This window comes from Gossypium arboreum, chromosome 6, assembly GCF_025698485.1.
Source record: "Gossypium arboreum isolate Shixiya-1 chromosome 6, ASM2569848v2, whole genome shotgun sequence".
Lineage (NCBI taxonomy): Eukaryota > Viridiplantae > Streptophyta > Magnoliopsida > Malvales > Malvaceae > Gossypium > Gossypium arboreum.
Window position 1 is genome coordinate 94,012,200 of NC_069075.1, and position 72,089 is coordinate 94,084,288.

The window sequence follows — 72,089 nt, forward strand, 5'->3', positions numbered from 1 at the left end:
ATTACCAGTCCAGGCTAAATTCAGACCCTAATCGGATTACCCGTCCGGGCTAAATCCATAATGCACATATATTCTTCGGAAGGCTTGATCATTCAAGGAACGCCTGCTCGGGTTAGATCCTTTTCATACTTCAGATCACGGATTACCTGTCCGGGCTAAATCCTTACTGCAACACATGCAGGATCTCTTTACACATATCAATGAGGGTTTATCCATCGAATTTCCTTTGTCAACCTCATCCGAGACATTTTTCACATGTTACCATCAAATATGCATTTCTATGATATTTCATGCTAATAATAAACGCAATCATCATGCATTCATAAATCATTCAATTATGCATATTAAGGGTTTACTTTAAGTTATCCGAACTTACCTGGTATTCTTTTCAGAGTTGTGTTTCAGTTATTCCAAAACCTTGCGTTTACCTCGATCAACCTCCGAAATTTGTTCCTCGGGGTCTATAACAACAAAATTAACATATTAATACACTACATTATAAATTTGAAGTTTAATATCTACCCCCGTCCAAATGACCGTTTTGCCCCTAACCTTTCACATTTTTACGATTTAGTCCCTAGGCTCGTATAATGAAACACATGCACTTTCTATCTTACGCAAGCCTAGCCGAACACCTTTCCTTCTTATGGTAGCCCACATTTTCCATTATTTTCTCATTTCTACCACACATTTACATCTTTTTCAAAATAGTCCCTATAAGGGTTTTTCATGAAAATCAACTAGGAAAAGATGTTTAATACACATTCATCTTTCATATTCCTCCATAATCCATCAAAATACAAGCAACTCATGCATGGGTAAATTTTTAAACATGAACCCTAGCATGAAATATGGGTAGAAATGGAGAGAGCAAGCTACCGGGGTTTCAAAAATACAAAGTGCATGAAAAACGAGGCTTGGGAGCACTTACTATTGAGCTTGGAAAGCTTGAAAACCCTAGCTATAGAAACCATTGAAGTTTCGGCTGGACTAGGAAGAGAATAGGCTGATTTTGGTTCATTTTTCCCATATTATTTGATTAAAATACCAAATGACCAAAATGCCCTTAAGCCCTTTCCTTAAAATTCCATCCATGCAAGCCCATTTTTGTCCAAAAACTTAGAATTTGGGCAAATTGCTCTCCAAGACCTTCTAATTCATAACCCAAAGCAATTTCATACAAATTTCTTCTAGAATTAAAGTTTTGCAATTTATTCAATTTAGTCCCTAATTTCTAATTGAACACCTTACTCAAAGAATTTCTTCATGAAATTTTAACACATGCATATACTCATATTCTAGGCCTCATAATAATCATAAAGTAAATATTTTGATGTTGGATTTGTGGTCCCAAAACCACCATTCTGATTAAGCCCTATTTCAAGATGTTATAATATAGTGATACACAAAAACACTATTTCTCAAATCCTAACTTCATCTAACCTGTCAATGATTTCCCTCTGCATAATGCATACATTACTCAAGCATGTCGTACAATTTATCATTATACATACATCACACCAGTTTACCTATCATCAACTATCTACAATAAATCAGTCAGCAGACAACGGCAAGAACTCCCACAGTATTGTGCATACATACAGCCTACTCTTTCTTTAACCACGTAGACACCATAAACTTAGACAACCTCAGTACATCATCAACATGATACATGCAAGTCACGTAACCTCATCTATCATCAGAAGACAAGGTACAGGGACTTACTTCGCTTCCTTATCTTTAACAGTTTAGCTTGTCCGAATGCTAGAAACTTTTTGTCCTAGCAGTTAAGCATGAAAAACATTTGTTGGTTATCTAATGGTGGTAAGTCCTTAGGAACCAAAAATTACACAGAAACTTTTAAAAATCTTTACTCAACTTCCCCCTTTCATCCTCGAGTATGTAGAGATCAGGAAGCTTACCAGTTTTCCAAATTTCTCCACACTCAAACTTTAATCCACACAACAGCAGCAACATGCAAAACTTTCTTCAACCAAATCCCTCTTCCTCTTTGAAGCAGTTGAAGAAGATGGTGCTATGGGAAAAAAAATTTGTAAATAGAATTGAGAAGAATTCTGTCTCCAAGCATACCTATATATATACTCCATTGGCACGGCTTTCACAGGACAATACAACCACTCCTTCCTAATCATTTTGTCTCCCACTATGGAATAGCCAGTTCCAATCTAACTAAACGAAAATTGAAATCTAATTCTTTATTCAATAGTCAGGAATTTTTTCCCAAAATTCCTGGTAGAATCTACCAACTTTCTATAAGTTCAATTTAGTCCCAATATTCTTCTAAATTAGGGTTTATAAAGGGATCTAGGAATGAAAATTTTCATTATACAAAGCATCATTTTCATATACAATCAGATCTTATGAATTTACTAAATAAATATATTAAATTTTCATTTAGGGTTTAAATTAGGTAAAGTAAAATTCTTGATATACTTACAATCAAATACTTGGATAAGCCATTTTCTTCTCTCTTCACTCTTTTGCAACTCCCTTGCCTTTATCCCCAACTTATCCTTCACTTAACTTCTCTTTCTCTTAATTAACATAAAACACATACACAATATTTCTATGCATTTTTATGAGATAAACATAAAGTACTACAAGAAACTTCATCACCCTTACCTTAAACATTTACTTAAATCCCTAACTTCTTTTTTCTCCCTTCAAATGTGAACTCTAGCTAACTTCAAAAGAAAATTATCTTGCCAAGGAGTTGTTCTTGTGATTTCACTAAAAATCTATGGAAGTAATCTGAATTTTGAGCTTGAGAAAGGTGAAAATGGTAGAAAGGGACTAAATTGAAAGAAAATGGAAAAATGAATGAAAAGGGAGATAAAAGAGATGTGGGGAGATATGATGAAGATAATAATGACAGCTTTTCTATATATTTCTATGTAGAAATATCTTTCTTTTTTATTTTAAATTATTAATAACACTTAATTAAGAAAAATATCTAATCATCATCATACTACACAAGTAGTGCCTATTCACTTCCAATCTTATCCAAACATTTTTGTACTTTCATGGTTAAATTTCTCTTCTAGTCCTCCCTTTTTTTTTCGATCCAATTAATCTAATCTGTTCTTATTTTTAATTTTCACACATTTGCCTAACACTTCTCAGCCCTTTACAAATTAGTCAATAACTTAAATTAATTTCTCTAAATCCAAAAGTCCTTTTAATTTCTTATGATATCCAACTACCTTTTCCTCTAATATTATTCTATTTTATCTACTTCAAAAACGTGCACAAAATTCGTATTGACACGGTTCTCATTTCAAAGGGGTGTTAGGGATGTTATATTCTCCCCCCTTAAAATAAAATTTCATCCTCAAAATTTACTTTACTCAAATAGCTGTGAATACTATTGCTTCATTATTTCTTCACATTCCCATGTCGCTTCCTCCACATTATGATGTCTCCATGATACCTTCACTAGAGGAACCTGCATATTTCTTAGTTCCTTTACGTCCTAAGCAAGAATCTTTATTGGTTCTTCTTCGTACATCAAATTTAGTTGAACTGATGTAACCACATGTGATTACATGCTCCGTTCATGTGCATCATGCGTGTCAAGTTCGATATAAATTAAAAAATTTAACTATTCATTTTATATAAAAAAATTCAACCATTATATATATATATATATTAATATAGAAAATATTTTAAGTTGACATGATAGCGATATCATATCGATGATAAAGATATCAGATTGATTCAAAATTTTACATACATGACAAGTACAAATATATTGATAAATTCAATGGTTGGGTTATTAAAACACTAATCATAAAAAAATTATAGAATGGTGTAAAACCACTTAAGTTTTATACTAGTGTAAGTGGATCTCTTCCCATATCATATATATATAACATAACAAGGTACACAAGCTCATATTGCAACAAGTGGTGCATCTCCTTTTTTTCTATAGTTTTTAAAATAATTTATTTAACTTTCAACATCCATTTAATTTCTACAATTTAAAAAAAAAATTGTTAACTCAATCAGTCAAACCAGAATTGCCAAGAGGGGGTGAATTAGCCTTTAAAAAATTTGGTGGGAGCAAAGAAAGTGTACAAAACAGTGAATGCAAAGATTTAGAGTGGTTCGACCCCAATTGCCTACTCCACTACCTTAGCTTTCCACAACTAAATATTTTCTCAAGTTCACTAATTTGTTTAACCTTTGAGGACAGGATTTAACCTTACAACTCTCTTAAGATTTCTACTCAAATCTTAAGACAAAACTTCTCAAAGAATTGCAAAAAAGCAAACTATGAAATAATCCTTACAAGATTAGAATGTTTTCCAATAAAGCACAAATAAACAAGAATAAACCTGAGCTAAAGAATAACAATAAAATCTTACAAGTGTGTATAAGAAAAGTATAAAATAATTTAGCACTAAGGTTAAATTGTTGATCTTTAGGCTTGATTATGTCTCTTGTTATTGTAGGACCACCAAAAGCTGGTATTTATATCTTCTAACTCATTTCCAACCGTTGTGGTTGTTGGGAAAATAAATAAAGCCATTGGGATGGAAATACCAGACCATTAAATTCACCTGCAACAAAAAGTATTGATGTTTTTTGTATGAGTATCGATACTAGAGACATTTAATGCCTAATTCAATGACCGTTAAAATTAGTTTCCAACGATACCATAGATATTTATCGATACCTAGAAAAAGTTATCGTTATAATTTTATGGGTATTGATACTTTTTGACATTTTTTAATAGATCATGAAAAACAGAATGCAAAATTAGTATCGATAGAAATTTTTGGTATCGTTTAAATTTAATAAGTATCGATATAATTTTCAAGGTATCAATACTTATTGCTTGTGTTCAATTTTTTGTTCAAACCAGAAAGTAGATTTGGTATCGATAAAAAGATGAAGTATCGATAAAATTTTACAAGTATCGATACATTTTGGAAAACACCAATACTTCTTGTAGGGAGCAGTTTTTCAATTGATTTGAAATGGTTTTGATTAAGTTTAAGAGTTGAAATTTATTTTCAAAATTTTTTCAAAAATATTCTAAGTGTTTAAAGAATTTTCTAAGATGTTTAAAAGTTTTGAAATATTATTCATGTTTTGAATTCTTTATTCAAAAACAAATTTATATTTTAAAGATATGTTTGTTATATCAAATAATTTAACAAATAAAGCTAGTTCAACAATCTCACCCTTTTTAATATAACAAAATATTTTGGTAATTAGTTTTTGAATTTGTTACTCCCTTTTAAAGTTCAATTTTGGAACCAAGGATTTGACATTAAAAATAGTCACTTGATGTTGGCTTTAAAAGATTAGTCATAAAATCAACCAAATACCAATGATTAACCTTTCTCTTCTCTTCTCTCCTTTTTTGTTATATCAAAATTAACAAATAAAAATTAAGTGTTTGTCCAATAAAAGAGTAAATAATTAAAAATCAAAGAACTAACATATATGTATCAAAATAAACTAACAAGTATATACAAATAAGATATCAAAATAAACATTAAGTTCTAACATAGAGATGAGAAAATGTACAATGAAGATGAGTGAGATGCATGAGAAAATGACATACATGCATCCTAGTCTCCTTGAGGTGGAGGAGGAGAAGGGAATTGATACATTATAAATGCAATATTTTCTCCATCCTAAACATCCTAGAGTCTAAACCATGAACATTATCATTAATACTCTTAAAGGCATAATCTACCTGAGTGTTGAAACTCCTAAACTCATCAATCAATGAGGTAATTGCGCCAAGGATGACAACAGACATTTCATCAGAGAGAGGCTGAGCAGACGATTGAGTGGAGGAAGAAGCTAGTGAAGGGTCTTGGTCTCCCTCAAGCTCTTCATTATGATCGTCTTGAGGAACATGGTAAACATCTTTAATCCAAGTGTTGGTAGCAGGATCCAATTTAAAACCAACTCTTTGAAGGGTAGAAAAATAATAGGTTTGTGTTTAATGGCCAAAAGAGGATCGATATATGTGGGGATGTTAAGACATTTGAAAATATATGACAAGAATGTACCAAAGGCTAGAGAGAGCTTACTCTCAAGCTTTTGAGCAAGACGTTTGGTAATGTCATTAAATAAAATTAAAGCCAAATTCGGATGCCTATTCCTATGAAATGAATCAATCCACCAATAGTTGGTATATCGAAGAACGACATGTTTTGAAATAAGACGTAATATCCATGTAACTATAAAATGAAAAATGCGATCATAGACATCTAGCTCAGATGCAAATGAGCGTCGAATGTTCAAGGCCAAATTATAAGGGCCTTTCTCATTCAACTCACCCTAAAGAGGAAGTTTTAAAAACTCATCAAAATTTCCTAAAGTGAGATGAATAGGAGTATTTATAAGAAAAGAATATATAGCAACTACCGTCTCACCGGACTCATCACGCTCGAGTCTAGCATTTGAATAAAATGTTTGAACAAGATTAGAATGAGTTGTTGAACAGATTTTGAAAAAAATCAATCCACTATCATTCGGTTAAAGTTTGAAGAAATGGAAAACTAATTTTGGCCAAAAAATCAATATCAAGGGTGCGAGAAACATTAACGTTTCATTTTAAAAAATATTGATTAAAACGACAAGAGTCATGGTTATATCTAAAACAATCATCAAAAGAATTGGGTTGTCCACTAGAAGAAGATGAATGACTAGAACGAAGGCATTTCCTAATTGATATTCTAACTAACTAGACAAGAGTGACCATATGAGCACTTAAAATCTAGTTGGGGAATTTTATCAAACACTTTGTTGGCAATAAGTTTGAAAAAAAAATTTAAGAGTTTGTTTAAAAATAGGCAACCACCTACATGAAAACACATATATATGTTCCAAATCAACCCAAAAATACAATTTCTAAACAACAATTTAAAAAAAAATTCCATAGATTTCGTAGTAGAAAAATAAGAGTTTTACCTCGAAATTTCTTTGAAATTGTGAAAAATGAGAGAAAACTTGAAAAAGATGATAATTTAGGTTGATTTGAGCCAAGATTTTAAAGAGAAGATGAAAAAATTGAAGATTTCATAAATCAGTTCAAAACACATTGCATGTACTTTAAAAATCCCCCAAGTATCGATACTTTTTAAACAAGTATCGATAATTTTTAAAAAGTATCAATAAATTGTATTGGTATCGATACCAAATGCTGAAACTATTCTTCAAAGTGCAAAAAAATTTTCGAACATGAATTTTAAGTTCTAACTAGTTCTATACTAACTTGGGATGACTTAATAACAATTTTTAATGAGTTCATATGCTTGCATATGCCAAAATTGAGTATGATGCATATAAAACATAGAGTATTGTAAGGTATGCAAAAATTGAACATTCTCATGAAACAAAGTCTAATTGAGCACATTCAAAGGTATTCAAAATTTTATGCTAGACAATATTGATCAAAATAGATTAATCATGCAACAACTAACTCCCCTTAACTAATTGCATATAGAAGTCATAAAAATCATGCATAGATACTTTTGTAATCAATTTTCAGTCCTAAAACATTTTGAAAACAACAAAGTGAAAAAAACTCATTTGAACAATAAATTACGGTAATGTAGTAATACCTAATTTTTTCTTAAGTGTCCAAAATATTTCTTTGTCTAAAGGTTTTGTAAAAATATTAGCTAATTGATTTAAGGTGTCAACATACTCTAGAACAATCTCTCCTTTTTGGACATGATCTCTAATGAAATTATTTCTAATCTTAGTATGTTTAGTTCTAGAATTTTGGATGGAATTCTTAGTGAGATAAATAGCACTAGTATTGTCACAATTTATAGGAATGATATCTATATCAATTCCATAGTCCTTAAGTTGTTGTTTCATGCATAAAACTTGAGCACAACAACTACCGACAGAAATATATTCCGCTTCGGTGGTAGACAATACAACACTATTTTGTTTCTTTGAAAACCATGATACAAGCATGTTGCCTAGGAATTGAAAAGTATCGGAGGTGCTTTTCTTATCTAGTTTGTATCCTCTGAAATTTGCATTTGAGAATGCATGCAAGCTAAAGGATGAGTCATTACGGTACCAAATGCCTAAATTAAGAGTGTCTCTAAGATATCTAAATATTCTCTTAAAGGCTTGTAAATGTGATTTTTTTAGGATATGATTGAAATCTAGCACACAAGCAAACACTAAACATGGTATCAAGTCTACTTGTGGTAAGATAAAGCAAAAAGTCAATCATAGACCTATGTAACTTTAAATCAACACATTTGCCATTCCTCATCTTTGTCAAGCTTTGTAGAAGAGCTCATAGAAGTAACTTGTGGTTTGAGAATGTTTATCCCAAACTTTTTGAGCATTTCTTTTGTGTATTTAGCTTGATTGATGAAGATGTCATCCTTTTTTTGCTTGATTTCGAGTCCCAAAAAGAAATTTGGTTCTCTCTATAACATCTTAAAATAGGACCTAGTCGAAACAGTAGTTTTGGGACCACATCTGACGTTGAAATATTTATTTTATGATTATTTTGAGGTCTAGAATATGAAAATATGCATGTGCTAAAGTTTCATGAAGAAATTCTATGAGTAAGGTGTCCAATTGGAAAATAATGACCAAATTGAATAAATTGCAAAACTTGGATTCTAGAAGCAATTTGTATGAAATTGATTTAGATTATTAATTAGAAGTCCTTAAGGATCAATTTGCCTAATTTCTAAGTTTTTGGACAAAAATGGGCATGTATGGATAAAATTTGAAAGAAAGGGCTTAAGGGCATTTTGGTCATTTGGCTAATTAATGAAATAAAATGGGAAAATAAAGGAAAAAATCAGCCATTCTTCTCCTTCATCCAGCTGAATTTCTCAAGCCCTCCATATCTAGGGTTTTCAACATTTTCAAGCTTAATAGTAAGTGCTCCCAAGCCCCATTTTTAATGTTCTTCGTATTTTTGAAATCCTGGTAGCTTACTCTCTCCATTTCGACCCGTATTTTGAGTTAGGGTTCATGTTTGCAAAGTGACCCATGTGTGACATGTTTATTCTTTGATGTTTTATGGAGGAATATGAAAGTTGGATGTGTGTTAAACATATTTTTCTAGGTGATTTTCATGAAAAACCCCTAAAATGACCTTTTTTGCAAAAGGTGTAAAATATGTGGTAGAAATGTGAACTAATGGAGAAATGTGGGTTTCCATAAGAGGGAAGAACATTCGGCTAGGCTTGGGTAATGTAGAAAATTCATGCATTCGTCATACGAGCCTAGGGACTAAATCGTAAATAATGTGAAAGGTTAAAGGCAAAACGGTCATTTTAATCGGGGGTGAAATTTAGACTTGAAAAGTATAATGTGAGGTATTAATAACTCATTTTTATTGTTATAGACCCTGAAGAGGTCAATCGAGGAAAACAAAAGGTTTCGGAATAACCGAAACACGAAACCAAAATGAATACCAGGTAAGTTCGAATAACTTTAAGTAAACTATTAATCCTAATTACATGTGTTATGAATGCATGATATTTGGTTATAATGGTGGCATGAAAATCCATGAAATATGCTAATAATAATGATATGATAATAAATGTCCCGATTGAAGTAAAAAGAAAAAGAAATTCGATGGATAAACCATGGCTTACATGACTTGAGATTCTGTATGTATTGCAGAAAAAGATTTAGCCCAGACGAGTAATCCGTTGATCTCAAATATAGAGAGGATCTAGCTCGGACGGGTGTTCCTTGAGTGATCGAGCCTCCCGAAAAATATGTGTGCATTGTGGATTTAGCCCGGACGGGTAATCCGATTAGGGTCTAAATTTAGCCTGGACTGGCAATTTAGATCCGAGCTCGTTAAAGGTGTTTTTCGCTATAAGGGATTTAGCCTGGACTGGTAATCTCGGCATTATCCTATGAGTTGATATTACGGGGGATTTAGCCTGGACTGGTAATCCCGCCGTAAGATGTGAGGTTCGCTGGAGTGCGTACTTGAGATGATCGCTCTTATGACTTGACGGCAAATGAAAAATCCATCGAGATTTCTAAGAAACTCAACGGGATTAACATGAGATATAAAAATGAAAATATTGGATGATGAGCTCATCTTAGACAAATTTACATAGTGTATTGTTATGAGACAACTTGTTAATTGAGTGCATGTGATAGGGAAAACTAATTCATGCTTGTTGGTTTCATTGCCTAATATGGATGTATGCTAATTAATTGGTAAGTTTACTTTTCAGTTATTCGGGCTTACTAAGCATGTATATGCTTATCCCTCTCTTTTCCCTGTCTTACAGAGCTCGTGGACTCGCGAAGATTGGGAGACGATTGGAGAATCAACACACTATCATCTTGTCTAGCTTTGGTATATAGATACTCTTATTTTGTTCAATGGCATGTATAGGGCTTTTGTTATTTTGTTATATGTGTCATTTGATTAGCCAATATAAAGGCTTATAAAAGTATACATATTCACTTGTATATGGCTAGGGGAAATTGGCTCATTTTGGTGTAGGTTATAACCTACCAAATTGTGTATGTTATGTTCCAATGTTCTTGTGATGATTAAATATGGTGTGTTACAATTAGTCATATATAATATGACCAAATCACATGGGGTGGTTAGGCCACAATTTGGCAATAAGTTAATATAACGAGTCAAGCTTAATTAAGTTACAAGTTATAGAAATCCTTAATAAAAAGGGGATAACCTAGCATGTATGAAAATGGATAAGATGAGGTTTACATGGTATAATTAGACCATGTTAAGTGTTTTTGAAAACTATAAGTGGATATGGTTATTAGAGGGTGACCTAAGGCTTGGAAAATAGCCCAACAAGGTCCACACGGGTAGACACACAAACGTGTGTCTAGGCCATGTGTGACACACGGATCGCCCCATGGGCGTGTGATATGGTCGTGTGTCCTCTGCACCTAAAAGATTTAAGTCAGAATGCATGATAGTAAACACACGGGTAGTGACATAGCCATGTGTCTCAACAGTGTGACGAGCACGGCCTAGCACACGGGCATGTATCTTGGCCGTGTACCCCTAAATGCATGCTGATGTCATAAATAGAATGCTTGAGTTTTTGGACACAGGCAACCACACGTGTAATAGCCCAAAATTGGGCTTAGTTGGAACAGAGGTTTCGGGACCATAAAATCTGAGATATAAATAATTATTTTATAATTATTTTGAGGTCTATGATATGATTGCATGATTGTGTGAAAATTTCGTGAAGAAATTCTATGCATAAAGTGCTTAATTCGAAGTTAGAGACTAAATTGAATAAGTTGCAAAACTTGCATTCTAGAAGTTTCTAGTATGAAATTGATTTGAAATATTAATTAGGAGGTATTAAATAGCAATTTGACCAATTTCTAAGTTATGGACAAAATTGGACATGGATGGAATTTTGGAAAGTTTGGTAGTAAGGGTATTTTGGTCATTTAGGGTAAAATGAATTAAAATACAAAATTAAAAGCCAATTTTGCTCATCTTCTTCACCATGGACGTGTATACCAAGGGAGACTCCATGGCTAGGGTTTTCAAGCTTCCCAAGCTCAATTGTAAGTCCGTTCTAACCCGTTTTCAAGTTCTTTACGTTTTGGAGTCCAGTAACTTGATTTAACTTATGCTAGCAATAATTCAACCTAGGGTTCATATTTGGAAAAATACCCATAGGTAAAATTTGTGTATTCTGGTGTTTTATGATACAATATGAGGTTTTAAATTATGTTAGACAACTTGTGCTACTCGGTTTTAAGTGAAAAGCGAGCAAAAGGGCTTAATTGGTAAAAATACCTAATAGTCATAAGTATATGTTAGAGTGAGAATTTGATGTTTCCATAGAAGGAAAAGTGATCATCATGTCATAAAACATAAGAATAAGGGATGAAGTTTAATTCCGACCTAGGGGCAAAAGTGTAAATATGCAAAAGTTTAGGGCAAAATTGTAATTTTTCCAAAGTTTGAGTTAAGGACTGTTTTGAATAGTACATTAATTAAATAAGTAAAATATGATGTTTTAGATCCCGGAAAATGAGATTTGAACCTAGAATGAAAGAAAAATCGAAAATTGGGAAAGTTGGTAAAATGGTCTTTTTAATATCAAGGTAAGTTTATATGTAAGTAATACATCACTATTACTTGTATTATGATATTTTATAAAAATATTGGAAATATGTTTGTGGATAATTACTTGATTGGTGAAATTGTTGGAAAAGAGAGAAATCCGGTTGAACCTTGGAAAGATTGGATGATACAGATGGTATGTAGCTAGGTCACATGTATAGTGCTGAGTGCACATCATGTGTACAAGAGAGCTACAAGACATTATGATGTAGCTAGGTCGCATGGGTGATACTATGTGTACACCATGTAGACAATAGAGCTACAGGATATATGTAGCTACGTCGCATGCGTGGTTCCAAGTGAAGGACACCATGTAGACAAGAGAGCTACGAGATAAACTGGCTAGGTCACATGGGTGGTATTAAGTGTTCACCATGTGTACAAGAGAGCCAAACTATATGATGGGTGGAGCTATGTGCTGAAACCACCAAGTATCGAGGATTGATCTGAAGTGTTCAACGGGAGACTCTCTATGTATTGCTTTGTGAGTTTTGTGATGAATAAGTGCAGGAACTTGGTTATGTGAATGATGTGTTCATTAAGTGACCAGGATGTCGTAAGGTTATAAACAAGTAAGTTATACATGAGGATGATTTTATGGTGACCTTGTGATCATGGGCCTATACTTGTGATGTATGAAATATGGTGAAAATGATTTGTGATATGTATGTTAAAATGAGGTTAATACAAAGAAAGTGTGAAAGAGTGAATTAGCAATAAAACTGTTTTGGACAGTAGCAGTGACGTGATTTTGAAAAATCACCAAAAATAGTATAAATTGAATCAGAGACTGAATGAGATATAAAATTAAAGCTTAATGATTCTATTTTCATATAAAAGAAATATAGAAAGCAAAGGAGTTCTATATTTTGAGATATTTATGTTTTTGTGAGACTGATTCGAATGATTACGTGATCCCTATTCGATTTTGGAAAATCACAAAAATTTGGATAAAAATAATTAGAGTCTCAAAATTATATTTTAAAATCCATAATGAGTCTATTTTCAAGATAAATCAATAAGAACATTATCCGAGTTCATCTTGTGCGATAATTATTTTTAGTGAAGAGAGGTCGAAGCTGTCGGAAAGTGAAATAGGGGAAATTTTAATGAATAAACTGTACTAATTGGCTTAACCAAAAATTATGAAAATTTTATGGTGGAAATATATGTGAGTGTAGTTTCAGGGGAAATTTACGGATCTTAATTTGGAGCTCTTTAGCTCGAATTATAAATAATTAAGTGACTATGACTCGTGTAGACAGTTTGATGTGAACATTTATTAGTAAATTGTGAAATCGTACTTACAAGAATGCTATATACATTAAGGATGTGGAATGGAGAGGAGGAGGAGGAAAATAAATATATGTGGAATACATGGAAACTATGGTATATGAAATATTGATATAATGAAATAAATGATATGTGTTTATAAGAAAACAAAAAGAGAATGTTATGTATCATGACATGTATATATATATATATGACTAGTCTCAATGTAATGCTTGTTGGGTATGGAATTGAATTGAAATGTTTCAGGAAAACATGTTATTTTATGATCTGAATCGTGGTATTTTATAAAGATATGATCTAGCTTTAAATATGAATGCTTGATGATTAAGTGAAGATATTTGGTAAGATGATAATCTTGGTATAAATGTATAAGTGGTACTATAATAAACAAGGTAAAATGAGTATGAGAGACACATGTATGATGACATACAAATGCTATGTTTTTGGTTTAATTGAGGATGTTTAATCATTAAATGAATACCATGTTATATGCTTTTGATTTTGTATAAGTGTGTAAGAGATCAAGGTTGACCAAAGCTTGGAAAATAGCCTAGGTATATTCCACACAGTGAGAGACACGACCATGTGTCTCGGTAGTGTATGGAACACGACTTTGGGACACGGGCGTGTGGAGCCTTAAAGCATGAAACTTCCAAGATTTTCATAAGTTCTCGGTTTAGTCCCAAACCCTTTCTAAAGTATGTTTTGGGCTCCGTAGACTCAAATAAGGGACTATGTGTAAGAGAATGAACGCTTTGAAATATGAATAAAATTTTATGGCTCGTATTTTAGTTTAATGTTTGTATGTTTGTCTGGTAACGCCTCATACCTTAGCCCGGCCTCGGATACGGGTAAGAGGTGTTACAACACGGGCATGTCTAGGCCATGTGAAGGACACGGGCCAGGGACACAGGTATGTGTTTGGCCATGTGAAAACCCCTGTAGGTTCAAAATGAGAAATAAATTCAATTAATTCCACACGGGCAGGGGACACGGGTGTGTCCCAAAGCACACGGGCATGTGCATTGCCTCCTCACGGGCGTGTGAGGCTTAATCTAGAAAATTTTTCAGAAACTTTCTCAAATTCTCGGTTTAGTCCCGTACCATTTTCAATGTATGTTTTGAGCCTCGTGGGCCCATAATAAGAACATTAAGATGTTGTTTGATTAGTTTTAATTTTGAACGAAATTTTATAGCCCATATTTTACAAAAATATCTGAGTACATGTCTAGTAACGCCTCGTACCTGGTCCTGGTCCTGGTCTCGGGTACGGGTAAGGGGTATTACACTCTCATCATACTCATCTCAAATTGACCTTGCATTAGCTTAGAGAATTCTTGACAAAGAAGATCATTAATAGAACCAAAAATGATATCATCAACATAAATTTGAACTACTAATAAATCTTTGTCTTTTCTTTTGATAAAAATGTTGTGTCAACCTTCCCTTTACAAAAACTTTTTTCTGTGAGGAAATTTGATAATATTTCATACCAAGCTGCAGGAGCTTATTTTAAACTATATAAGGCTTTTGAAAATTTGAAAACATGATTTGGAAATTTTGAGTCTTCAAAACCAGGTAGTTGTTCAACATACACTTCTTCATTTATAAAACCATTTAGAAAAGCACTTTTAACATCTATTTGATATAGTTTAAACTCATTAAAATAGGCAAAAGCTAAAAACATTCTAATAGCTTCCATCCTGGCTACGGAAGCATAACTTTCATCATAATCTATTCATTCCTCTTGAGTGTAACCTTAAGCAACAAATCTAACATTGTTCCTCACTACATTACCCCTCTCATCTAGCTTGTTCCTAAAAACCCATTTAATACCTATAATAGATTTATTAAAAGATCTTTCAACTAGGGTCCATACTTCTCTCAAATTGATTAACTCTTCTTGTATAACCAATATCCAATATTCATCATTTAATTCTTCTTTGATATTTTAGGCTCAATGCATGAGATAAATGCAACATAATTATAAGTATTTCTAAGAGAAGATCTAGTAGTTACCCCTTTGGATGGATCTCTCAATATCTTACAATCCTTCACATAGTTGAACTCTCTTGGATGAGCGACTTCCCTTTCTTCTATTGTAAGCTCATCTAGAATATTTTGTGTTTGTTCTTGAATCTTCTCACTTGATGATTTCCACTTTACCATTATTATTAAAAAAAAATTGCATCATCGTCATCATCATAAATATAAGAATCCTTTACAAGAGGAAGGTTAGAGTCATAAAAGATAACATATATAGACTCTTATACTACTAAAGTTCTTTTGTTAAACACTCGAAAGGCTTTAGAATTTAAAAAGTAATAAAGAAAAATTCATTCATCACTTTTTGCATCAAATTTACCAAAATTGTCTTTTCCATTATTTAAAACAAAACACTTGCATCCAAAAGGATAAAAGTAGACAATGTTAGGTTTTTTATTTTTGAAAGGTTCATATGAAGTTTTCATTAAAATAGGCCTAATCATCACTCAATTAACAATGTAACAAGTATGTTTGTGCCTTTCGCCCAAAAATGTTTTGGTAAATTATTTTCACAAAGCATGATTCTAGCCATTTCTTTTAAAGTTATATTTTCCCTCTTAACAACTCCATTGTGTTGAGGGGTTCTAGGTCCAAAAAAATTATGACTAATTCCATTTGAGTTGCAAAAAATTTCAAAACCAAGATTTTAAAATTTAGTTTCATGGTCACTTTTAACACTAGTGATAGAGTAACCTTTTTCATTTTGATTCATTTTTGAAAATGTGATTATTTTTTCAAATTTTTATTTTTAGTACTCAAGAAAAGAACCCAAGTGAATCTAGAATAGTCATCAACAAGCACAAAACTGTATTGTTTTCCACCCATGCTAGTTGTCCTAATAGGACCAAAAAAATTTATGTGAATTAGTTGGAAAATTCTACTAGTTGATACATCATTAATAGGTTTAAAGGAAACTCTTTTATGTTTACCCTTAACACATGCATCACAAACTTTATCTAATTCAAAAATAATATTAGGCAATCCTCTTACTAAATCATTTTTAGCTAGTTTATGCAATATGATCATGCTAGCATGTCCTAGTTTTCTATGTCATAATAAAGAATTATTTTCATTTTTAACAACAAGGTATATGAATAAATCATGCAAATCATCTAAATGCACCATATATATTTTTCTTATCCTATGTCCTATAAGTATAATTTTATTAGACACAATGTCAACTATTTTACATCCATTAGACTCAAAAATAACATTGAGACCACTATCACACAATTGGTCAATACTAAATAGATTATGCTTAAGACCATTGATATAGAGAACATTTTCAATAAGAATTGAAGAGCTTGTACCAATAGAGTTGATTCCTTCGTGTCTTTTAGATTTGTCATCAAATGTATCTACTCCTCTATTTTTTAGCTTCAAATTGTTGAAGTGGCTATTATCACCAATCATGTGCTTTGAGCATCCACTATCAAGGTACCACAAGTTTTTGAATGAATCCTCCACCTTGAAGCAATGCTATTCTTCCTAAAAATATAGAATTAAGCTTTGATTTTTGGTACCTAAATTCTTTTGGATCCATAAGTATTAGTTCCTATAATTTTATTCCCTTAAGTATCCATTTTGAAAAGATGTCTTTATCTTGAGTATTTATAAGTCCTTTAGGGACCCATACACTTTTAATAATCTTTCTTTTGTAAAACCTTAAGGGAACTCTACGTTTATAAAAATTAAAGCTAGTTTTCACAAAGTTTTGTTTTGAGCTTTCTCCTTTAAATATCTTTTTGGTAAAACTTTGTTACAATGAGCTTTTTCACTTTTAACCAACTCAAGTTGTTTTTAATGATCATCATGAACTTTAGAAAGAAAATTATGCAAGTCAAAATTCTTTTTCTCAAAATCATTTATACTAGCTTGCATATCATTTATTTTACTTTCAAGTTCAAGCTTGACTTTGGAGAGTGAATTATTTTCCTCTTTTAGTTTTGAAATTGTTTCTCTATATTTTGAAATCATTAACTCAAACTCCAAACCTAATTCATCTTAAGCATCTTGCAACTCATCAAAAAATTAAGAATTTGAAATAGATGAGTTAGAATTTACCTTTGGTTCATCGATGGCCATAAGGCAAAGATTGGTTACTTCTTCATCATAATTATTAGATGAATCCTCATCACTCCAAGTAGCAACATGAGCCTTGAGTTTTTGTTTGCTTGACCTATTTTTCTTCCATTGGGGACAATCAAACTTGATGTGTCCTAATTTTTTGCATTCGTAGCATATTATTGGTTCCTTCTCCTTTAAAGATTCAAGTTTGAGTCCTTTGTCATTATCATTATCGGATGAATCCTCATCATTCCAAGTAGCAACATGAGCCTTGAGTTTTTGTTTGCTTGACCTCTTTTTCTTTCATTAGGGACAATCAAACTTGATGTGTCCTGGTTTCTTACATTTGTAGCATATTATTGGTTCCTTCTCTTTTGAAGATTCAAGTTTGAGTTATTCTTTCTTTTAAGACATGTTATCTCTTTCATTAGGGACAATCAAAGTTGATGTGTCCTGGTTTCTTACATTTGTAGCATATTATTGGTTCCTTCTCTTTTGAAGCTTCAAGTTTGAGTTATTCTTTCTTTTAAGACATGTTATCTCTATTGAATCTTATAAATCTTTTACATCGTCTAGCAAACATTGTCATCTCTTGATCCTCATCCACATCATCACTAGAATTACCTTCTTCTATTGTGGACTTGAGGGTAATAACAACCTTCTTCTTTTCAACTTTTTCTTCTTCTTTATTCACTCCTTTGAGCCTCATTTCATGAGTGAGCAAAGAATTAATCAGCTCATCTAATGAAAGAGACTCCAAATTTTTTGCTTCCTCTATGACTGTAACTTTGGCACCCCAAGACATTGGCAAGCTTCTAAGCATTTTTAGCACTACTTCTTCATTGGATAGGTCTTCCCATAGGACTTGAGTTCATTGATAATAATGGTAAATCTATCGGACATAGTTTTGATGTCCTCATCGAGTTGCATCATGAACGTCTCATAATTGAAGGTGAGAATTCCATCCTTTGATTTCTTGACTTGATTGGTACCCTTATGAGTGACTTCCAATTTGTCCTAAATTTCCTTGGCATTGGCACATTATGATACCTTACTATATTCTTCTGAGCAAAGTGCACAAAAAAGAGTGTGCATGGCCTTGGCGTTGAGTTGCATGCTTCTCCTATCTTCCTCGTTCCATTCTTCCTTGCTCTTTGGAACTAAGAGCTCTCATTCTTGCTTTTGAGGTATAGATGGACCATCCATGATGATGTCCTATACAATAAGATCATTGGCTTGTATAAACAACATCATTCTAGTCTTCCAATAGGAATAATTGGCACCATTAAAGTAAAGAGGTTTATTAATGAATTAAGACTCACCAACAATAATGGAGCTGGAAGTAGATGTCATCTTGTGTGGTTTGAATAGATGAAAGTTGTGCTACCTCGAGGACCTTCTCTTGGTTATTATATCGTCTTTTAGAGACTAGCTTTGATACCAATTTTTAACTCGATCGATCAAATCGAAATTGCTAAGAGGAAGGTGAATTGGCTTTTAAAAAAATTGGAAGCAAAGAAAGATTATGAAACAGTGAACAAAGAGATTTAGAGTGGTTTGGCCCCAATTGCCTACTCCACTACTTTAGTTTTCCACTACTAAAGATTTTCTGAAATTCACTAATTTGTTCAACCTTTGAAGATAAGGTTTAACCTTACATCTCTCTTAAGATTTCTACCCAAATCTTAAGACTAACCTTTTCAAATAATTAGAAAGAAGCAAACTAAGAAATAATCCTCACAAGATCAGAATGTTTGCCAATAAAGCATAAACAAGAATACACCTGAGCTAAAGAATAACAATAAAATCTCACAAGTGTGTACAAGAAAAGTATGAAATAATTGAGCACTAAGGTTGAATTGATTGATCTTTAGGCTTGATTATGTCTCTTGTTATTGTAGGACCATCAGAAGTTGATATTTATAGCTTTTAATTCATTTCTAATCGCTGTGGTTGTTGGAAGAATAAATAAAGCTATTAGGATGGAAATACTAGACTATTAAATTCACCTGCAACAAAAAAAAGTATCGATACTTTTTTTACGAGTATCAATACTAGAGACATTTAATGCTTGATTTAGTGGCTGTTAAAATTAGTTTCCAATGATACCAAAGATGTTTTATCGATACCTGCTAAAAGGTATCAATATAATTTTATAGGTACCCATACTTTTTGACATTTTTTAATAGATTATGGAAAATAGAATGCAAAATTGGTATCGATATAAATTTTTGGTATCGTTAAAATTTAATAAGTATCGATATAATTTTCAAGGTACCAATACTTATTGTTTTTTATTCAAAAGAAAGTAGATTTGGTATTGATAAAAGATGAAGTATCGATATAATTTTACAAGTATCGATATATTTTGAGAACATCGATACTTCTTGTAGGAATAGTTTTTAATTGATTAGAAATGGTTTTGATTAAGTTCAAGAGTTTAAATTTATTTTAGAATTTTGTCAAAATATTTTTAAGTGTTTAAAGCATTTTCTAAGATGTTTAGAAGTTTTGAAATATTATTTATGCTTTGGATTCTAATGATATATTTATTATATCAAAATAATTTATCAAATAAAGTTAGTTCAACAAAATTATTTTATATATTTCTAACCAAACGATCCTTTCAAAATATTTAATTTTAAAATATCTTTATCTTTATCGTTATCTTGAGGGCTATTTACCCAAATATGCCATTTAAATAATATATTTACGGAAATAGGCTATTTTTTGTGTTATTTATCGGATTAGGCCGATTCCCACGAAAACGCGTCCAAAAAAATCTATAAAACCCCCCAAATCATTTTTTCACACAAATCTCTCAAATTTCTATAATTCTCTCAAAATTCCTTTCCCTTTAATTATTTTTCACACAATTCTCTCATAATTCTCAACATTCTTTCAATATTCCCTTAAAAAATCTATCAAATTTCATTGAAATTTTCTCAAAATTCTATCAAATTTCTATTAAAATTCTTTGTTTAAAATTTTTTTGAATTTAATTTTTTTAAATTAGAAAAATTCGATCGTGTTAGCAATGGCCGGAGAATTAATCCGTCTCGATAATAAGCACATCTACGTTGATCAAATAACAATGGTAAGTGATAATTTTAAATTTTCAATACTATTCGATATTTTATTCATTTATGCAATTATAATTACAATTTCAATACTGCTTGATTGTTTTTTCATTTATGATGTTTGCATTAATTAATTTATGCAATTTTAATTAATTTTTGTTTTATAAATTTTTATAATAGTCTGTAGATCGGGTGTTGCAACGCTACATCCGTAATATGTTTGGTCCTCCATCGCCATTGATCGAGAATTACTTGCAAGAAGCGGGATTTTGGCACGTGGCCACGATAGGCCGAGGGTGCAAGTTGGACTCGAAACTAATCAGTGCATTGATAGAAAGGTGGAGACCCGAGATGCACACTTTTCATCTTTCATGCGGAGAGTGTACTATCACTCTGGAAGACGTACATTTGCAATTGGGATTGTCGGTGGATGGGTACGCAGTCACCGGGTCCGCATCATCTACTGATTGGGGAGCCATATGCTACGAGCTTTTGGGTGCTATACCAGATAAAATTAACGGAGGTTGATTTGAGATAGAATGGTTATGAGACACATTCCCAGAGCCGGATAATGATGCGACTGAACTCAAAAGAATACGATATGCTCAGGCATATATTCTTGAGATGATTGAAGGTTATTTGATGCCGGACTTGTCAAGAAACCTCATACATCTAAGATGGCTGCTGAAACTCGTAGATTTTAGAGCACCCGGCGAATTGAGTTGGGGGTCTACCGTGTTGGCAACATTGTACAAGGAAATGTGTGGGGCGACACGACCAGACAAAGCCAAAAGGAGGCTGCCTATCACTACTGCAATCATGGGCACGGTTTCGCTTTCTATTTTTAGGTTTTCGAGTCGACCACCCATATACATTTCCACTCATAATGAGGTAAGTTTTATATTAGATTTTACAATTATTACGTAGATTTAGAATATAATTTTATGCTAAAAATTTATTTAATTAGGTGGAACCATTCGACGAGTTATGTCGGAATACCTACCTCTCTTGAAGATATACGACTTCTATTATATCAACAACCGGAAGCAGAAGTATTAAATAAAATATATATACATAATAAAATAGTCGTTTCGTATTTAGTATTATGTATTATGTATATAAGTAATATTTTTATCATGTTCATATAGTTTCAATAGACACCACACGAGGATCCAGTAATTCGGGCAGTAATTCCGGATGAATTCTTTCAAAATCCAAACGTTTGGCATGTGAAGGTCCCATTGGTGAACTATGCTATCGTGGAGATGGACCAGTCAGATAGAGTATTGTGGCAATTTAGATTCTGACAATCGATTCCCGTGGCACCCGAGGTGTTTGATGACGAGCACAAAGTCGATTTACGGCAACTGCATACGGATTGGCCTAGATTCTGGTAACACTATATCGAAATGTGGGAAAATCAGTATGATTATATACCTACTCAGGAACCGATCATCATTCCAGAGTTAACATGCGTAGCGGAATACATGCCATGGTTTAGGATCCATGGCAAGCCATATTTATTGTCGAAAGAGGAGAGGCGACGAAAAATTCGTGCCCAAAGGGAGCGACGGGGCCCTTTAAATCCAAGAAGAAGGGACGACAACGCAGGCCCATCAACAGCACCCACACAATCATCAGGCCCAACAGTTTAGCAGATGACACCCACATCACAGCTTTTTCAGATTATGCCAGGTGCATATCCTAGCCCTTATATGTATTCTAACCCTTATATGTTTTCTTTTCCTAGTCCTATGGCAGGTTGGAATCCATGGCCCGGATCATCTCCGTTCCCGATTACTCCAAGTCAACCTCCGATCTATAGGCCGTCGTCGTATGAGGGATCGCACGAGGCACCATCGGGGAGCTCTTCTTTCTACCAATCTCCATCACCTTACGGGATTCAAACACCTCCGCCATAGGTGATGCAAACACTACCGCAATCATTATTCTATCAAGGTGGGTCATCTTCCCAACAGCCACAACCAGATCCCCTACCAAAGGAACCACAACCCTCGCCAGAACCTGATCGAAGGAGGAATTCAGCACGGACCCATCGACGACCCCCATGTGGCACTGATTCCGACCACCACGAACATTTATTTTTTTAATATATTTGTACAAACTTTTTTATATTATTTTATTTAATAAAAATAAAAGTTCTTTTGAATAAGACAATTGTAATACAACATAGTTTCATTTAATAAAATATAAATAATACAACATAGTTTTTTATGACAACTATCAACTATTTCGATTTGGACATGATCTACTTGTATGGCCTGGGTTCCTACATCATCTGCACAACCTCTGATTATTGGTTGTTTCTCGAATATCCATATTGGTACGTATTCTAGTCGAGTAAGGTCGACCCTTTGGTTTGCGACGCAATTTTCTATCCGGTAGCAGCTTAAACAGAGCAAGTGATACAGGCGGCCAGTTACGTTCATCTGAAACAGGTGGGAATACGTGTCTGCACACGTTGTACATGGTTTCTAGTTTGTTCACTTCGTCGATGCAGCTCATGGGATCTAGACGGAGATTCTGACAAGCTGCAATTACATGAGCGCATGGATAACGAAGTGCGTCAAACCTCCCACAGTCGCAAGTCCTATTTCTCAAGTGTACACGATATTGCCCACCAATAATACCTTCGTGCGGTCTGTCAAACTCTGTCACACGAAACCATAGGTTGTCTCGGTCATGACAGACTGTGTGCATGGTGTTTGCCGGCGCCTTCGCCTTGTCAATTTCTTGCAATACCTTTGCGCACCATACACAGCCTTCTTGCATTTAGCCTTTATAACTCGCAGCTCGCTTCAGAAATAATACCGCTAAACGAAAATATGTCTCTTGAACAACTGATGTTATCGGCAAATGATGTGATCCTTTTAGAACAGAATTTATGCATTCAGCTAGGTTTGAGGTCATATGACCATATCGTAGGCCGCCGTTGTATGCTTGTGTCCACTGTTTGAAAGGTATGTTACAGAGGTAGTCTGCGCCTTCTTCGTTAACTGAACGTAAAACTGCCAACATCTCATGAAAACGGTCCTTACTTATCTCATACCCTGCCAATATAAGTTGATAGTGAAAATTACATACCACTTTTCCATTTAAAATAAATTCAATATTACAAACAAAATTATATTAATAGATATTAAATACCCATGTTGGTCACTTGTCATTTTTCACTTATAAATCAAAATTGCCCGTAGTAGTTGGACGCAACGTACCTTAGGAAATACCGATGGTGTGTGTGATGCCATAGGCTTCCCTGTCGCTCAATTGCGGCTAGTATTCCAGTGCCTCGATCTGATATGACACAGATATTAGGTTGGGGGCAGACATGCCTCCTTAACCTATAAAGAAAGAACTCCCAGTCATCAGCTGACTCCCCCGGTGTTATTGCAAACGCAAGTGGAAGGATTCTCCCACTGCCATCCTGTGTCACAGCTAGCAATAGCCGATGGGTATATCTACTGTACATAAAGGTACCTTCAATTTGTACCAATGGCTTGCAATATAAAAATGCGTCTTGGCATTGCTTAAAGGTCCAGAACAGACGCTTAAATACTTGGCATCCACGGAGCAATCGGTCGTTGTAGTACGCAGGTTCAGTTTCAAGGTCTGTTACGCAACCTGGGACATATCTCTCCAGCACCTGACACCACTGCCACACTTCATTATATGAAGCGTCCCATCCACCATGAATCTTTTCCAACACCTTCTGCTTAGCTATCCAAGCCTTGCGGTAAGAGGGTGTATACCTCAACTGGCTACGAATATTGGCAATTAAGACTGGCACTGAAGTTATGGGATCGGCCTTCACCGTCGGTAGTATTAAGGTAGCTAACATATCTGAATTCATTTTGGGATGATCTTCCGAAACACCTGTCAACGAAGTATGTTAAAAAATGCAACAGTACGTAATAACAGTACCATTAAAAAAATCTAAACGGTTAGTGATACTGGCAGCACATGTATGTGGACCTTTGTACTTTTTTATCTCCTACAAGCCTATCTTTTTCCTCAATGAGGCCATAATTTTCCATGAACATGTACCGTCTTACACTATACGCTTGGCCTCAAACTTATTGGATTTGGATTTAACCACGTTATAGTTAACCCCGTTCATGATGCTATGTTATTTTAATGCACTAAGAAAACTATATTTATTGGAAAACTCCTTACCAACTTCTAATTCACCTGAATCCAATGAGGAACTTGTACGGTCACGCCTTCTGTGTGATAGATCTAAAAACTCCAACACATCATCTTTAAATAGATCAACATTATGCATGTGGGCTGGAGGCAAGTACGCCCTGAATCGTGGATCTTCTTCTTCATCATCTGAACCCCCTTCAACATCTTCAGGTATGGTTGGAACAGGCTCTGGTTTAGAAAATAATGCAACTTCTGCACCATCGGGGCCGACCTCTCGAGGTGGATCCGCATCGGACTCATTATTTGACCCATCATCATGTGCAACGTAAAAGGTCCCCTCGCCGGTGGACGTCGTAGGGAGTACATCATTCTTCCTTATGGATGTTTCATAATGTCTCCAATCAGATATGGATTGCCAACCACTAGAAGTTGATGTCATTCCCCAGTACGTATTTTCAGCATCAAACATCGACCTACTGAGGTGCATATCCCATCCACTAACGGAGTGTCGTGAAGGGGTTGAGTATTCCATACTGCTACTAAACATGGGCACTTCCGTGTTTTGCCACCCACTAACGGAGTGTCGGGCAGGGGTCGTGTATTCCTCTCGACCAGCAGTAAATGTTGAAGCTACAAATGCATCATTTGGCGATGAAAATTGTACATATAACTCAAGATAGGGTAATCCACTAGCGAGATGAGTCTGCACCATTGCCTCCAAGCTACGAGCGTCTTTGATGTCGAATGAGTCATATGTCACAAGATCAACTGAAGCACAAAATCGATACTTAATAGACAAAACTTTCATTGGTGTCGTTCCGAAGATTTTGCGCCTAATTCTTTTACTAAGTTCATCAAATCTATGTTCGGTTAAAACCGGTCTCATGTGTTCTCGGATAAAAAACAACAACGTTCTCGTGTTACTGAGACCTCACTATCATAGTAAATAACAAAGACTAATATCGTTCACTCATCTTCAATTTCTTTTCTTTTTAGCCTTTCTAATTTTTTTGTTGTAAGTTATGCAACCTGAGAATAAAATTTAGCTAATTTATAGCCTCATTTTTCTACGAACTACTGTAGCAAAAGAGAATCCACGTGGGAGCTTTTTCTAGAAATTTTGCTAACAGTGCATCCTGCTTGAAGTGTTTTCGGCACTATTTGTTTAGAAATGTCTACTCAAAATTATTTTTCTACGAACTACTGTAGCAAAAGAGCGTCCACGTGGGAGCTTTTTCTAGAAATTTTGCTGACAGTGCATCCTGCTTGAAGCGTTTTCGGCATTATTTGTTCAGAAACGTCTACTCAGAATTATTTTTCTACTAACTACTGTAGCAAAATTGTGTCTATGTGGGGGCTTTTTCCAAAAATTTTACTGACAGTGCATCCTGCTTGAAGCCTTTTCCGACACTATTTTTCCAGAAACGTCTGCTCAAAATTATTCTTGCAGAAACCCTAAACCTTAAAACCTATGACAAAAAAAAAATTATATTGCTTATATGTTTTTTCTAATACCATAAACACAAATTTATTTTAAAAACTAAAGCATAATCCCCGATTTAATGAATTAACCCTAATACACTCTAATTTAGTATTTAGTATTTAAAATTAATAGTTAATTTAATAAATTAACCCTAAAACCCTAAATCCTAATTCAATTAATTTTTCTCGAAACCCTAAATTAGCATAGTACCAGTATGTATATATCTTGCAATCATATTATCTTTGAGAATTTTTTCTTGTATGTATCAATTAACCTTAAATTTAATCAATTAACCCTAGACCCTAAATCAATCTATAATTTAATTAATTAACCTTAATACCCTAAACTCTAATTTAATATTTAGTATTTAAAATTAATACTTAATTTATACCCCAATTCAATTAATTATATTCCTAAAACCCTAAAACCCTTACAAAACCCTATCCTTAACCCTAAACTATAAAAACCCTAGCCCTAAATCAATTAAATAATAAAACCCTAACCTTAAAAATGGGCAAAATGCTTCCCCAGGGGAGTGTTTTGCTGACACGTACTCCGAAATCACGCTTACGTCGACGAGTTTTTATGGGAATCGGCCTAATCCGGTAAATAACGCAAAAAATAGCCTATTTCCGTAATTATATTATTTAAATGGCATATTTAGGTAAAGCGCCCTTATCTTGATATATATATATATAAATTAAGTTTAAATGGTGTAAAATTTTAAAAGTATAAATATGGAATTGGAGTTTTCTTTACAACAAATAAATTTTATTAATATAAATATATATATTTAATGATTTTAATAATTTATTTTTCTATACTTTTTATATTTTTACAACACATAGAAAAAAAAATTTGTCTATGACATATAATTTAATAATACTTGTTATACTTAAATTAAGATTTAATAATATTCATAATATCTTTAAAATTTATTAATAATATTAAATTATAAGATAATATTTTTAATTTTATTTAAAATATTTTAATTAACTAAAAATATATATTAAATAACTAACCCATGCATCACTGGGTAACAAGCCAGTAGTACATATATATAGTTGGGACCTAATTCGATGGGTTAAGGCATAGGGTTGATGGATTAAATCAAATTTCCAACATTTAACAGAGTAAACCGATTGCTGTCCATCGAGCATACGGGGTTGGGTGGTTGAGCAAATTGAGCATTCTATTTCTTGTCTCTTGATGGCCTTTATGGCTCAATAATAAGAGTACAGGGGCAAATTCGATATTTTAGTTTTGAACAGAATCTGAAATAAAGGACTGTCAAGCAAGGGTAATCCTGGAAACTTTGTATGCGCTCTAAACTCTATTAAGAGTTTTTCTTTTTTAATTTCGATGTTCATAACTCTTTCTTCTTTTTCTAAAAAATCAAAATCCCTAATTTCCCCCGCTTGCTACTGCTAGGGTTTCTTTCTCTTCTCTCTCGCAACTCACCAGGTTTAACTTTTAGATCCCTCTTTTACGTTCAATTTTGGCAGTTTATTTTTACATCTATTTCATTGTTAGGTTTTACAATTGTTTTTTCGGGATTTTGGCATTGAAGTCAGACTTGAAATAACGTGAAATTTGTTTTGATAGGTTTCTTTGGAGAAAAAAGGAAATGTCTCGAGTTTACGTGGGTAACCTTGACCCACGAGTTTCGGAGCGAGATCTTGAAGACGAGTTTCGTGTCTTTGGAGTTATTCGAAGGTAGAATAATATTGTTGTACCTCTCTTTTCTTTTTATCTTCTTTTTTACTGCTACATTTTGAACAACAATTGTTTGTAATATGCACCTTTCCAGCACGATTTTTCTGTCATAATTCCATCCAATTTCGTCTTTCTGATTTGATATATATATATATATATATATTTCAGTGTGTGGGTTGCTAGAAGGCCACCAGGTTACGCTTTCATTGACTTTGATGATCACAGAGACGCCGAGGATGCAATTCGTGAATTAGATGGTATTCCAACCAGATTTCCTCATTTCTGATTATGACACTAATTGCATCCTAAATTTTCCGTCTTGTTAGTTGTGGGTTTATTTTTTTTTTTTGGAAACAAATTATGCCAACCTAGTTTTTATTTTTCTAAGTATTCCTCCGTGGTTAGGAGCTAATTCGTTGTTATTGATCTGCTCCTTTATGAATAAGAAAGATTAGTGATGAAAGTCATAATTTGATTAGTCTCATAATTCTTTAGATTTGGATTTTTTTATGAAGAATGTGCCTTTAACAGCGTTTAACCTTCATGTCTATTTGTGGAGGAAGTTTATGTGATCTGTTAGACCAGAATTAAGCTGCCCATGTGGTTGTGTTATGTTTGACATTTCTCCAGTTTAGTTTTATATATTAATTCAAAATTCTGTAAAACTTGTTGGTAGTTTTATCTCATTCATCCATCCAGTTGCTAGTTTCTGATTTTCGTTTTCTTAATGGCATCTTTTAACAAGCAGACGGTTATCATTTGAGATTCACATCCTATACTAGTTTTATAAGTCACATATTTGGATTTAGGCAAGAATGGCTGGAGAGTTGAGCTTTCTCATAATTCTAGAGGCAGAGGTGGACGTGGAGGCGGAGGTGGAGGTGGTCGGGGACGGTCGGGTGGTTCTGATTTGAAGTGCTACGAGTGTGGTGAGGCCGGTCATTTTGCTCGAGAATGTCGTACACGTGGTGGTTCTGGAAGACGTCGCAGCCGCAGCCCTAGATATCGTAGGAGCCCAAGCTATGGGCGCAGGTAAGGCCTCCTAAGCAAAACATTGCCTTCTACTCATGATTGATTGAAGTTTTACAATCGAATGACACTTTTTAATTCCAAACAGAAGTTACAGTCCTCGTGGACGATCCCCTAGGCGTCGCAGTCCCTCTCCTCGTGGGCGTAGCTACAGCAGGTCTCCACCATACCGTGGTCGTGAGGAATTGCCATATGCTAATGGGTGAACTTCCTTGAACTTTATGCTAGTAGCTGGAAAGGCTTTTTTAAAGTTGTCTTTTTGATCAATAATGAGCAAGTGTATCAAACTAGTTAAATTTTGGTTACGCATCTGATTTGATCACGCTCACAGCTTTGTTCATCCTAGTTTAATTTTTTGTTGTACTGTTTGGATTATGATATGTGCATGAAAGATTGCTACTGAATTTGGTATTGCTACTGAATTTGGTGTAGAAATGGTGCAAGGGAACGCCGACGGAGCAGGAGTTAAGTGCTGCAAGGATGTAACTCTTATGTGAAGGGACTGATTAAGTGTGTTTAGTTTGTTGACTTCAGTGCTACTGTTTTAATTGGGCAACGCCCGCAGCATCTTGGATTTGGTTAAGTTACTTTCTGTTTTTCCTTATTTCTATGATGGTTTTATTTGCTTTATCTATGCTAAGTACTTTTTTATGCGTAGGGGGGGAAACTTAAAATGACCTCTATAATTTTATTGAGAAATCATTAAAGAAATTCTGCTAAAAAGTTCATGCTTTTCTTTTGTGTTGAGGTGTCTTCTGGGTCTGCCTCGTTACTTTTCTGCTTCTACACGTCTGGGATTTGCTTCTTTGCTGCCCGTCTATGGGATCTTCAATATTTGATCATTGTGGGTCCCATTTGTCATCATCTGTAGTTGCTACTGTTTGAATGAATCTCTCCTGCTGTGATGAACCTTCGTCAAACTCTAGTGGCTTTACTTACTTTATCTTAAAAGGATTGAGGGAGCTGCCTCAAACGCTGCTTCTGGCAGGTACTATATCTGTTCTACAGAAGTTGATGTTTTAGGGTCCTTACAAGAGTGGGATTGGTAATTTACAGACCTTATTTTTTGTGCAAACTTTTTAGAAAACATGACGGTAAAATATTTTGAAAGATGCAAGGATATTTTGCTTACTGTTTTTCTTCAACATGTTTGTGGTCATTCAGCTGACAAGCAAGAATAAATTTGGAGTCTTCTACTTCTGTTGGGTTGGAAAGTTGGGAAGCTGTACTCACTTTTCTTCCTAGTGTCTGCATCTAGTTCCAGATGATTATGCTTGACAAAAAGTGTGTGCTTGATATTTTTCTTTCGAATATTTTGAGTTTTTTTGCGTGAGTGTCTTTGGCGGTACATAAATTCGGGAGCGTTCTGGGATGGTTGACTCTTAGTTGCAGAACTTGATGATCTCGAACAAAGTCACAATATCCTCACAAGTTAATCATGATTCGCCGACCTTGCTATATATCTTTGGGTCCCTTGGTAGGCTGCAAAACAAGCATAGGTGAAGTGACTGGCCTGTCATCTTTGGTGTGACTGGATGATATTTAACCTACCAAAATAGGTTGGTTTCTTGTCTAGCTGTTTACCATCTTTGAATAGGAAGACTAATCATCATTTGGCGTCATGAATTTTTTTTGCTGTATACGAGATGCTAATGTTGCTCAAATGTCCCAATCATGTTTTTGGCCCTCTGGTTAACTCTGAAACAAGACTTAGGGACAAAGTTTTCATGTCAGATATTTAAGAGTGAGGTCATGTTAGATTGGGTGTTGTTTTGTTTTATAAACAGTTGGAATGATAAAAAGTCCAACAAATTCATTGTTCATGAGTTTAATTTAATTTCTGAAATTATTGTATGCAATGTTGCAATGCAAGTCAGATGGATGCACTTCCATTTGTTCCCGGTGATTAAGTTTTTTCTATGCATGGTTAGAAGTATGACTGCTGCTATGTTCATGGTGAACCAATTTATAATTTAAAATCTCCATAGAACATATTCTCTATTGTGTGATTTGCTTGAATTTTTGGTTTGTTGGAAGAAATATGAACGTAGTGTGTTTGTATGTGTGTCAGCCTCCATTATGGATACTGAATTTGGTCCATCTATGATATTTATATGTATATTGGTACACCGGTGATTACGGTTTTTTATTTTACATCTGACAAGTGGCTTAATTGATAATTTGAAAAATGATTTAGAAAAAAGGGTAATGATTTGGTTTCAAAGTATCCTTTTGATGTCAATTTTTTGTTTGTCAGATGAGATTAGGGTGTACCAGCCGTCCAAGATTTTTGACTTATTTTTCATGGCGATATCTGTAAACATTATTAAATTTTAGTTACAGTGGTTTGTGAAGCCTGAAAAGGTATTGAAAGAAATTAAATTTGAAGGGTTTTTCGTTTTAAAAGAAGAAATTGAATAGTTGTTGATATTAGAAGTAAGCCCTTCCCAATAAAAAATTAACTAATTGCTGCATAGCCAGCTGTTTGAAAGAAAAAAATATTCTTTAGAACTTTGTTATCACTAATTATCAATTGTAGTCCTTTTAATCTGATGTCATTTAAACTGGTTAATACTGGTTAATAGCATTATGAATTTTTTAAAAAAAAATATGTAAATTAAAACAAAAATTTAATCTCAAAACTTTTAATTGGTGAGACTTACCACTGAAAACGCCTGAATTATTTGAGTTTTTAAGTTGTCCTTTTAATTTTTTATTCCTTTTGGAGAACCGAGTTCTGTTTTATTTTTTAGATATTAAAAAATAAAATTTCAAGTAAATAAAAATAATGAATATCTTTTAAATGAACTTTTAGATAAATTTTAATGTTTTAAAATTAAAATTAAAATAGCATTTAGATTTGAATTAGGTGAGGTAAAAGTATGAACATGAAATTAGGAGGGAATCTAAAATAGTGGTAGACTTCTACGGCTCCATCACTGCCGATGTGGCAAGGACCACTCAACTGTGGGATCTAAACGTCCAATAAAGAATCGGGATCCTGCCTGTTTTTATTACAAACACAAAACAGAGAGCCGGCAACAACCCTGTCATCAAAATTGTTATTAAATTTTCAATTATCTTCCAATTATCATTAATATAAAAAATTGTTTTATTAAATGTTGGGTATAATAATAAATTAAATTATTATATAAACAATCAAAGGAAATCAATGAAAATATAAATATTGTTTGATCGCCTCCAATCTCCAAAGTCAATGGTATTTCGTGTGTTTTTTCACATTGAATCCTCTTTTTAATTTCTCCCAACAACACAAACTAGTTAAAAAAAAACACTCTGAGCTGTTCTTCCTTCATTTTGCTTTTACTAGTATTTCTTTATTGAAATTCCTAGTTTTGGGATTTGCTTTCTTTTTTTCCTCTCTTTCTTCTCTTTCAGTCCTCCAAAAATCTTGCATCCGATTACGTCAATATCCTTCTTCCTCTCTTCTTTTCATTTGCAAAAAGAAAACGACCTTTTTGTTGGTATTTTCACTATGTTGGTCGATACGAGGAGGCAATGAAAGATCTATCTTGTTTACTTCTTTTTTTCTAAGCACTTCCACTTCCTTTATGATGGATTTTCAATATAATTTTTGTTGCAGTAAAGCTGCACCCATTTCTTTGCACACTTTACTTTTATGACCAATTTCACAAAAAAGGATGGAGTTCAAAACAGAGAAGCTAGTGAGGTAACCTTAGCAACCCACCTCTCCTCATTTTTCTTCAAATTTCCATTGATGGATCCTTTTTCGAATTCTCAGGTTCAACAACAATGGCACAGCACGTACGGAGAAGCCGCCACTGCCCGTATTCAAAGCAACCGTCCCTTTATTGAAAACCGAAGGAGTTTCCAAATATGGAAAGTCAAAGGTTCTTTTTCCAGAGGATCACGAGCCATGGAGGGAAAGGATTCTAGATCCTGGTACTGAAATTTACTTGCAGTGGAACAGGATTTTTCTCTTTTGGTGCTTAGTGGCTCTCTTCGTCGACCCATTGTTTTTCTACCTGCCTTCATTGATAAAAAAAGACACCACCTCTTGTTTGGAAACTGATTTGAATCTGGGAATCGTTGTAACTTGTTTCCGTACACTTGCCGATGCATTTTACGTGTTGCATATATTCATCAAGTTCCGAACGGCTTATGTGTCGCCTACCTCAAGGGTATTTGGTAGGGGTGAACTTGTTACTCACCCAGATTTGATTGCTAAGAGGTATTTGAGATCGGATTTCTTCATAGATCTTGTGGCTGCTCTACCTCTTCCTCAGGTACTTCATTCTGTAAATGTCCCTATTTAATCAAATGAAGGGCCTTTTTTGAATTGTTTAATTTGCAAGTGATGTTGATGGCGCTTTTGGTAGCTGAGATTGATGTAAATGCTGCAAGCAACCACTGGAATCTAGATATGTTTTTATGCTGTTGTTGAGAGAATGCTGATTTCTTTCGGGGAGGTCTTTTAACTGTCATGTGTTGAAAGTCGAAACATCCTTCAATTGGCCAGTATTATTTACGTCGGGGGATTTTATCTCTCAACTCTGAGAACCTAAGTGCCTAAAGACGGCGAGGTCAAACAGAGCGAGAGATTTTCGTCAGGTGGCTAAGAAGGTAGACCATGTATGTGTGCAAGTAGGTCCAGTGGTTGTGTTGTATCCAACAATGCCTTTTAGGGAACCTTAACCCTTCCAACCTTTAACCCTTCCAAGTGCAAATTTTGAGATTTCTATGGTGGTGACCATGTCACAAGCATCCAACGAGTCATTTCCGCTTTATTGAACCCACAATATTTTTCGGGTAGCTTTTTAAGGCACGCGGTCTCTCATAGAGTTAGGGGATCAATACCAATCCACCAAAAGATCTGTCGATTCTCAATACACAATACTTTAAAATTTTCTCTCAAATAGATCTCCTTTCTAATAATTTTCTTTCACAAGGTTCAATATTTAGTAAGCATAAATCGCCGAAATAGTCACTTTTTTTATCGGGTTATATTTTAATTACTTATATTTGAAATATTACATTTTAGTCATTTATGTTATCGTGTTATAATATTTTAGTCACTGGGCGTTAATTGTCGTTAACGGTGTAATAGTAAGCAGATCTAACACGTTAAATCATCATTTCAAACTAAAAAAAATATAAGGACCAATTGTATAATTTAACTTAATTTTTTTTTTGTAATGGTAATTTAACGTGTCACATCAATTTATCGTTATCCCGTTAACAACAATTAAAGACTCAGTGACTAAAATGTTACAACACGTTAACATAAGTGACTAAAACTTAACATTTTAAATATTAGAGACTAAAATGTAATTTAAAAAAAATAAAAGTGATTATTTTGATAGTTTACTAAATGGGTTTTTGATAAATGATGAAAAAGTGATACAAGTTTTTTCTTTGGTTTAAGGAAAGATATTTTGCTCAAGCTAAAACTGATTTAATATTTTTTTTTTCTTTTTACTTTTGTTCGCAGATTGTGATATGGTTCATTATACCAGCAATTAGAAGCTCCCATGCTGATTATACTAATAATGCACTTGTGCTGATTGTGCTGCTCCAATATGTTCCCAGATTGTATTTAATTTTCCCTTTAAGCTATCAGATTATCAAAGCCACTGGTGTTGTCACAAAGACTGCCTGGGCTGGTGCTGCATACAATCTCTTACTTTACATGTTAGCTAGCCATGTATGTAAAATTTCATACCCCAATCTTGTCTGTGGCTATCATTGTTCCCATTTTGATTGATTGTTCGGCTTCGCTTCTTGCAGGTACTGGGGGCGTCGTGGTATTTACTGTCATTCGAGCGACATGCATCCTGTTTGAAAACTGAATGCAGAAATGAGACTAGCCCTGTGCGATGTGATCCTCGTTACCTCGATTGCGGCACATTGAATGATGCCAGTCGCCATAAATGGGAAAACAGTACTGTGGTGTTTGGTAAATGTGATCCCAATAATGATATTAGTTTTGACTATGGGATTTTCGAGAATGCGTTGACGAAGAAAGTATTCTCCTCGGGCTTCCACCGGAAGTATTTCTATTGTCTGTGGTGGGGTTTGCAGAATTTGAGGTATGCATGCATCATGAACATTCATAAAACATAATTTAGATTTATTGTGGAACTTTTTGATGAAACAACTCTGGTTTCTGAATTTTCAGCTCTTATGGACAGAATTTAGATACAAGCACATTTATGGGGGAAACCCTGTTTGCCATACTGATTGCTATCTTGGGTTTGGTTTTGTTTGCCCATTTAATTGGAAACATGCAGGTATTTGTCTTAAGCCCTAACATATAATTCTTATTTCTTATAACATGCATAGGCTTTGGTCATATATTCAATAACGTTGTTTATCATGTTATGCAGACCTACTTACAATCCATCACCGTGAGACTGGAGGAGTGGAGGCTTAAACGGCGGGACACCGAGGAGTGGATGAGACATCGCCAACTCCCGCAAGATCTGCGAGAGCGCGTTCAGCGTTTTGTTCAGTACAAGTGGCTTGCAACTCGAGGTGTGGATGAAGAATCAATCTTACGTGCTTTACCTCCAGATCTCCGCCGAGACATCCAACGCCATCTATGCTTGGACCTTGTTCGGCGTGTAAGTTCTTCATGCTACTTTCATTCAGATTTTGTCCTATAGGTCTGAATTCCCACATGATTTTTCCCCATATGCATATAGGTCCCCTTTTTCTCAGAGATGGATGATCAGCTACTAGATGCCATATGTGAGCGCTTAGTATCCTCCTTAAGTACTCAAGGAACCTACATTGTTCGGGAAGGTGACCCTGTCACCGAGATGCTTTTTATTATCAGAGGGAGGCTAGAGAGTTCTACCACAAATGGAGGCCGGACAGGTTTCTTCAATTCAATTAATCTGAGACCAGGTGATTTCTGCGGCGAGGAGCTACTTTCATGGGCATTGCTTCCAAAATCCTCTCTGAACTTACCTTCATCCACTAGAACAGTAAGAGCCCTGGTTGAAGTAGAGGCATTTGCATTAAGAGCAGAAGATCTCAAATTCGTGGCCAATCAGTTTCGACGTCTTCATAGTAAGAAGCTTCAGCATACCTTCCGCTATCATTCTTACCATTGGAGGACATGGGGTGCCTGCTTCATTCAAGCAGCTTGGCGTCGACACAAGAAGAGGATGGTGATGAGGAGTCTCAGCACGACAGAGTCTTTCTCGTATCCTCCTGATGAACAAGCTGCCAATGAAACAGAACGAAAGAAAGAACACAGTCTTGCATCTTCGAATTCTTCCCAAGTAAAACAGAACTTAGGTGTCACAATACTAGCTTCGAGGTTTGCAGCAAATACCCGGCGTGGAGCTCAGAAGGTGAAGGATGTTGAAATGCCTAAGTTGCAAAAGCCCGACGAGCCAGACTTCTCAGCCGAGCCAGATGATGAGTAGTTCTCCTACGTCAGCAGCAATGGTGGTTGAAGGGAAATTCCATTTGACTATGCCTGTTCTAAGTACTACAATTCAAAGCTATGCATATACATATATAACTTATTTCAATGTCATGATAGCAATTTCAAACAGGGAAAGTATATATTGCCACTAAAGAACAGCATTTGCAAAGAGCCAAAAGCAGCAAATGTGGCCACCAAAGATCTCTTGGCCCCAGCCATGTCAACCTTTTCAATGAGAAGGTGAATATGATGACACACCAACCGGAACCAGCAGCCACTGTCACATTTGCTTGCCGACACTTTTTAACATTATTGAATCACAACCCACCAAGCATTAACAAAATGCAGACTAAATGCATCCAACATCACTAAAGGACTAAGCTCATTCTTATGCCTCATTCTAGCTTTCTGGCTTTCAAATACAATATGGCTTGAATCTTTAGTGCCTAACCACACTCGAGCAGTAATCGAAAGGTAGAATATGAATCCTTAATTATATATAACAATGAAAATGGTTGAAATGTCTAATGAAGATCAAAATGACTGCTATCCATTGTGAAAAATTATAAACATATAAAATATGAAATAAAATCTGTGACTACAGAAAAGTAGAGTTACTGACTAATAAATAAATAAATAACCCTTATATTTGGCATCTCAAAGCTAGTATGGAAAATGAAACTTCGGTTATTCAACTGGATGGAACCCTTAATCATTTCTCCAAACCTGAAATCCAGCTTTTGTCGATGAATATTGACAGAGTTTTAGCACCTTACGCTCGCTCTCTCTAGCTTCCATGCAGAGCAATATTAGCTCATCTGCTCTCCCATTAAATCAAGACCCACTAGGAGAAAGGTCACCCCTTGGAAGAGGAGGAAATAGAAATGTACTCCTTGGGCTAATAACAGGCTCCTAACAGAAGCTGCGAGAAGGAGGAATGCTAGAGTGAGCTCTTTCCTGTATATCTTATTGACCTTCTTAATCCATATCGGGGCAGCTTCTTTCTGTTCCTTTAATTCATTATATTCAGTGAACTCACTTTGTGAAGCTCCCCTTGGGATATGTTGCTGGTTTGTTATCTTTGATTCCCTCTTGGTAGCAGCCACTAAGTCAGATTCTGATGACCTTCCAGCCTTCTTGGTTACAACCCACTCATAGGAACTACCCAACTGGAACAATCCAGATACCATTGCATTGAATTTGGTCACAGACATGGTGTTCTCAAATAGAAGGTAAGGAACAATGAAAGGGAACGATTTGGGGGACGGAAGAATGTTGAGGAATGATATAAAAACAGGTACGTAACAAATCACCCAAACAGGAAGCTCAGCCTCGGGAACAAACATGGTTAGAGGAAGAATTATGCAAAACAATGTGAAGGAGTAGAAGGGAAGGATAAGTTTCCTCAATAAAAAGAATAGTAGTATTAAGTTTGCTTTCTTCCATATTGCTACCTGCAGAATTACAGCATTGAAAGGTAATTTTATATACCGTAAAAATAGCATGACCGTGAAAGACTCGGGGTTGCCTACAAGTGTACCTTGGAAGTTAAAATTGCTGGAAGGCACAAGCGGAAGAGTTGCATGGGTCCCGAATGCCATCGGTGTTGCTGCTTCCTGTATGCTTCATATGATTCTGGAACTTCACAAAGGACCTAAAAGAAGTTCCACAGTAACTCTCTGTTGTAATCAGTTTAACTTTGATAATTTGTAGCTATGGTTCTTACACTCAAAACTCTTACTGATAAACAGACCACTCAGATTAATTACAAGCTATGTATCGTTTAAATGACGCACTTATCTTGCTCGAGTAGTTCTACATCGAGTCAGTAACCAGTTCAGCCAAATAGGTGAAAACAAAAATGAAAGTCTATTCAAGCAAAAGGAAATGGAAATGTGAATGAGGGTACCTTTACATCATTGAGGAAGATGAATTTCTAACCATTGAGATGTGCACGAATGGCTATGTCCATATCCTCAACGGTTGTCCTTTCAAGCCAGCCTCCAGATTCCCCAAGAGCTTTAATTCTCCAAACACCAGCCGTTCCATTAAATCCAAAGAAATTTAAAAACACACCATTAACTTGCTGCTCAACTTCAAAGTGGAAACACAAATTAATGTTCTGTAGTCGTGTCAACAAATTCTCATCCTTGTTCACAAAAGCCCATCTAGCCTGAACTAAACCTAACTCGGGGTTGTCCTGCAAGACAAAGGAGAGACACAATGTATAAAGCCCGATAAGCTGATTGTAGGCAAGTAACTTAAAACCAAAAACAATTCAGGTTTGTTTCTCCTCACCTTGAAATGTGGCACCGTCCGCTTTAGAAATTTCAGACTAGGTTGGAAATCAGCATCAAATATCGCTACAAACTCGTAAGCCTTTACATACTCGCAGCTCATTGCAGACTTAAGATTCCCAGCCTTGTAACCAGTTCTTTCCAAGCGATGGCAATAAATTATGTTGATACCCCTTTGGCTCCATGTAGCAACCTCTGCCTTAATTAAATATCGGATGCTCTCATCTTGGAACCATCAAGAACCTGAATCAATAACCGATCCTTTGGCCAATCGAGTTGGCAGACAGCAGAGATAGACTGCTCATATACCTGTATGAGGTCGGTAAAGAAGTCGTAATCAACAGAAATAGAATATGCTTAATATTTATTAGATTCCACGCTTCGATGTCTACCATAGGGACTTATTTACTACTCCATTAGTCGGCTAGCCCAAAACAATAGTAATGAGAATTGCAACATGATTTGGCAGTCAATTATTCTCATATGAAACAACAAAAGTATTTACTTCACATGCATGAACTCATGTCCATAATTCTTAAACATTTAACAATCATTATTTGATATGATCCAATATGTTAAAGATGAAGTTCTATAAGGATCAGATTTCCTTTTCCTCATGCATATTTTACTTTCAATGACACTTACCATGTCTATATATAATGCATACCAAGAAAAAGATGAAGCTTTAATAAAGAAACCAGACAAGGCATTGATCAGTTTATTACCTCCCTCTCATTACACATTGGGATTTGAACAAGACCCATGGGGTACTCATAGCTACACTCTTCAACATCAACCGACTCGAATGGATCCCCCTCAATTTTCGGCTTAATCTTCTTGTATTTAATCCAAAAGCAGCCTAAGCTAAGCATGAAACGATCTTCAGATTGGACAAGGAACAGAGCTATACAAAACTTAGACAATGCTTGAATTAATGGTGCAATGTAATCGGCTCTAAACGGCAACCAAGTAACATAAACCAAGTGGAGCAACCCCTGGATATCATCATCACTAGGAATGTGCAAACTGGGATTTTGAAAACAATGCCAGCCCTTGAAATAAGCAACAACCTCAAAAGAGAGAATCGCCAATGAAGTTAGGAGGAAGGCTTTAATGGCTGCAAAGAGCAGTTTCCCTTTCCCCAACTTTTCAGTAGCCATTGCAACTTCTTGCCTGAAGATCAACCTTCTTTTAATGGTTCCAAGCAAATCCCAGAATAGTGTAGCAATCCAAGCAACACGACCGACAGCACGGTGAGCCTTGAGAAGTAAAACCCAAGTCACTTGCTTTGGGTTTTTCCCTCTGGTTTTTTCCATAGGCTTGAATGCAGCATCTGGGTCGTCGATTTCCACCACCGAGTAGCTTGGGTTGTCCATATTAACTACCACCGGCGTGCCTTTTGGAGCCATTCTAATTGTAAATGATGGGTCTTGGTCTTTCTACTTTGACAAAAACAAAATAAAAAATGCTTTACAGCAATGGTTGGAAACTCAGATCTTAAGTACGAAACAAAACTAAAAGAATGTTTGCATTTTGTAGTACCAAAAGGGATACACAACATTGGAAAACAATGTTATGAGGAAACGTATCTGCAGCTGGAAGTAAGAACCCATTTTCCTTTTTTATGGTTTAATAACCAGACAAGCTCTCAGGCACTCCATTTTTACTATATATATGTATATATAGATATTAGCTTTATACAGCAGAACAGAATCTGGTAAACCAGTTAAACGAAAGAAGCGTTCATTAACTGGCCTTCACTTCATCACCGAAAGCGAACTTGCACTCCTTACTAGCTTTCAACAAATCTTTAATGGATAAAATTGCGCAAAATTAAGATTAAAATGACCTAATGGGGTTATTGTTATCTTTATCTACTGAAAAGGAATGTTAACCTTATCTCTCCATTGAATTTCTTTATCAAGTAAAAATTTATGGTTTTCACTTTTTCACAAATATTTATGTGAAAACTCAAATATAGCTGTCATACTCCCAAACACATGAAGGAAATAAATGAAAAATAACTTGTCTGGTGAAGTCATTAATAAGAATATTATATATATATGTATGCTGTAAGGTCACCCTTCTTCAATACATTTGCGCATTCACAATAACAATGTTTTTATTTTTGCTAAAATTTAAATTTTAATCTAATTTATTTTATAATATTATTAGTTAGGTAAAATGTAATTTTCTTAAATTACTACTAATTAATATAATTAAATAGATATTTTGGTACAATCTTGAGTAAAACTAACACCAAACCCACAACCCAAAGCTGAACTTACTAATAAGAAAGATTAAATTTCAAGAAACTAGCCATGTTGCAACATTAAAATCACAATTGAATATTAACGAGAAACACATAGGCAGCTACCAATAGTGTCTAAAATATATTGCGATAAGAAATGTAGTAATTAAAGGGCTGATCTAAATTTATTAGCAAATAAATAGCTAATAATCGCAACCACATTCTTACATTATGTCATTGTCAACCTAAAATGGTTATATGAACCATCTAAAAATTGGTACAATAGCATCTAAGATTTCTGTAAATAATGAAACCCCAGATAAAGAACCCACCCACCACCTTCATCCGTTTCCTTTTGATCATGGGATGATGATTAAATTTTTAAAAATAAAGATAAAAAAAAATATGATTTAACTAGAAATTGCACCCAATTATTGTAAACTGCCATCTGCAATTTCAGCTCTCTTTACCCCATTCCCTTCCAAAAGTTTCTGAACCCTGTATCAACACTTCATGTTTCAGGCTGTTATCCCCTGCTATAGAAGAATTTGATTCAGAATTCGCCATATTTATGTCTTCTGAATCTCCCTTTACATAATTGATCGCTACCAGAGGATCTTGCTCGCAGCTTTTTATTTCTTTTGAAACCGGTAAATATTGCGGCTTCACTTCAACCATCCTTGTATTTTCTGCCTCTCTTTCAGCTTCAGAACTCAGATCTTTATCGCAGCTGGGAACCTCCTTTGTATTAGAAGAACATGGCTGGCTACTTGTCCAGTCCATGTTCTCCACATTTTCTCTCACAGCTATAGAATTAACACTATCCCTATCTTGACCGTTTGTTCTGATAGCTCCCAAATCAATCTGGAAACACGATCCATTCTCTTTGGACGAAACTTCCTTAGAAAGAGATGGTGTTGAGTTAGCCACATCACCATTCTCATGTCCAGGAACAACATCCACATTCATTCCAATAGATGACCCAATTTCACGTCTAGGGACTTCTGAATGCAAACTACCATTCATTGACAGGGACAAACGGCGACTGGGAGAGCTAATGGACTCTTTTCCAGGCACATATTCAATCTGTTCCTTTGAGCAATGATCTGCTTCAGAGTTGATTCCAGAGGTTCTAAGACACGATGGGCGTGCAGAGACCCTGAACAAAAATAGGAAAACAGGATGCCTCTCAGGTTACCAATATAATCAAACACTTAGAAGCCAAAGCACAGGACAATGATATTCATATGTATCTTTCACTTGGTCCCATAAGAGCACACACACAGAATGCATATTTTAGCAACCAAAAACATAGGCATCTGTGAAAAAAACAGAAACCATGTATGGCTCTTTTTTACCATTTTACAGAACTATGACGTATACATGACAAAACAAAGGGTCAGTACATATATATCTACAGTTACAGTTAAAGAGTGATGAAAAGGATATAAAGATGTTAAATCTAACCATAACTGCAAGTTTATCTCAACAAGTTATTTCACATCAAACCTTGGACATTTATAAGGCAGAACCTAAACATTTTTTTTAGTTAATGGCAAACTCTGGTAATTCTTTTATAATTTGAATGGCAGAAAAGTAATAAAAGTTTTAAACAGGAGAGCTGGCTTTCAAGTGCCAATACTGATTTTTTTTTTTTTGTTTGGGGGGGTGGGGGGGGAGGTACCTGCTATATAAAAGCATATATGCTCCCTGAGAAAGTACCTCTTCCAATTCAGCCCTCGCAACCTGGAAAAAGAGGCAAAACAGGTTAAGATAAAAAAGGAAAATTTCAAGTACAATAGACATGGCATGCAAAATTATGCGTCTACCCCATGTTCTAATGATGATTGAATGGGTCTGGGGATGACACAGAGGCCTTGGCATAAAGAGAACTCCACGGAGAGGTTATTGTAATAGGCATGACACACAATAGAAGGGAAATGACAATGACAGAGAGAGAGAATACCTTACAGTCATCAATTCTGTACCAGTTTCCAGAGAAATCTTTGGTATAGCAGATGTAATGACCAAAAAAGGATGCATTCAACATATCCACGTGGACAACAACCGCATAAAGTTTGTAAATATTGGAATCATCCCCATCTTCACTCTCACTCATGTAAGGGCTAAGATCTAACGTCTCAGGAAAGCTGACTCTTTTGTTGAGTTTTCCAAATCGGCCGCTCTGAAAAAAAGTTTCAATATGAATTTCAGTATCATAAAGCAAGGCTTCAATCATCTGGCTTACCAGCAAAAGGAAAAGACATCAAGCATTCACTGCCATGTCAAACAAATTAAACATGCATTTCGGATGTAGGATAAACCTGAAATCTTTTCAAGGCAATTGTAAGAATGTTAGGAGCCCATCGTATGGTAAGGCGCTTCCATGCCTTAACATAGTCATTGCAGCTGAAACGAGAAATGAAATATCATGGTTAACACCAGATCCAAAAACGTGAATAACAATGTAGTTAGAAATCAAAGTACAATAAAAATATATAAAATATGGGTAAAGATTCTGGCTGTATGACTTAAAATCATGCAAACTAAACTATAAACATCTTGAGATCAAATGGAGAGCAATCATACCCATCACATTTGTACATATTATCTCCATGAAGCCACTCTTTAACGGTGAACTGGTCAAGGCATTCCTCCAATGATGAAGCATCTCCATGAATTTCAACAGTCAAATCCATCATATTTTCATACTGATTTGAAATCTTATTGCAATTAGTACAAATCACCTACAGGTTCCAACACAATGATAAGTATTAGATATTAGAGTGCAAACTTGAATTTTAAAACACTAAGCAAGGTGATTATAAAAGACATTAGACCCTAATCATCTGAAATCACCTTTAATTGATTGGATATTTTACTTCCACTAGGTCGAGGAGTAATACTCTTATTTGCTAAAACATAGGTATAATGTTTTGGGGGATAACTTAAACCAAACTTTTCAAAAGTACTTCTCTAAATCACTTTTCCACAGCATTTTTTAAAAGCACTTCTCAAAAGCAATGCTAAACTAGCCCAAAAACTAAATTAAGAAGCAAACTGAAAAACAAAAAATGCTTCAGAATATTCTTCACTAATATGATCCACTGACACTGTATCCTTATCAATGGCCTAGGTTAAAATGGAAAAGGAGAAAGAAAAGTCAATTATTCTAAGCTAATGAGATGCATCACCTGAGACTGCAGATGACCACCAAATATATGCTGAATAAGAGTTGTCTCTTGAGAGTTGCGGTCAACAGCTTTTTCTCCACCGAATTCATCAAGGCAAACTGATTGCATAGTGTCAATAGCAAACCTGAAAGAATAAAAAGAAAAAAAAGATCCAGTAATCCATAATTTCCTCAAGTTAATTTCAGTAGATGTTAAAAGAGAATGCAATCACACATAAAGTAATACCAACCTCATGAATTCATGAGCATCCTCTTGTCTTCCGTAACCGAGATTACCTCCAATATTAGGCAACCGTGACAGAATATTGATTGGTGAAAATGGATGCAAACTTTGTCTTGATCGTTCAACATGAGTTTGAAATTCGCACATAAAGCACCAATCATTGCGTCTGCCTAGAGAATGGAAATAAAAAATATGAAGGTCACATGCTGTTCAAGAACCTAGAGATGAAAACCTATTAGCTCTAGTTTCTCAACTTACATTCTTTCCGATGGCCTTTCTCCAACAAGTAAGCAACAAGTGGTCGAGTGGATACAAGGCATTGCAGAACAACATTAGCGAAGCAACTGCAGAAACAAACAGAAAAAGATAAACCAAATAGAGATGGAACACAAACTGATCTTGTCTAATCATATGTAAAGAAGGCTTCAACTAGAAGAAATAATAAGCATGGTAAACATGAACCTGTTTCCACAATTTAAGAGTCCACATGGAGGGAATCCTGGTTTCTCCCAGTTGAAAAGCTTTACAAACTCATCGTATGGGAAAAGAACCTGAAAATTTTGAATATGAGTTCCATATTTACTTATATTGGTTTTACAAAGGGTCAAAAGATTAACCTTTCTTGGTTTCTTGATAATCTTAGAGGTTCCACTGACAGGAACCAGAGCAACTCCTGAAAACGGTTTGGTGGTTGTAGTTTGTGTTGAATTTACTTTGCACTTTGTCTTATGCCCATCCTTCCAGTCCACCTGTTGGCAGGCTGAGGAGCTGAAAAATGAAGCAAACATAAAGATTAAACCATCCACTTGATAGAAGAATTTATGTAACCATAAGTTGACGAACTTATAGGTTCGCAAATCATAGCCCACTGGCCTGTAAACTGACACGTCTCATTTTCTAATACCAGAAAGCAAATGCAGAACTTTTAAAGTCAAGGCGGCACTGGGACAAAGGGGCTTTTTATTAACTTAAGCAAATATAACTACAATCAAGGCATCTTTTTGTATAATTGACTGATAGACTGATCAAAATTTCAACACTGAAGTAGCTGGGCATTCAGTTTATTGACATAATCAGTGTCAATAAGTAGGCTCAACCTAGATTAAGCACAACAGTACGTTTATAAAGAACAAATTTCAAGCCAAATGCTTTATTAAAAGAAGAAGCTAAATTCCTGGAAAATGTTCTAACATCGACAACAAAAACACTTCTTTCTAACCCATAATTAACAACATGCCAAACTAATAAAAAGCAAAGTAAATTAAGAAAACTAAAATAGATAAAGAAAACCCACGAATGTCAACAATAAGCACTTAAACCACTCTAAACGCAGAATCGAGAAACGCCACCAGTAAATAACAGTTAGAGAAACTTCAAAAAGCAGTTAATCACTAAGATGCTTAAGAGTATTAAAAACATAGAAAAATAAATAAATAACCTTTTTTATCTTTTTTTTTTTTTTACTTTTCGATAATCCGGAAACGTTAAAGAAACAGCTCAAACAATATTAACAACAGTAATTAACAGCCAAAAAGGAAAAGCAATCAAGGAGTACGATCATACAAGGACAACGAATTCTTCTGGAGAAAAAAAAAGCGTGCGTACCAATAACGAACGGATTTGCAACGAGAGCACTTCTTGAAGGCGGGATTAGAGCATACGGCGCAAGGGAAGTGATCGGCATCCATGGGGATGGAAGGCATTGGTTGGTCCTGATCCAAATTGGCGTCGACCTCGAAGTATTTCGACGCCGTGTTCTTCAGCAAGCGAAGAGCCACAAATGCGAAAATGAAGAGCGTGAAAATGAATTGCAGGAACCAATTCAGATCCAACGTTATTCCGCCGACATGCATCTACACAGCCTTCTCGATCCCGGTTCTAGGGTTTTTCTTCATCGATTTCTTTTTTATTTTTTATTTTCCTTTCTGTACCACTCTATCACAGTTCCCCCTTTACCAATTTTATGTTTTCTTTTCTTTTTATTTTTTTATTTTTTTTAATTTATTTACTCTATTTCTCTCGAAACCCCTAAACCAAAATTAGCAAACCCATCCCCTATTTAACAGGATATTTATTTTCTTTTTTCTTTTAATTCTCCACAGGTGTATCTAATTTCTAAAATACTAGTAAGTAATAATATTATTGATATTGTAATGAAATTTATAAATAATTGTGTTAATTAAATTTCGATTGTGCACTCAAATTCATTTTATTTTTCAAATAAATTACATTATTTATATAATTTTTAATATATTTTAATAATTTGTAAGGTGAGTTGATATTCGATTGATTTATCCCAACAATTCAATTAAAGATTTAAATTTAAATAATAGTATAAATACATGTGTATATATTATAAATACTTTTATGTTCATATTTGCTTTTGTATCTCTTTTATTAAATATATACATATTTAAATAGATTATATTATTAAGGCTAACCTAAACTTATGGTGACTTTAAAATAGAGTTTGTCCTATTTTGATTACTTTAAACTTTTTTTTATTAATAATCACTCTAAATAAGATAATTGTATGAACTAGTCACCGTTGTTAAATTTTTTTTTTAACGGAATATTGAAGTGGCACAATAGCACATTAAGTGACTGACATGTGATATTTTTTATTTGACTTTTCATTAAAATTTAGAGACCTCTCTATAAAGTTTAAGGAGAAAATGGACTAATTATAGAGTGGTCCCTAAACTTTTGTAAAAAATCAACAAAAAAATGTCATGTGTCAGTCATTTAATATGCTAATGTGCAACGTCAACAATTTGTTAAAAGAAAATGAAAATTTTAATGGCTATGATTAAAAAAATATCTAAATTAAAAAAAACAAAATGACCAAAATAAGACAAGTCCTATGAATGTAGTTTTTGTAATAAGTTAATATAAAGTAGTCTACAAATCAAGTGATTGTGATATCCCGAATTACGGCCTAATCGGAATAGTGGTTTTGAGACCACAAATCCAAGATAGAAATAATTATTTTATGATTATTTTGAGGTCTATGATATGATTGCATGATTGTGTGAAAATTTCGTGAAGAAATTCTATGCATAAAGTACTTAATTTGAAGTTAGGGACTAAATTGAATAAGTTACAAAATTTGCATTCTAGAAGTTTCTAGTATGAAATTGCTTTGAAATATTAATTAGGAGGTCTTAAATAGCAATTTGACCAATTTCTAAGTTTATGGACAAAAATTGGACATGGATGGAATTTTTGAAAGTTTAATAAGAAAGGGCATTTTGGTCATTTTGATATTAAATGAAATAAAATGGGAAAAATAACACAAAAATGATCATCTTCTCCATAAGTTGCTGCCAAATTTTTCTCTCCACCATAGCTAGGGTTTCAACACTTTTAAGCCTTGATTGTAAGTGATTTCTATGCCTGTTTTTAATGTTCTTTACATTTTTGAAATCCTCGTAGCTCGGTTTACCTGTTTTTTAGCAATATTTTGAGCTAGAGTTTATATTTAAAAAATTACCCATGAATGATATGCATGAATTTTGATGTTTATGGTAGAATATGAAGCTTGAGATTGTGTTAAACAACTTTTGCTAAGTGATTTTACGTAAAAACGACTAAAATGACATAATCGGTAAAAATACCTAATGTTCATAAGTACATGTTAGAGTGAGAATTGGATGTTGCTGTAGAAGGGAAAAATGATCAGCATATCAAAAAACATAAGAAAATAGGATGAAGTTTAATTTACGAGATTTGGGGCAAAAGTGTAAATATGTGAAAGTTTAGAGGCAAAATTGTAAATTTTCCAAAATATGATTTTGGGTTGATTTGAATAATATGAGTCCTAATTAGACTATATTTGAAATGATAGAGCAAGGAAAATCGAAATTCGGGCTAAAATCGGCAAAATACCAAGTTGTGGACAAAATGGTAAAAATGACCATTTTCGCATACGAGATAAGTTCATATGTAAATATTGTAATATAACCATTATTTTAAATCATTTAATGCTATTTATACGATATTATGATTGTTATCATGCAATTCTATGCTTTGTGGTCATTGTTGGATAACATGCAAAAATTTTATGAATTATGTGAAAAATGTGAAAGACTACCGAAGTATCGTCATTGGTATTCCAAGGAGAATTGTAATGGAGTACGAACGAGGAAAGTCCCGTTGAACCTTAGGAATAGATTAGGATATTTGAGCATCCGAACTCGTTGAGTTGAGTCCGAGCTCACTTATGGATGCGAACACCCGAGCTCATTGAGTTGAGTCTGAGTTCGCTTATGGGCGGGTTACATGGTAGCTTGGCTACATATGTGGCACTTATGTGCAAACTTTCCATGTATCCGAGTTATATTCCGATGTGTTCAACGGGTAAAATTCTAGTGAAATGGAAAAATACTCAAGATGTAAGTGACGTATTGGTAAGTGTTCTGAAATGGGCACTTTCGACAGTTATGTACTTAACCCTCAGGTTGAGACTTGATACGACAACAAAAATGTAGTAAGACGATGAATGATGAATAGAAATGTGATGTATGTTTTGGTGATATTATGCTAATGTTGGTTGGTATAATTGCTTTGTTAAGTTATTGTTATTTGCATGTGAACTTACTAAGCATTTATGCTTACTCCTTCCCTTCCATTCCTTGTATTTTGACAAGCCGGCTTGGAGATCAAGACGGTCGGAGGCACGCTCACACTATCAACGGACCATCTCGGTATGGCGGCTTGCATATTTTGGGAATATGGCATGTATAGCATTATAATCCTTTTGTGTATATAATCTTATAATATAAGTCATGGATGGCATGGAAATGTTTGAGAATGATTAGCTATTGGAGTGGCTAATCAAGATTATATTTGATAACACGTATGCTTTATGTGCTAACTAATCTATGGAAATCCATAAAATGGTGAAATTGGCTATAAAACAGAATCACACAGCAGCAGTGACGTGAGTTTGAAAAATCACTAAAAATAGTAGAGATAGAATTAGATGATGAATAAAATATGGAATTGAAGCTTAATGAATCTATTTTCATGTGGAGAAACAAAATAGGTAAAAGAGTTGTATTTTATGAGATATTTACGTTTTGGTGAAATAGGGTCAGAGCAATTTCTAGATTCCCTGTTCTGAATTTAGAAATTCACCATAATTTGTGTAAAAATAATTAGGACTAAAAATTTATATGTATGTATTCCTTATTGAGTCTATTTTTAAGTGAAACAAACGACATAGTCATTGGATTTCTGTACAGAAAGAAATTTGATTCGTAGTGCACAGGGGTCAGAGTAGCCAAACCCTGAAATAGGGAAGAATTTTACTAATAAACTGTACTAATTGGCCCGACCAAAAATTCTAGAAAAAATTTAGTAGATAGATATATGAGTCTAGTTTCAGGAAAAATTTACGGATCTTAATTTCGAGTTTTGGAACTCGAGATATGATTTTTTAAGTGACTGTGATGCAGTTAGCTAGCTTGTTTGGAAATTTTAAAAAATAAATTGTTTGAGCTGTTTAATTAATGAATTAAGTCCGTTAACACCTCGTGCTCGACTCCGGCGATGGTCTCGGGTACGGGAGCGTTACAGTGATACTATTTATAACCCTTTTTTTAACAGGTGACATGAATGGTTTTTTTATGCATTTAACCTAAAAATAATAATTATTTACGAAAATGATTTTAGTCAAATTTATGTACGAAAGTAATTAGTTCTCTATAGTGACCGCCAGTGCTACTTGCATACCGGCGACACTGTCCCCCTTATCATTAGCCAATCAACGACTTTTTAAAAAAAAATTGGGTATTGTCATTGTGTTAGGTTGTATAATATGTAATTTTTCAAATACCCATTACAAATACGAATTTTAGGGAGGAAAAATGATATTAGGAAAGAAAGAGATATGGGAGAAAGATAGAGGGATGAGAGAAGAAAAGTCAAATATGGAAAAGGAAAGAGAATAACAAATATATAAAATAAAAATATGAAAGGAATTAAATATTTTATAAAAACAGAGAATCAAATATACGATAAGAAAGAAAATAAAATATATGGAAAATAAAGAATCAGATATGGAAAAGAAAAGAAAAGAGAATAACAAATATAGAAATATTTATTTTCCATAAAATATTAAATGCCTTTTCATATCTTTATTTTCCATATATGTTATTCTATTTCCTTTCCCATATTTGATTATTTATTTTCAATATTGTTATTCTTTTCTTTTTTCATTCAAATTTCTCTTTTTTTCTCAATTGAAAATTTTAGTCGCTGTACTCAGTAGTCACCAATTTTGCCGTTTACGGTGGCCTTTTGTATTGATTTCAAGACCAAAAAAGAGATTTTCTTCTTCTTATTGACTTTTATGGTTCAAATCTCTCAATAGCCCTGCTCTAAATGTTTTAAAACAATAACTAAAGCTTTGAACTACTTTTTCTACAATGTTTTTTTTTAAATATCATTGATGCTACCTGACATGACAAGGACACCTAAAAAGATATATATTTTTAAAAAATTTTAACGGGTGCTGCCTGATAGACCGACAAAACCCATTCAAAAAATAATTTTTCTTTTTTTTCCCTGAATACCCATATTTTTAACGGGTATTTTGAAAAATACATAGTGGTGTTGTTTGACACAATGGTGACACCCAAAAAAAGTTATGTTAAAAAAAAATGATGATTGATTAATTACAAAGGGGTGGTGCCGCCTTTGTGTTAAGTGGCACCGACGATCACGATAAAAAACAGATTATTTAGGTACATAAATTTTAACTTAAGTCATTTTTATAAATAATTAATTATTTTGATGAGTTAAATAAATGAAAACTGACATAAATAAATGATTACAATAATTACAATTTTAATATAAAGTGAATTAGTGGGAAAATCAAAGGGTAAACATTAATGCATTTAAAATTTTTAAAAATATAAAATTATAAATTATTATAATAATGAAATTTCATTTTGACCCTTAAAATGTATACTTCAATTTTAGTTCTCCAAAAATTATATTTTAGCTTTTGTTTTGATTTTTTTTTAAATTCAAATACTTATTGTAGAAGCAATTTGTTATTAACAGATCACAATTCAAATTCATAATATAAGTGATAAAATGAACATTTATGATCATTAAACTAAACAATAGGATTCTAAATTTTACCCTTGATTAAATTCATAATATTAATATGATATAAAATTCTCTGAGACACTATTTTTTTCATTCACAATATTCATATTAAAAGCAAGGGTAAATTTAATAACCTAAAATGAAAAAAAATTTAATCATTTTAAAAATAATAAAATTATATTTTAACATCTTAAGTTCACCCGGTTTAAAATTTCTTATTGCTGGATAAAAAAAAAATTATAAGATCTGTAAAGATGTCTAGAACTGTGGAGAAGTGAGAATATTCTTGGCACTGAATAGAGGTAAGCAAAATGCCTATCCTTTGTTCTGCATGGCTTTAGGTTCATAGCCAATCAACAAATAGCAACAATAAGACCCCAATGCACGACATATCGACCCCACTCACCCCCCCTCCCCCAAAAGAAAAAAACCATTTGGGCTTAACATCCTTCTCTGCCTCCAAAAACATGGGCTTAGTACAATGAGTAAGGCAAATAAAGCGGGAAAATGGCCCAAGTACTTACATGGCTGCCACATTTCAAATAGTACTTTATGATTTAACCCTGAACTTGACATTTTCTCTTAAATTAGTACTTATTATTTTTTAATCCCTGAGTTTTCATTCTGAATACTTTTAGACAGTGAGATATGACAATAATGATGTTATTGTGATGCCATAATTCTTTTTAAATTTAAAAAATTTAAAGAATTCAAAAGTATATGTAAGAAAATTTAAAATCATAATAATTTTATAAATAAAAATAAAAATAAAAATATATTAAAAGTTAAAAACAAAAAAATGATGTTTAATTTTTAATTCAATTTATTTTAAAAAATTTAATATACATTTTATTTTTATATAAAAACTATATATATTTCATAAGGCTAAATTCTTACGTTTGGTAAGAGTATTATATTTTATACATATTTTAGTATATCAATTAGCAATAAACTAATTCAATTAGTAATATTTAATCACTTCTATGACTTATTTTAACAAAAAAAGGAAAATTTTTACTTATTTTTATAAGAATTTTTACCTATCTTTTAATTTCAAGTTTAAAATTGTACAACCTATTTTTAATTTTAAGTCTAACAATTATAATGAATTAGTAACTAAAGGAATTAGATATCGAGGATGCTCTGGAAGAAATAGCATTACATATAACTTGCTAATTACTGGGCACGGTCGATATGGGAATCTAAAGCAAGCACGCAAGCACTATATTTATAAGGAAATGGTTTCACAGGGAATCAAAGAAACTGGTCCTACATTTTCGTCTGTGATTACTGTTTTTTGTAAATGAGGGGTTTTATAAAGAAGGTATTCAAGTTAATTGCAGGGTGATTTCACTTGGGGTTGGATTGAAGTTGTTTACTGGGAGCTCATTGGTTAGCCTTTATCTTCATATGGGACTTATTGATGTGGCTTGAAAGTTGTTCCATCAATTGCCTGAACAGAATTTAGTCGTATGGAATGTATATACTTTATAATAATATATATTATTTAAAAGAATTGAATTAAAAATTAAATAATATTTAAATTACTTTTTTTGTTAATTTTAAAAATTTTAATATATTTTATATTTTATTTATACAATTTTATGATTTAAAATTTTTTGTATATACTTTTAATTTTTATAATTAAAAAATTAAATTATAACATTATAATGACATCATCATTGCACGTGTAACAAATTTAATACTATTACAAAAAAAAAAACACCAAAAGCTTTGACCAAATGATAGTTTAAATATCAGATGGGGACAAAAAAAATCATATGTACCAACTTAGAACAAGGTGATAAGTTTGGGTCCAAATTTATATTTAAGCCTAATATTAATAGGTCAAATTCAAGTTTGGGTCCTTCTACTACACTCCAATTTGAGATTTATTCATGTACTTTAATTCGATATAACATCATCCTTTTACTTTTATAATGTGACTTGTTAATTCAACTAGTCAATATTAGTAACAATCTCGGTTGAAATGTTGGCATGTTAAGTTACAAGTAGACTTGTCCATAGGAAAGTCATCTGGCTCAGCTCGAAAAGTGAGAAGATTTAAGCAAAAATATAGGTCTGAAAAAATAGCTTGGACAAAATAATAAAGCCCATTTAAAAAATGGGTCAGGTCTCGAGTAAGGCTTTTTTGGCCTCGAGCCTGACCCAAATTTGCAAAAAGAAAAAAATATTTTTTCTTGTTGTTTTACTGCTATTTTCTCACTATTTTGCCGTCATTCTACTATTATGTTGCTATTATGTTGTTATTATTATTTGGATATTGTGTAACTCTTATTTTATTATTAATTTTGCTACTATTTTAGAGATATTTGCTTGTTAAGTTACACTTATCTTTATGTTATTTAACTATAAATATTTTTTAATTTATTTTCAATTTATTGGGAAACATTTATTTTAATGTTTTTGTTTTTTATGTATTATATTTTTTAAAATATATAAAATTTAATACGGTCGAATTTGGGTTGAGCCCCGTTTTAGCATTTTTATTCGGGTTGAGTTTGAACAAAAAATTAGGCCCATTTTTCAAACAAGTCCCGGTCGGTACTCGGCCCAACTCGGTCCATGGACAGGTCTTGTTACAAGGACGACTATTTAGAAAAAAAAGTTGAAGTTAGTATTTTTAGGGATGAGCAAATGGTTAATTGAGTCAGGTCTTTTTTCAATTAAATCGACCTTCATATACAATAACCTAATAAAACGACTTATATGTTATAAATTGGTCTAACCGAACTGACTTACATCAGTTAGTTAAATGTTAACCAACTTATTTTAAATATATTATAAAATACATTTAAAATAAACATATCATAAAATATAATGAAAATATAAATATATTTAGCCGACTTAATCAATTTATATATTATAATAAAATATGAATATATTTAAATAATCATAAATATTAAATACTAACTCGATTCAACTATGAAATTCAATAACAAATAACCAATTGACATAATCAAATAAACTGATCCCACAACTAATTCAACCATTAAAACCGTTTAAATCGAAATGATTTATGCTCTCCCCTATGTATAATAACTGAAATAGTTAGTATGGTTAGTTATTTGGACTAAAAAATTGTATATTATATCGAATTATGTCAAATTAAAATACAAATACTAAATTACAAATTTAAACATAATAAAAAACCAAAATTATAATTTTACCATATTAACATCCTTGTTGAAGACTAGCTAAAATTTGATCAACTGGAGGTTCCTTGTAACGCCCTAATTTTCGGGAATCCTGTGAATGTTGGCATAGGTTTAATTATGTTAGTGGGCCTCTAGAAAGCCCAAACTTAAGATAGAACCCGACAATTTTAGTTAATTTTTGTTCCATAACAAAAAGGGGGTGAAATTATGAAATAGAACCTATGTGAACATGTTTGAAAATGCTATAGGCTAAATTGAAGTGGTCAAATAAATAGGAGTGCAAAATAGGAGGATTTGCATGACAAACCTCCCATTTTACATGAAGTGGCCAGCCATCATGTTGTTGTAGACAAAATGTACACTTGATATCCATAATTTATGGTACAAATTGATACAAATTGATAATAGGTTAGGTAAATGTTCCATGATAATAGGTTAGGTAAATGTTCCATGATAATAGGTTAGGTAAATGTATAATGGGTTAGGTAAATGTTTCATGATAAGAATTTCATGTCTTTTGTATTAAAGAATTAAATGGATGAAATATGAAGTTTTATTAAAAGAAAAAAGGGTGAAAAGAACAAAGTTTTGTCCATCTTTGTTCATCATAGCTGAAAGTTAGAGAAGAGAAAGGAGAGGAGAAAGCTCTTGAGTATTTGGTCATTAGGAGGAGGAAAATTGAAGGTAAGTTCTTGGTACCTTGCTTCTATTTTGAGGTTCATGAGTTCTTCTTGATTCTACCTTAACTCTTGAAGTATATTTTGATTTTTAGTTGTGTTGTGAGCATTTAGTCATGAATTAAAATGAAGGAAATGGTTGTTGTTTCATGTTCTTTTGATGAAAAATGGAAGATAGGTGAAGTTGAGCCAAACAAATGAGCATGCATGTGCCTTAGATGTTAAAGGGAAAAATCAGCTAACATGTTGTGCTTTAAAATGATGAAATGGAGATTATACTTAAGTAAAATCATAGATATGTGATGATTGATTGGTGATATACATGTTTAAATAACATGCATGCAAGGTATGTGTGAAAGAGTGATTTGGTAATAAATCGCTTGGGACAGCAGCAGTAATGTGACTTTGGAAAATCACCATAAATTGTGGGAGATGAATTAGAAGCTGAATAAATTATGTAATTAAATCTTATTGAGTCTAGTTTCTAATGAAATAAACAAGAACATATTTTGAATTCTGTACAATGAGAAATTTGATTCGTAATGAAGAGTGGTCAGATTAGTCAAACAGTGAAACATGGGAAACTTTGAGAAAAATCTGGTATTGATTGGCTAAACCAAAAATTCTGAAAATTTTATGGATAGAAGATATATGAGTCTATTTTTAAGGAAAATTAATGGAACTTGATTTGGAGTTTCGTAGCTCCAGTTATAAATGATTTAGTGACTGTTGCTCAGGAAGACAACTTGCAGTGAAATTATGATTATGTGGTAAACATTGACAAAAATTTGTTAATGAGTTGCTTATTGATTTCTTATAAGCTTATTATAATCTGTAGGTGTGGTTGGCGAATATTGTAAGGGGTTAATCGTAGTTTGTATTTGAATAGTTAGATTAACGTGTTAGTAATCCAATTGTAGGCGGTTCGTGTGTGGATCTCGTCAAGATATCGTCGCATAAGCAATGTGTGTAATCGACACCCTCTCATAGACTAGATTGGCAAAAGCGAAAAGCCAAAATGCCGAAAAGTCGATTTTGGGAATTTTGTGTGCGAATGCTCGTAAGATAGTTGGGTTTGTATATTTGGTAATCTAAAGTAATAAAAAGCAGACGCGATTTCGTACATTTTGATAATTTGGGCTTAATGGGCCAAAGATCGGGTTCATGGGCCAACGGGCCTAATTCAGTAAGTATGTGCGGTAAGTGTTCTGATAGTATGTAAAAAGTTAGGATATGCATGAAAACCCTAAAAGTAGCTAAATTACTATAATACCCCTATGTATGGAAAATTATCGTTATACCCCTAGGTGTAAAATTACCGTTATACCCTAGGGTTAATTTTGACCGAAAAGCATGACGATCGATTACGTATGATGTATGCCATGATTATATATCATTGCATGGGGACATGGGTTATATTATGGAGGAAGCGTTCGGTGGCTATGCCACAAATATCGATCCGGTGGCTCGCCACATATATCTGATTCCGTGGCTCGCCACGATTATTCAGATCCGTGACTCTGTCACATTATCTGCTCGCGCCATGCTGCAAATTCGTGGTGTGTAGCGGTTGGGTGGGTCGAGTTGTCTCCCCACACGGTGTAAGGTTGGTACGGGGTGTATACGGTTGGATATGGTTGGGTTTCGCATAAACATGTAATATCTATTCGCTCGCTATGGGCCTATGGGCTTTATTCAATTCGCTCGGCTAAGGCCAACTTATTCTATTTCTGTGGGTTGAGCTGATTTAGACTATGGTTAGGTTATTTTACACATCGAGTTTCCCAAACTCATCCCTTTTATTTTCATCCACGCAGTAATCCCCAACCATAGTGGGCTTGGAGTCGTGAGGAATTTGAGTGGTCACCCGCTCAAAGTTTGATTTTCTTCCGTGAACTGGACATCCTTTTAATTATGTTTGAGGTTTTGGGCTTTTAAATGTAATAAGGCCGCTTATTTATTTTTGATGGTTTTTAATATGTATTACTAAGATAGGTAATACTTATTTTAACTGTTGAAATTAGATAGCTTTAGGGCGCGTTTTCAAAAACAACAGTTGATTTCAAAATAACACGACAACAAGCAAAGCTTCCGCAATGAAAGTATTTTCCAAAATTAATCACTTTTCCTGAAAATGACTTAATCAAATCGGTTTCCTAGAAATATCCATGACGTTAAGGTGTGGCAATGGCAGTATGCATGTCTAGGATTGGATCCGAAGAGAGCTTGGTACTTAAGCAGTCCGATGGACTCACCACCTCTTTTCCGGTTTCCTACCTGGTGCACAGCTTCCATTCACTTTAAACCTTAATGAATTAATCTTTTGAACATCAAGTACGATTTTCTGGACTTAGAATGGAAATTTTTTTTTTAACGTTTTTGATGTGGCATGCCAGATCCGGTCATAACGTTTGGGCCGGGTTTGGGGTGCTACATTCCTACTTACATTTTTTTTGGTTTGTTAGATGACATTCAGGAGTTTGATAGCTACATTGGGTCTTGAATAAATCCGAAGTTAAGTTGGATCAAACTCTTTAAGTGATATAAAACTCTTTTAGCATTATTTTTTTCATTCACAAAACTAGAACTCGAAACTTTAAATAAAAATTATATCATTTTTTACTACTCAACTTAATAGAAAGGTACACAAGTCACCTACTTACATTAATTTTTGCTCATGCCTGTTGATCAAGTTTTGTATTCAGTTAAAAGTTGCCTACTTAATTGCCTTGTAACACCCTTCGCCCGACTTGATAAACGGATCCAATTTTCAGGATGCTATATTTGTTGCTGGAGCAACTACAATCAATTTATAGTAAAATATTATTACACACATGTAATTCAATTCCAAACACATTCATTTATAGATAAACAATCAGAATCGAGTCTTAATCGAGCTTACGAAAGATCTTTTATCAACCTAAGCACAAAATAGGACCAAATTGTAAAGTTTTAAAAGTTCAGGGTCGACGTCATGATGTCACCAAAAAAGTATGTATGTCACGTCATAATCTCAGGCCACTTGACGTCGCAACGTGACTCATTATCGGCCAATGTTGCGACAAAGTAGGTTGCTCATCGGAACGTAACCCTATTTTTGGTAAAAATTAACCATTTGGTACCTATCAAAGCTTCTATACATTCCTGTTATTATGATCAACAAAACTTCACTTTCACTTGATTTCAAACTTTCCAAAATCATGTCAAGCAACTCAAACATTCAATTCAGTATTTAAACAAGCATTCAATACATAATTACCAACTAAACTTAACAATTCAAAGGACATTTCATATCAACATTTAACCATTTAAGTACTATCCCCTACTTATGCCATAACATCTTGATACGTGTCATTCCTTTTTAAATTAATGCATTTATTCCACTATGTGCCATTCCAAGTTCAAACAAGACATCAGCATGTGCCATTTCAAATACGCTTCAACCATTGCCAACTACCATTTTTAACCTATTTGTTGCCATTCCATATGACATATTTATAATTATAAGTCATCACATCTATATACTCGACAACATGTATGATTTAAGTCACAATTCAACATGATAAGTAAAGGCTAAAGTAAACTTGTCATACGAAGCATATTTACATGCTAAGTTGTGCCATAAGACACCTTATATACATGCCACAATCTTTAACTCTAAATGATCAAAAGCTACCAATTCAATAATAGGATAGTGTGAGCTTCGAAATGATCCGGCTTGACGCATTCCACAAGGTAACGATTTACAACGAAAAGGGAAAACAACAGGGTAAGCATATAAAATGCTTAGTAAGTTCATATGCAAACTAAAACTTACCTTGATCAATTCAACAAGCCACACTATTATTCACATTAACATTCAATATCGCTTTACGTGATATACATTGATTCAACTAATGCATATCATCATATACAACCAAGTAGGTTAGTCAAATTGCATATCAAAAACATTAAGCAAGAAATCATATAACATATCTCAATTTGAATGCATATGCAATCCATTTCCAAATCGTTTCAAGTTTCCTCTTTCATTAGATTGAAATTTCACCCGAAGGAACAATAGTAAAACGAACTCGGTTACACGGGAATGTTTTTGTAACACCCCTAACCCACATCCGTCGTTGGAATAGGGTTTCAGAGCATTACTGATCAAACAGACATATTTTCAAAACATTTCATATCAAAACATACTTCCTAGGTGTCTAACCAATGTACCCTTATTGGTACCACAATTATATCATCAAATCATATCATCAAAGTATCATTCAAGTTTAATTTGTAAACATGCCAAATTCAATCTATTTTGCCGATTTCATGTTCATTTAAACATTAACTTAAACATGCCATAATATAATCTCAAACATAACTACATATTTATATGTATATAACCAATCAAAATTAACTTATAATCTTATTCACAATCAATCTAAAAAATGATTAATAGTTAGACACCCCAGGTACAGGCCAACACAAAAGGATAAACATCACCATATTTGAGATCGGGATTATTGTTGGATGCTGAATCAGTGATTAAAATTAAGTACCTAACCTACGCACAGAAAACAAAACTGTACGCTAGTAAAACTCAGTGGTATTTCTATAATTCGAATATCAAAAGATATGAAATCACAAATATACAGTCTAAATATTACAACAACCATATCACATTTCATTTGTTTCACAATATCTCAATTCTCATATTTTCTATATAAATAACTTTTCATAATATAAAAGACATCTCATTTAAACAATAGTTTTGTTCATTCCATATCCAATTCATGAATACACAACTCATGTGTCTCAATCCATATTTCAATTCACTGTCCCATTTTAATTTCACATACAATATCATCTAACATCGACCATAATGCAATTTCAATTAATTACCCCTATTAACACGACTCAGACTCGGATGGATACACAAATCCAACCAAACACACAAGTTTGACACCCAGTGCCTCATCGGATAATTCGAAGTAATAATTTGACACCCAGTGTTTCATCGGCTAAACCGAAGTAAATTGAGACCCAGTGTCTCATCGAGTTAATCCGAAGTAGTAAATTAACACCCAATGTCACATCGACTCAAAGTCAAAGAAATCCCTGGACTCTTCCAATCCTATGGCATGCCATCTATATCCAACTCAGCTCGATATGGTTAATAGGGTTTCAATTCACTTTTCAAATACAACCAATATTCAATTCAATTCAAATAATCAATATATAGTCAATATATATATCAATTCAATCAATATAAATTCAATAAATTCATCACATACTAAATCAATCCAATTCAATTGCAAAACACAATAATTCTCACCTCAACACTTACCATATACATTAATTTGAATTATAACAAAATTTGGATTATAGAAATAAAAACCAGAAATTTTGAGCTATTCCTCATCGACTTTATCTTTTCCTTTTTTAGTCGAGGGTTCCGGTACAACGTTAGCTACAGAATTAAAACAATTAAAAATCATCAATACAACAGAACTCAATTTCATATTGAATATTTCAATTTTTACTCAAATATTGCCTAATTTTCAATTTAGTCCCTAAATCGAGATTAACTTTTAATCTTAACATTTAATTCTTTATTTTCATGCAAATTTCATTTTAGACTAAATTCAACTCCCTATTTTCACATAAATTCCTAAATTTTGAAATTTTCACAATTTAGTCCCTATTACAAAATTTACTATTTGTTCTACAATTTAATCCTTTTTCATTTTTAACTTAAAAATCTATCAATTTAGTCCCTAATACTAAAATTATAACATCTAAAAACTCAATAATTTCTAAAATTTTGACATGGGTCGGGTAGTATTTAATACCAAGATTCCAAAAACATAAAAATTACAAGAAAATGGGTTAAATTGACTAACCAATTGAACTTTGAAGAATTGAAACCCCTAAAGCCTTCGTCTCTTTCTTTCTCTCCTTCCCTTTTTCTTTTCTTTCCTTTCTGTTCCTTTCTTTTTCGTTTTTCTTTCTATTTCTTTCTTTCTTTATTTGTTTTATTATAATATAATATAATTTTATTATATACTTAATACTTAAGTAAATATTATAATAAATATTTTAACTTAAAGTTTTATAATAATATACACTTATGCCGCCTCATTTATGTGCAATAACATAATTGCTTCTTTAGTGATTTTAGTTTTTCTTTAATCTATAATTCAACTTTCACCCTTTATACAATTTCGTCTTTTTACCTAATTATTCTTAATTCATGCAAATTCACCTAACTAAAACCTAATTTACCATACAACTAACTTATGAGTCTAATTTACGGAAACAGAGTCTCGAAAATGCACTTTCTGATACCCGTGACTATCGGGTCGTTACAATTCTCCCCTTAAATAAATTTTGTCCCCGAAATTTACCTGAAAAGAGGTAGGGGTACTAAGATCTCATTGTCTCTTCCGGTTCCCAAGTCGCTTCCTTAACACTATGACTACGGTATAATACTTTCACTAATGGAACTCGCTTATTACGCAATTCTTTCACTTTTCGTGCCAAAATTTCAACTGGTTTTTCTTCGTATGCCAAATTAGGTTGAATTTCAATATCCTCTGTCAAAATAACATGAGATGGGTCAGATCGATATCTTCTAAGCATTGAAACGTGAAAAACATCATGTATTTTCTGCAATTCTCCAGACAAAGCTAAACGATATGCAACTACTCCCACTCTTTCCGTGATCTCATACAGTCCAATAAAACGAGGACTCAGTTTCCCTTTTCGACCAAATCTGAAAATTTTCTTCCAAGGCGAAATTTTAATAAATACTATATCGCCAACAGAATATTCAATATCTCAATGTTTCAAATCTGCATATGATTTTTTTTTGTCAAAAGCTGCATTCAATCTATCTCAAATTTTCTTAACAATTTCTTCCGTTTCTTGAATTAATTCCTGCCCGATCATTTTTCTTTCACTCAATTCCATCTAACAAATAGGTGATTGACACTTTTGACCGTATAAAGTTTTATATAGAGCCATTTGAATACTTGATTGAAAACTATTATTATATACAAATTCCTCCCAACCTGATTCAAAATCAATAACATAAGCACGAAACATATCTTCCAAAATCTGAATAACTCACTCAGATTGTCCATCAGTCTGTGGGTGAAAACTTTACTAAAATTAAGTTGCATACCAAGAGATTCATGCAACTGTTTCCAAAATCTTGAAGTAAACCGCGGATCTCGATCAGAAATTGTCGACATAAGAACACCGTGCAATCTCACAATTTCTTGAATATAAATTTCAGCAAGCTTTTGAAGTGACCAATCAGTCCTGACTGCAATGGAATGACCTGATTTCGTAAGTCGATCAACAATAACCAAAATAGTATTTTTCTTACATGCCGGTAATGGTAATCCCGTTACAAAATCCATTGTGATACAATCCCAATTCCATTCAGGAATAGTTATGGACTGAAGTAATCTAGTAGGAACCTGATGTTCTGCCTTAACTCATTGACAAGTTAAACATTTAGCCACATATTCAACCACATCTCTTTTCATTCCTGGACACCAATAAGATTCTCGCAAATCACGATACATTTTCGTTCCTCTAGGATGCAAAGCAAAATGACTATTGTGAGATTCATGAAGTATCAACTCTGTCAATTTAAAAACATCTGGAACACAGATTCGGTTATGAAATCTCAAGCAACCACAATCATCAATGCTGAAATTTTCTAACATACCATTCTGAACCATTTTTCTTTTCTTCGACCACTTGTCATCTTCTAACTATGCTGACTTGATCCGATCAAACATCACTAGTTTGATTTTTAATTCAGCCAATAAGCTTCCATTATCATTAATACTAAGCTGAGCAAACATTGCTCGCAATTCTATTGCTGCTTTTCTACTTAACGTATTAGCTACAACATTAGCTTTACCAGGGTGATAACCAATAACACAATCAAAATATTTCAGAAGCTCTATCCAACAACGCTGTCTCAAATTCAACTCCTTTTGAGATAGAAGGTATTTGAGACTCTTATGATCAGTATAAATATAACACTTTTTGCCATACAAATAGTGTCTCCAGATCTTTAGAGCAAAAATCACAGCAACTAGCTCTAAATCGTGCGTCAGATAATTACGTTCATGTGTTTTCAACTGACGAGACGCATAAGCAATCACTTTCTCATCTTGCATCAAAACACAATTAAGACCGCTCAAGGAAGCATCACTATGAACAACAAAATCCTTTCCAATTCTGGTAAATCAAAATCGGTGCTTCAGTTAACATCTGCTTTAATTTCTTAAAACTTTCTTGACACTGATCATCCCAGACGAATTAAACATTCTTATGTTACAACTTTATCATTGATAGGACTATCTTCAAAAATCCATTTACAAATCTTTGGAAATAACTAGCTAGTCCAAGAAAACTACGAACCTCTGATACATTCCTTAATGCTTTCCACTGAATAATTGCCTCTATCTTTTTCGAATCAACTCTAATTAAATCTGTTGAGATAACATGACCCAAAAATACAACCTCTAATAACCAAAATTCACACTTACTAAGCTTTCCATATAACTGTTTCTCTTGTAACATTTACAAAACATTTATGAGGTGTTGTTCATGCTTAGATTCAGATTTCGAATAGACCATAATATCATCAATAAATATTACCACAAATTGATTTAAATACAGTTGAAAAATACGATTCATAAGATCCATAAATGTTGCTGGAGCATTCATCAATCCAAAAGGCATCACTAAAAATTCATAATGACCATACCGTGTTCGAAATGTCGTTTTTGGTACATCACTTTCTTTCACTTTCAACTGATAGTAACCCGATCTCAAATCAATCTTTGAAAAGACAAAAACTCCTTTTAGTTGATCAAATAAGTCATCAATATGGGGTAGAGGATATCGATTCTTAATTGTCAACTTATTCAATTACCGATAATCAATACAAAGCCACATCGAACCGTATTTCTTTTTGACAAAGAGCATTGGAGCTCCCTAAGGCGATACACTAGAGCGTATAAAACCACAATCCAATAGGTCTTGCAATTGTACTTTTAATTCCTTCAACTCCGTAAGTGACATACGATAGGGGGCATTGACATCGGAGCCATACTAAGAAACATTTCAATTGCAAACTCAACCTCCTGATCTGGTGGTAATCTCAGTAATTCCTTGGGAAACATATTAGGAAATTCACAAATAGTTTGATTTTACTGCATTGACTATCAACATAATTTGAATTGATAACATAGGCTAGAAAAACTTTACAACCTTGATAAAGAAGTTTATTAGCTCGAATTGCTGAAAATGATATGAGTTTAACCATTCGTTCAAATACCATTTACCTCAATCTTATCACTGTTTTCATTTTGAATAACAACCTTCTTTTTACAGCAATCCAGAATCACCCCGTGCTCTGTAAGCGAATCCATACCCAAAATCATATTAAAATCACCAAACGACATTATCAACAAATCAACATGGAAAGTTATATTCTGTATCATTAACAGACTTCTCCTACACACCTGATTCACTAGCATAGATTGTCCTAATGGGCTAGACACCATTATTGATACTCTAGATGTTTCAAATTTTAAACTTCTCGACTCAACCAATTTAGTATTAACATATGAATATGAAGATCTCGAATCTATCAAAGCATAAACAGATTCTAAATGTAATAAAAATATACCTATTACCACATTATTAGTGTAACAACCCATTTTCGATAAAATCAGAATAGTGGTTTCGGTACCATAGATTCGAGTTCGAAAAAAAATTATTTTAATACTATTTTATGATCTACAATGTGATAATAATATTATGTGAAAATTTCGTAAAGAAATTTTATTGATTACATGTTTAATTTGATAAAATACCAAATTGCACAAAGTGCAAAAGTTGAGTTCTAATAGCTAAAGGGATTAAATAGCTATAGAACTTTAAATTGGAGGTCCTTATATGGTAATTATACCATTAAAAATACTTATTTGTTAAGGATGATAATTCATCCATGTAAAATAAAATTAAAGAAAAGGACAAAATTGGAAAGATGATAAATAAAGATGACAAATAATAAAAAGATGAAAATATCATCATTTATCATCATCTTCCCAAATATTTTGCATGGAAACCCTGGGAAACAGAAAGTAAGCTTTCTTGGCGAAATTAGATCTGGATAGACCAAATTCGGAGCTAGAATGAGGAAAAGAGGAAAATGTCGGATTAGTAGATTTTACGTACACGAACATTTGTCAAGGTAAGTTCATGTAACTAAATTTTGTATATTTATATGCTTGAATTAGATGTTGTGTATGTGAATTGTATAAATATCATATATGTATGACATTGAAAACATATTCGACAAAACTCTATAAAAGATAATGCTCGATAAATGATAAATGATAAAAATGTTACTTTTAAGCTTGAAATGAATGTGAAATGTGTTTATTTGAGTATTGTGAATATTATAAATGTATGAAATAATCACATGCCTGATAATGCCTGAAAATTGTTAAATCCCGTTTGAATAAATGAAAGTCGATGGATACATTATTTTCCCGTATTAATATTAAGGTCCTGCATATGCTGCGGACGAGATTTAGCTCGGACGAGTAATCCTAATAAAAGCCCTCTCGAGCATCCTATTATATAGTTCCTGCGAGCATCCTGATCGGTAGTGGTTTAGCATGTGATCACTACCGCAGCTCTTTGTGAGCGTCTTGACATGTGATCGGTTGTGATCCTGTATATAATGCGGACACAAATACAGCTCTTCATGAGCATCTTGTTAAGCTCATTTGAACTCTCTACTACCTTATCTGGTGTTTCCTGATAGTATCTCTATAGAGATATCTGATAAGCTCTATGAGCTTCCTGAGTAAAACTCTTATGAGTTTCCTGATTAGATTGGATATGTTGTAACAACCCGTTTTTAGTCAAATCAGAATAGTGTTTTTGAGACCACAAATATGAGGTCAAAATAATTATTTTATTATTATTTTAATGTCTATAGCATGTTAGTATGATTGTGTAAAAATTTTGTTAAGAAATTTTATCATTTGAGTGCTCAATTTGATAAAAAGGACTAAATCACGTAAAGTGTAAAACTTGAGTTCTATTAGCTAAAGGTGTCTAATAGCTATACAACCTTAAAGTGGAGGTCCTTATGTGGTAAATAGCCCATTAATATGTTAGTGGATGATAATGGCTTGGTAATTTTGAAATTTGTGATAATTTTTAAGGTTAATTTTGGTATTTAGTAATTAAAGTTAAATTAAATAAAACAAATGAAAATTTTTGGTTTATTCATCTTCTCCAATACAAAATTGGGGCATAGAAAATCCATGGGAATAGCTTGAAGCATTCGACCAAGTTTCCTTTGTGCATGTAAGTGATTTTGACTCAGTTTTTAATGATTTCTATGTTTTCAGAGTCGTTGTAGCTTAATCTAGCTAGCCCAGGGACTGATTTACAAAAATGTCAAAGGTTTAGGGTTTTATCATTGATTAATATGTGTTTATTTTGATTTTTGATGATAGAAAATGAATGGTTGTTGTTAAATAAACAACATTTGTTAAGTGATTTTGGGTGAAATTGCAAATTAGGGATTTATTTGTGAAAAATGAAAATTATGTGGTAAATGTGTGAAATAATGAAAAATATGGGCTGCTATGATAATAAGGAAAATTTGACTAGCATGGTTAGGGACTTAATTGCATGAATTTATATTTTTATGAGCTAGGGACTAAATTGTAAGGATGTTAAACTATTAGGGGCAAAAGTGTAATTTTGCCATAATGTATTTTTGGGCTAAATTGAATAGAATGATAATTGAATAAGTTAAATTTGATATTATATAGATCAAGAAAAATGAAATTCGGATCTAGATCGGGGGAAAAACGAAGTATTGGATTAGTCGATCTATTTCGTCGTTTTTGTGAATCGAAGTAAGTTCGTATGTTAATAAGCATAAATATAATTGTGTTTTAAATGAATTATTATTGAATTAATTGAGAATAATATCTTACGAATATGTTCGACGAAGATTCGGCAATGTGAAATCTTGGTTGACCCTCAGGAATAGATTAGGATACGAATGACATGTCATTAGAGGTTATGTATTTTGGGTGCTGGTCCGTACATCCTACCAGTGGCTGAATTTTTTAGCATGTGTTGAGGATTCTCGTCAGCTTGTGTGAGCAGCACTGTGTAGCTATGTCATGACCGTCAGCTTGTGTGAGCAGACCCGTTAATAGCTCGAGAGTGAGCATTATATGAGATATAAGATTGATATAGCTTCGGGTATGTTTTTGGCACTTAGGGTGCGAGATTCCTGGGTATCTGATATTATTCTAAATGGTTCAATAGGTATATCAAGGATATGGATGAGTATGAAATTGATACGAGTTGATACAGGTATGTACATGAAACATACAAGCATTGAATCGAAGAAATTTGTGAATTTCATATCTAACCTTGTGAATGAATATGTGATAGGTTTGTGGATCAATATAAGTTATATTATGATATGTTTAATTACTTAAATTGTGTATATATGGTAAGTTGAGTTTATTACTATACGAACTTACTAAGTTTTATACTTTACTCTATTTACATTTCTGTGTTTTATAGTAAATATCGAAGCTTGCTCGGATTTGGGAGTCGTTGGAGATCTCATCACACTATCAAGCTATCATTTTGGTACTCTTGAACTTATGTATTTGGTTATATGGCATGTATAGGAGTTGCTGTTATATGGTATATATGTTTGATAATGGATTTAGCCATTTGATTTGGCTTGTAAATGATGGATGTTTGGTTATGTGTATAGCCAAGTGATTAGGCTTATTTTGGTATATTTTGTGATGCATATATATATGTGCAAATGACCTTTTGCTATGTGGTTGATAATGGCTATGTAATGTTTGTTGTGGATTGATATTTTGGGTATCAAATAGTTGAAAGTTGAGATTGGTATGCTTGTGGTTTTAGGCAAAATAGTGCATAATTGAAAGTGACCATTTAGGTGATTTAAGAATGTGAAATCGGTATGAATTGAATAGCTTATTGTGATATTTGAGTGTCTTGTGGTTGTTGGTATGGAAATAGCATGAATTAGGCTTGGTTGAGATTGGTTTGAATGCATATTTATGCCATGTTATGTGCCGTTTGATTTGTGTAGGTGAATGCAAATTTGGGTGAGCAAGATGGCTTGGAAAATAGCCTATTTTTGTCCATACGGGCAGAGACACGGGCGTATGTCTCATCCGTGTGACACACATTCAGGTGACATGGCCGTGTGTCCCTTGGTGTTTAATTAGAAACCAAGTCAGTATGCTCCACATGGCCCAGCACACGTGCATGTGACTTGGTCGTGTGGCATAAGTTAGTATACCCTACAGTTTTGGCATGGTCTAACACACGGCCAGGCACACGGGCGTGTGTGGCCATTTCGAAGGGTACACGGGCTAGTTACATGGGCGTGTGGTTGACCATGTGACCCAAGTCAAGGAGTTACACAGGGTTGGACACGGGCTGGGACACAGCCATGTGATCCCATTTCGAATGTTCACACGGGGGTGTGTCCCCTGTATTTTGAAAAATTTTCTAAGTTTTCCAAAAATTTCTTGAGTTATCGGTTTAGTCCCGAGCCAATTATAATGCATGATTTGGACCTCATAGGCTCGTATTAGGGACAATGTGATTGATTTTGAATGATTTATATTTGGAAATGGAAATTGTATATGAAATGCATGATTCTTTATGAAATAAGTCTTGTAATGCTCTGTAACGCTATTCCGGCGATAGATACGGGTTAGGGGTGTTATAGGATAAATGTCCTGTTACATGGTTGCATGGCTCATCTGAGCATACTGATATGTGGCTCGAGAGTGTGCTCTCTGGTTATGTGCCCTAATGGGTACCCCTGAATATGAATTGACGGATCCTGATTTGTACACCTCGAGTGTACTACCTATGTATCCATCGATATTTCAAATAAATTCAATGGGTAAAAATCTTGACATGAGAATATATGAATAAGAAATGAATTATTACACATATCTGCTTGAAATATATGAAAATGATGATATATGATATATGGAAATATGAGATGATGATATCTGTACATGGAATTTATTTGATGAATACGTTCATTCATGATTATAGATTTGTACACCTTGAGTGTACTATTTGTGTAACATTGATATTTTGAATGATTTAATGAATAAAGTTCCGACATGGAATAATCTGAGCTCGAGACGAATTATTATGCTATTGAACTTGAAATATAGGGATATGATTTGTACATGTTACATGAATACATGATGTGAAAAGCATATGAATATGGAAATCTGATTATTGTTGAGCCCATATATGTTTCTTGATGTTACAGTGGAATGTATAACTAACACAGGTGAGGAGGATATATGTTAGGGCTCGTGATTCAGTTGACTGAATATGCCTTGTATGTTTATATTGAATTTAAATGAATGGTAAGTTTATTACCATGTTATACGAACTTACTAAGCATAATATCCTTACTCTGTTTTATAGTAACTCAAAAGCTCATTGGATTGGAAGCATTGGCGGAGATCACTTACACTATCCATCGGCCCATCTTGGTATATATGGTAAATTAATTATGGTTATAATGGCATGTATAGGTTAATTAGTCAATATTGGCATGTAAATATTTGGGTTAAAACTAGCCATTGGAATGGCTTGTGATGAATGTATTTTGATATGTATTAATAGGACTATAACATGTTGGTGTATGGTTAAATGGTTGAATGATAGAAATCATGTTGGCATATTAATGATTAATTCTAGCATATTTGGTAAAATAAGCATATAGGTGAATTTAATAAGTTAAGTAAGTTTTGTATGTTTGATTACATGATGGTAAAGTATTATTTGAGGTGCTTAAGAGCACATTGGTTGTATGTGATGTTATGTTATGCATGAGATTCGGTTTTGTCTTAAATTAATTGTTTTAAAAATGGCTTGTGAATATGTTAAAGTATTAGTGTAAGAGGAAGACAAATTGGGTGAGAAATGTGGCTTGGAAAATAGCCTATTTTTTCTACACGGGCAGAGACATGGGCGTGTGTCTTAGCCATGTGTGACACATGGCCTAGCACATGGGCGTGTGATCTGGCCGTGTGTCCCCTGCATCTTTAAAATGTCAAAATGAAATGCTCAGAAATGATCACACGGCCTAGCACAAGGGCGTGTAGCTTGGCCGTGTGACCTCTGCACCTATACACGGTCCAGCACACGGGTGTGTGACCTAAGCCAGAGAGTTATATGGCCTAAGACACGGGTGTGTCCCTGGCCGTGTGAGCCATATAACCTGTCCACATGGGTGTTTGACCCCTGCATCTAGAAATTTTTTTGAAATTTCACGAAAAATATTCGGAGTACCCGGTTTAGTCCTGACCTGATTCTAATGCACAATTTAGGCCTCGAGGGCTCATGTAAGGGACTATATGATGAAATTTGATTGGAATCTGATATGAATACTAAAGAATTATGAAATCTCTGTTATTTGTTTTGTAAATTTCGGTAATGCATCGTAACCTTGTTTCGGTGACAGATTTAGGTTAGGGGTGTTACAATTAGCTCCACCATCCTCATGAGTCTGTACAACATAAGATCGAGTTGGCGTTCTGACCTCTGACTATTGAGTAACAATGTCATTTCCCTTTCTAGCACCACCTTTCAAAAATGAACCACTTCGACTCGACCCGCGACCTCTAGAAGCAGGCATAGATCTTTTAGAAGTAATAGGTGTAACATTTTCATTCTTTGGACAATCTTTAACAAAATGTTCCGTAGATCCACAACAAAAACAGCCTCGAGTTAATTTCCAACATTCACCATAGTGCTTTTTCCCGCAATGTTCACAATTCAAAATTTCAGTATTTCGAAATAGACCTGGCACATTACTCTTAGACACAGTCAGTTGTCTATCATGATTTCTATCAGTTCTATCTAATTTAAAATTTGATCTCCAATTACCACGGAATTCTTTTGATCTCTTCGGTGGTGGGTTTGAACTAGCAGCTTTATGACGCTTTCCAACAGTACGAATATTCCCAGTATTTTTATCAAAACACAGAACTTGTTCTACCGTTCTTGCCCGTTCCGCTAAATCTGCAAACTCAGTAATTTTGTGCGATACTAACTGTACTCGCAATTCTTGCATAGACCACACAAAAATCACTTGCAACTGTCAATTTCAATCGGCACAAATTCAACAGCATACCTACTAAGTCGTAAAAATTCTCGTTCATAATCAACTATAGACATTTCACCTTGTTTTAATATAAAAAACTCTTGTTTTCTGTCTTCAATATACAATTCACCCACATATTTCTTTTGAAATTCCTTTTGGAAAAATTCCCAATTTATCTGATCTGCAGGTACATGACGCGTCACTGACTGCCACCAGGTATATGCTTGTCCTTGCAGTAGAGAAAAAACACATACCATGTGGGTTGCATTCAAGTTGTTGCAAGAGACATTTAGTAAATTCAATCCAAATTTTAGCTGCAGAAAGATCAACTCCTTTCAACCCCAAAAATTCTGTTGCACATATTTACGCAATTCTTTTATCGAAGCTCGACGAACAGTAGGGGTAGATGTCATAGTGGATGTAGTTCTCGAAACTCACTGAAGAGCATTAACAATAGCTCTAAG

The 72,089-nt window shown here is 33.7% G+C and overlaps 4 protein-coding genes, 1 long non-coding RNA gene and 1 pseudogene across 5 annotated transcripts; 3 read left to right on the forward strand and 3 right to left on the reverse strand.

The window, feature by feature from the left end:
• Positions 1-22,911: 22,911 nt before the first annotated feature.
• Positions 22,912-23,409, reverse strand: LOC128293806 (uncharacterized). Its single transcript, XM_053029338.1, has one exon. It carries the CDS (start codon positions 23,407-23,409, stop codon positions 22,912-22,914), a length of 498 nt encoding a protein of 165 aa, XP_052885298.1.
• Positions 23,410-27,391: 3,982 nt separating this feature from the next.
• LOC108486587 (serine/arginine-rich splicing factor RSZ22) lies at positions 27,392-30,870 on the forward strand. The gene is made up of 6 exons (XM_017790711.2): positions 27,392-27,730; positions 27,872-27,982; positions 28,151-28,239; positions 28,792-29,014; positions 29,100-29,213; positions 29,444-30,870. The coding sequence occupies exons 2-6, from the start codon at positions 27,894-27,896 to the stop codon at positions 29,478-29,480; spliced, it is 552 nt and encodes a 183-aa protein (XP_017646200.1). The 5' UTR covers positions 27,392-27,730; positions 27,872-27,893; the 3' UTR covers positions 29,481-30,870.
• Positions 30,871-32,178: 1,308 nt separating this feature from the next.
• LOC108486596 (probable cyclic nucleotide-gated ion channel 14) lies at positions 32,179-36,587 on the forward strand. The gene is made up of 7 exons (XM_017790728.2): positions 32,179-32,702; positions 32,775-33,279; positions 34,485-34,697; positions 34,781-35,082; positions 35,172-35,283; positions 35,380-35,616; positions 35,698-36,587. Exons 1-7 carry the CDS (start codon positions 32,674-32,676, stop codon positions 36,427-36,429), a joined length of 2,130 nt encoding a protein of 709 aa, XP_017646217.1. The 5' UTR covers positions 32,179-32,673; the 3' UTR covers positions 36,430-36,587.
• On the reverse strand, positions 35,123-40,756 carry LOC108486597 (probable xyloglucan glycosyltransferase 5; annotated as a pseudogene).
• A 386-nt stretch (positions 40,757-41,142) lies between these two features.
• On the reverse strand, positions 41,143-46,434 carry LOC108484004 (ubiquitin carboxyl-terminal hydrolase 18-like). The gene is made up of 11 exons (XM_017787599.2): positions 46,001-46,434; positions 45,013-45,163; positions 44,858-44,946; positions 44,654-44,739; positions 44,403-44,565; positions 44,174-44,297; positions 43,569-43,726; positions 43,304-43,388; positions 42,946-43,164; positions 42,664-42,725; positions 41,143-42,138 (listed from the first exon to the last, which is right to left on the reverse strand). Exons 1-11 carry the CDS (start codon positions 46,246-46,248, stop codon positions 41,436-41,438), a joined length of 2,088 nt encoding a protein of 695 aa, XP_017643088.1. The 5' UTR covers positions 46,249-46,434; the 3' UTR covers positions 41,143-41,435.
• Positions 46,435-47,700: 1,266 nt separating this feature from the next.
• On the forward strand, positions 47,701-49,271 carry LOC128293954 (uncharacterized). Its single transcript, XR_008284114.1, has 2 exons — positions 47,701-47,774; positions 49,045-49,271. It is a non-coding gene; the product is annotated as an uncharacterized LOC128293954 (long non-coding RNA).
• Positions 49,272-72,089: the final 22,818 nt, after the last annotated feature.

Coding starts and splice junctions, on each gene's coding strand:
- LOC128293806 (XM_053029338.1), bottom strand. CDS start 23,409: ATGCAAGAAGGCTGTGTATGGTGCGCAAAGGTATTGCAAGAAATTGAC.
- LOC108486587 (XM_017790711.2), top strand. CDS start 27,894: ATGTCTCGAGTTTACGTGGGTAACCTTGACCCACGAGTTTCGGAGCGA. Junction 27,983..28,150: donor GTCTTTGGAGTTATTCGAAG/GTAGAATAATAT, acceptor TATATATTTCAG/TGTGTGGGTTGCTAGAAGGC. Junction 29,015..29,099: donor AGCCCAAGCTATGGGCGCAG/GTAAGGCCTCCT, acceptor AATTCCAAACAG/AAGTTACAGTCCTCGTGGAC.
- LOC108486596 (XM_017790728.2), top strand. CDS start 32,674: ATGGAGTTCAAAACAGAGAAGCTAGTGAG. Junction 35,284..35,379: donor ATTTAATTGGAAACATGCAG/GTATTTGTCTTA, acceptor CATGTTATGCAG/ACCTACTTACAATCCATCAC. Junction 35,617..35,697: donor GCTTGGACCTTGTTCGGCGT/GTAAGTTCTTCA, acceptor ATATGCATATAG/GTCCCCTTTTTCTCAGAGAT.
- LOC108484004 (XM_017787599.2), bottom strand. CDS start 46,248: ATGCATGTCGGCGGAATAACGTTGGATCTGAATTGGTTCCTGCAATTC. Junction 44,947..45,012: donor TTATCAAGAAACCAAGAAAG/GTTAATCTTTTG, acceptor CAAAATTTTCAG/GTTCTTTTCCCATACGATGA. Junction 44,566..44,653: donor GAAAGGCCATCGGAAAGAAT/GTAAGTTGAGAA, acceptor TCCATTCTCTAG/GCAGACGCAATGATTGGTGC.